Genomic DNA, 72,089 nt, shown 5'->3' on the forward strand with positions numbered 1-72,089 from the left:
TAAGCGTAAACTACCACTAGCCATCCAGAGAGTGTTAAGCAAGAAGGCTACGGCCAACAGAGCCCCTAAATTATCAGACACCTGTGAGTATCTCCCGTCTAGGGAAATTTCTAAGGGAAAATCTAACCAAGCCCTACCTAACACACAATCCCAACAAGTCCCGGGTAGATTCCACTTGGTTGATCAATCATCTTCCGCTGCTAGTTCTTCTAAAGGTTCGGAAGAGGGTAGCCATGATTCTGAGCCCTCTTCCTCACATGCCCCGGCTGCACCAATCAATGTTGATGATGATGATGACGTACCGAATGACGGTAGAAGGAGACACACTTAAGTGGGTGGTCTTGAGAGGACAAAGAAAAGGGAGATGTTGGAAGACAGATTTGTCAGCTTGATTGCCTTCAACATATTTAGAGAGTGGTGGTCCCAGAGATCGCTCACTCTCGAGTGACATTTCTTGATGAATGATTTGGACAAGCACAACCCAAATGTCCTCAGACAGTTCCGGGAGAGAAAATGATGGAAATGGTTCACCCAAAGCGCCCTCGATGCAAATGAGCACTTGGTTAAAGAATTTTTATGCCAATGTGGCTCACATTAAAAGGGGTACCAAGGTGACAAAAGTATGAAATCTAAAAATCCGATTCGACTCATGTGCTTTGAACTCTTATGTGGGATTTGAAGAAGTGGAGGCAGCCCAATACTTGGAAAAGCTGGCTATGGGTGATGCAGCTCGCCCGTGGCTAGGTGAGATTCTGGCTATTCAAGGATCATCAACTCCGTGGCTCACAACAGGGGTTCCCATAGTCCGGGCCACCCTAAACTTTGAAGCTAAAGGGTGGCATACTTTCTTGTGCAGACGCATTGACCCGTGCTTGAATGAGAACAACCTCCCACTTCCCCGAGCAGTCCTAGTGGCTTTAATTATGGCTGGGTACCCGATCAATGTGGGTGCTATAACGTCAACCAACATCACTTTGGCTGTCCAGAAGGATGAGAGATCCTACCCCTACCCGAACATCCTTAAAGAGTACTTCAATTATCAAAAGGTGGAGCCGAGGCAGTATGATACTAAAGTAAAGGCCAAGAAGCATTTCTCACGGTATCACCTAAAGGGTTCTGACAACCCGAAGTTCAAGGGTAAGGCAACTACCTTCGCTGACCAGTCTGAGGAGCCAACGGTAGGAGTTACTGATTCTGCTGCTGAGATTTCCGCAGATGCTATGCCTTCCACAGCAGCCGGACCTTCCACCAGGACAATAGACATGCCACCATCTTCTTCTTCCAGACCATCAGCTCCATTATCAGTGCCAGCTTCATCTACTTATCCACTGACTGTGCTGCGGGTCTCCCAGACATTGGAGAGACTCAACAACTGGATGCAGGCAGCTACTTCAAAGCTGTCTGACATATCCAGTGTTGTTGCAGCACTGTCTTCTGCCCAGGCTGCACCACAGGTACCTCCGTCAGTGGAGGAAACATTGAAGAAGATTTTGGACAACCAGAAGACCATTATGGAGACTCTGGTGTCACATGGGGATGCCATTGAGGATATGGGCAAGTAGGTAAAGAAAATGCGGAAGTCTCAAGCTTCGAAGAAGTCGGTGGATAAGTTGACAACAATAGTTACCAAGCTTGCATCGACCGGAGATCTACCACTAGACCTACTTATGGAGGGAGCACCTTCAGCACCAACAATACCAGAGGCATCACATACAACAACCGGCCAGTCTGAGGAGCCAGTTGCAACTGCCCACACCGCTGAGGAGATGATCCAAATGCTCAGCAACCCTGTTGTCCCTCAGCCAGGTGATGATGAGATACAGCTAGAGGAGACCGAGGGTGTTGAGGATGCCATGCAGACTGAGACCACATAGGGAGTTCTCTTAACTCTCTACCCCTTCTTGTTCTTATTTTTGATAAGCATTAGGGACAATGCTCACTTTTATTCGGGGTGGTGGTCTATTTTGATTAATTTGACATTGACATTTGATTTGTAATAACTCTTATACTATTTTTTTTCCTTTATCTTTATTTTCTCTTTGGTATGTATATATTCTCCTCTCTTTGTTTGATGTATATATTCATTTTACTTCAGTTTGTATATATTCATTTTACTTCAGTTTATATATTCATTTATCTTGTTTTCCGTAGTTTATTTCGTAGCTTCTTTACTTTGTCTTTCTTAGTAGTAGAACTTCTTATTTACTTTAGTAGTTTCTTTTTGATTTGTTAGCTTCTTCTTATGTATGAGTGATCAATAAGCCTTTGGTTTTCTTAATGCCACGGTTCTTTCCAAAGGTGAATTTTGTGTGAACCGGGTGGCTCTTCCCAACGATGGATGGCGTGACAACCTTCTTAAGGGATTGAGTCTGTTTTCTTTTATGTTTAGGCAAATATAGTAGTAATGAATAAAAGAGTCTCTAACATGCTTCACTTGGTACCAACACATTTACCCACGACCTTATGGTTAAAAACAAATTGTTGGCAGAAATTAGCTCTAGTTGTGACCTTTTGGCTCTTGTGTTGACTAAAGTAGTCATCAAGTGGTTCAGTCGAGCCATTTGTGATTCTCAATCTCAACTAGGGTTATTGTGGACCCTCGACTCCATTCTCTTTAGCAATCCAGCAGCATAAGAGGTGAGGTATTGAATTGCAAGTCCAAGTACGAGTGCTAATAGTTTAGAACTTGCCCCGAATGTTTTTCTAGGCGAAATTCTAAGTGTAGCTTGGCTTGAAAAATGATTGTAGGCTCTCCTTGGTCCAATTTGAAATTTGAAATCTTCCATAGCCTACTAATGTAATATCCCTAGTCAACCCATTTGAGCCTAAACCCTCTTTCTTTCAATAACCACGTTACAAGCCTTTATCCATTTGGTAATGACCCTCTCTTGGCACCCGCACTTTTCTTAGCATTATTGAGAAACAATTGTCAAAAACATAAGTTTGGGGGAGAGACGGGGAGTTTGGAAGTGATAAAAGGTACAAAGAAAAGAAAGAAATGAAAAAAAGGGAAGGCAAATAAAAGAAAGAAAGAACAAAAAGAAAAATACCAAAAAAAAGTGAATAAGGTAGAAAGTTGAAGGGATTCAAAGAAAACAATAATGATACGCACGGAGTAAATAGAAAAGGAGAAAAATGAATGTCATGATCAATAAAAAGTGACGTTACGTCTCTTTAGTTCCCCCGAGGAAAAATAAATTGACTCTAAGGGTCGAAAAAGTATGAGCCGAAAAGAGAAAATGGAGTGCTTGAGGAAAAATGAAACCATTCTATTCCAACAAATCCTACCTTGGTCCTAAAGCCTTCATTACATCCCGCAAAAGCCCTACATGATCTCAGGTTGAGTGAGCTTACATTAGTGGTGATTTATATGAGGGACAAGCTTATGGTACTTAGAGTCGTACTTGTGACATTTTTTTGAGAGAGATAAGTGCACTTTTAGTAATCCTTGATTCGCGTGTTACATTCTAAAGTGAGAATTTCTAATGGAGAGTAGAGAAGGAGGAGTTTGGGTTCCAAAATGACCTATGTGAAAGTGCGAGTGTCCTCGATGAATAGAGTCAACTCTTGACGCTCTAGTGTCGCATTAGAACTATGGTACTCAAAAAGTCAAATTATTGTGTTGTTGATAATTCATATGTGTTATGGGTAATTGTTAGTCCCAATTGATGTGTAATTGATTCACCTAAGGCCAGCTGAAATATCCCTTTTTTCTAGTGGATGTGGGAATTGCCTTAATTGCTTAAGGACAAGCAAGAGCTTAAGTTTGAGGGAGTTGATAAGTAGGGATTTTGATCGTTTATTTGCTCTCTTTTACTTGCGTTTTAGCTCAAAAATGCTAAAAAGTATTCTCAAAAATTAATGAAATGTGCTTTTGTACAAGAACATTAGGAAACGAGCCAAAGAAGTCAAAACCAACTCATAAAAGAGTCAAAAGTGGACAAGGACCAAAATAAGGCAAAAGGCCGACAATGCGGACCGCACAATACTGTGTGCGGCCGTAAAACAAAGAAAGAACCATGTCAGTTTACTGTAGCTATGTCCTGAAAGTCAATCTTCTTTAAGAAGAAGTATTTCATAATTTTAGAATACATATGCATATCTTTCAGTGCCTCCACCAATGGAATATTTACACTCAACTGTTTTAGGATTTCAAAGAACTTCATGTACTGATCGTCCTTCTTTTGCCTCGTGAATCTTTGAGGGAATGGTGCATGAGGCTTTTTCTGTACAACTAGCCGTTCTGCTTCTTTTTCCCCCTCCTTTGGTCTCACTTTTTCCGGCACTACTGATAAGTAGGGATTTTGACCATTTATATACTCTCTTTTACTTGCGTTTTAGCTCAAAATGCTAAAAGGTATTCCCGAAAACTAACGAAATATTCTTTTGTAAAGGAACATTGGGAAACGAGGCAAATAAGTCAAAACCAACTCATAAAGGAGTCAAAAGTGGACAAGGACCAAAACAAGACAAAAGGCCCACAGTGCGGACAGCACAATACTGTGTGTGTCCATAAAACAAAGAAAGAGCCATGTCAGTTTTCCTTCAGAGTATGCGGACCACACAAATATTGTGCGGCCGCAGAAGAGGAGATTCAGAGAGCTGGTTTTGGGCAAGTTGAGGGAGTGCAGACCGCACCATAATTGTGCGGCCGCAAAATAACAAGTACGGCCGCACTCAATATTATGCGGCCCGCAGAAGTCAAAGATCAGAGAGATGGGATTTCAAGTTCAAGAAGAAATGCGGACCGTACCATTTTTGTGCGACCGCATAATCAAGAGTGCGGCAGCACTCATTTTTTATGCAGTCCGCAAAAGTCTCACACAACTAGAGCTTAAGATCAAAGAGTGCGGACCACACTATAATTATGCGGCTGCAGAAGCAAGAGTGCGGTCGCACTCATAAATGTGCAGTCCGCAGTAGTTGTAGGAGTGCGGCCACAATCCAGAATTGTGCGGCCGCAGAACTGGAACCTGTCAAGCCAAGTCTCATTGTGCGAACCGCACATATAATTATGTGGCCGCACAATCTCCACAGGGGCATTTTTGTCAGATATTTTCAGCTTAGTATAAATAGAATATTTTGTCATTTTTAGGTTAAGTTTTGTTTTTTGGGAGAGCACTTGAGCCATTTTTCTTTACTGTTTTGAGTAATATTGTACTAGATTAGCTTCTAAACATTAAATTTTCTTTCCCTAATCGATTATTATACATTCTATCTTAATTTCTTCTTATATTTCTTCATTTTTCATGAGTAGCTAAATTTATAGCTAGGGTTGTGGCCCAACTCTAGTGTGGGTACTTAATGGGTGTTTGATTTAGGACTTATTTGTGATTGGGTTAGTGATATTTAGCCTAGTTCTTGCTTGAATTCAAGAATTAATGGTTGCAAATATTGATTCATGCCTAATTGATTTAGTCTCTACTTGAGAAAAAGAGACTAAGTCTAGAAAAACTTGGCTAACAAGAAATTGGGTGAACTCAAGAAATTGATAGCCCCAATTAAAGGGTTGAATCTAGAGATAGTAAGACCCGACTTGAGCAATTATCACTTGTTTTGTGCAATACCCATTTGGACTTGAGAAAGTCAAATTGGGCAAAACCACTCAAACTATCGAGAGGTATAGAGTGGGTAATTACGTGTGATTGCACCCCGGCCAATCAAGCTTGTCCTAAAGTTTTCAATCCACCACCTAGGTGGAAGTTACAACCCTAGATCTTTTATCATTTGAAAAACAACCAAAACCAAAAATATTATCTCCTAGTTTTATAATTGCCAATCAATAGTTTAAAGTAGAAATAGAAACAACAAACAAGAATGTGGAAGTGTAATCTAAGGCATATTATACAATTACACTAAATATATACCTAATCCCAATTCTAACTCCCTGAGGATTCGACCCCGACTTGCGTTGGGTTTTATTATTACTTCGACCGCCTCACTACCTATATTTGTGGTATGAGTTTGGGCAACATCAATTTTTGGCGTCGTTGCCACTACATCAGTGAGGTTATTTTGATCATCTGACTCAAAATGTTCAACCCCGGGTTGAAGTGCATCCCTGATTACCTGCCCTTGTTGTTCTCTATCTAGATCTCTTACATTCCTCAGACTTACCGCTAGCACAAGACGAGTCCCAGTGTCCTTAGGATTAGCAGTTGTGCCTCCACGTAAAATGACCTGTGGTCTGGGATTCACAGCTGAGGAGAGTTGTCCCAATTATGTTTAAATGTTCTTAATGGCCGCAAAATTGGACATAATTGCCCCTTCCATTTTACCTTTATCTCCTACCAATTGCTTCAACATGCTTCTGATATCATACATGAAATTATCCTCTTGTTTTACCATAAGTTGCGGTTGTTATTGATATCTCTGTTGCTGCTTTAGATATGCTACTTGTTGCTGCAGGTTGCAACCAGGTGGTCTCTGGTATGGTTGATTAACACATGGTATGCATAATCTCCCATTTGTTATATCCACTATGCGGACCTGCTTTGTGCCCATCTCATAGATCTTCTTAGTTAAGAGACCCATCTGTGTCATAAGAGTAGCAATATTTTTAGCATTAGTGTTATTCGGATCAAGTGCTACTGAATGAATTATAGGAGTGATTGGTGCATCTCAAGTTTGCAAGCCTGAATTTTGAGCCATTTTATCCAGAAGTTGTCTTGCTTCAGTAAATGATTTGCTCAGAAATGCTCCACCAGCTGAAGCATCAACATTATCCTTTAAACTATCAGCGAGCCCCATGTAAAACCTCTTCCCCAACATCTGCACTGGAATACCATAATGTGGACACTTTACTAGCATCCTCTTGAATCTTTCCCATATCTTTTGTAAGTTTTCCATTGGTTTTTTCTTGAATTGTATGATCTCATCAACCTTTTTTGCCGTCTTATTTGGTGGGAAAAATTTGTTCATAAACTGTTTGACTAGTTCGTCCCAAGTAATAACGGAATTGATGGGGAGTGAATTCATCCAAATTTGTGCTTCCCCGGTTACTGAGAATGGGAACAAAATCAATCTAATTGCTTATCGTGTCACATTTGGATGCCTCTAAGTAACACATATTGATAAAAAGTTTCCCAGGTGCTATTGTGGATCTTCAAATTTCTTTCCTGAGAACAGTCCTTTATTTTGCAATAAGTGTAGCATATTTTTGGTAATGTGAAAGCTCTCAGCTTGTATATGTGGGACTGCAATTGTTGTTGCCATGTTATCAGTTGTGGGCAGAGCCCATTCATATAAAGAGGCTTCTGGCACGAGAGGAACAACACATGGATTAAGGTTGTTGTTGATCTCATTGTTATTGTTTAGATTGCCCCCCCTCCCCCCCCCCCTCCCCCAATTGTGATTCCAAGTTCAAGTTGATCTTGTTGTCTCAGTGATTGTTTATTTTTCTTGTTTTCACGATTTAATGCCATGAATACTTGCTCGGGTTCCGAAAAAGCTTCAAAAAGTTCACCAATCTTCGAGGGCTTCCTAGGAATACACCTGCACACATCGAGATTACCTGTTAGGAATGAAATCAAAATAAAAAAATTCAGCTTTAAACACTTAGCAATTTTATTTTATCAACTAAGACTTAAAATGTTAGCTCACTAGCAACGACGCCAAAATTGATAACGTCCAAAACACACCTTTATAAGAGATATGCTATGATTATATGCAATATAATTTACCCAACTATGAGTCGGGGTCGAATCCCACATAGAGCTATGAAGCGTTCTAGTTGACTCAATCACTAAATAATCTAAGTTGAGAAAAAAAAGAAGACAAATATACTTGGCTTTTGTCGATATTAACTAATGAATTAGATTCAAGTTACTGACAAAAAACTAAACTAGAAGTCGAGAATAACTTTAGAAATTTGCAGATAATAAAAAGGCGTAAGGTAAAGAATCCCCCAATTGTCGGGCTAGCTCTGAGTGAAATCTTGAATCTTTGTTTGGCATTATTCTATCAACCTTGGACCTAAAGTTGTTCGCTAGAGTTTCCCAACTAATAACGACACCATTCTTGACTATTTTTCCCAAAATAATCATAATAATAAACTCGTCAAATTCTAGGTCACAGTCGAATCGTGATGTCCCCATAACGATTCTAAATCGGTTAAGTAATTCTTTAATTCAGCTCGAAGTACTATTGTTTGACTGACCCAACCTTGTCAATATTTTCCAAGAATAACAAGAAATAGGACTTAAACAATTGCGAGCTCAAATAATTGAATTCATTAAAACTGCAGCCAAACAAATAGAATAAGTATCAGCGATTCAGTAATCTTTACTCAAAATTATCTAACAACGGGTTCATCAATATCCTAGATTGGGAATTTAGCTACTCATATTTATACAAAAAACATAATGACTATTCTCAAAACAATTTCCATAACAAACGAAAATAAGAAGTTGAGAGAAACTCTTCAAATCTTCGATCAGAATGGTTTTTGGACTCTTCCAAGCCCTTCTTTGCTTCGAAAGTAATGTTCTCTTCTTTCCATGTCGAGATTGCGGGTGGGGAGGCGAAAAGAAGCTTTTATATCGGGTAAAATTTGCTCCAAAGACCAAAATATCCTTATAATTTTTGCCCAAAAATTTCTGCTCGCGCCACGCGTGCACCGTGCGCTCTGCATTTGATCTCGTCCAGATGAGCGCACACGGAGCAGCGCACATTAGAGGAAAAATGTGTTGTTTTTTGAACTTTGTCTTTTTCTTCAATTTGAGCAGATTTTCGTCCCAAAACATTAAAAATTCCTTCAATTCTTCTTTCAACTCCCTATCAACCAAAGAGCATCAATTAGGCATATTTTTGGTAAGTTTTAACCACTACATTATTCATAAACACTTGAGAATTAGGTTAAACTACTATCAAAATATAGAGAAATATGCCAAATATCAATTATCGTCAGTTATTTGTATTTAGCTTTTAAGTGATGTAACATTGTAAATATTTTTTAAAACAAATATTATTAGTGAACGGTAGGGGTGTACAAAGGAAACCGATAAACTGCACCAACCCGATAATCCGAGTCAAAACGAGAAAAAAAATCCGATTATGGTTCGGTTTGATTTGGTTTGGTGTTGGAAAAAAAATTCCGACCATAATTGGTTTGGTTTGGTTTAACTAAAGAAAGTCAAAGCGAAACCAAATCAACCCGACAATACATATAAAGAAATTTTAGATATATTTAATATATAAATATATTTATTGTGATGTAATTTATAAATATTTCTTAAATATTTTCATAATTTTATCTCTTAAGGTATTATTTCAAGGTTGGACTTAGAACTTTTGAATGTTCCAATAAGTTTTATGGCCATTAATATTAGTAACTCAAATAATGCTAACAAAGCCCAAACCAAAATTAAAACAATACTAATGTTAACAAAAGACATTCAATTTAATACTAGGAATGACAATGTATTGAATATTTTTTTTTTGTTTTGCAATGATTTAGATAAAAATGCATAACCTAGCTATTTTTATTTTTCTTTAGCGTTTAGTCATGTAATTTATACTCCCTTTTTAGTTTACTTATTTTAGCATGACTTAGTACTTTTAGATTATGTTTATATTATGGCTTTTTAATTAGCAATATATATATTACGTGATTTATTGTCTTTATTGTTGAATATTTGAGGATATTGTCATGACACATCTCATATTTTGTATTATTTTCTTGAAAAATACCTTATATAGTTGTATCTTACTAGGATTAAAGAAATATCTGTAGCACAAGTTATATGTTTTGTGCTACGAAGATTTTGCCGGAGAAAAAATCGAAAAAACCCGAATAACCCAAAAACCCGAGAAAAACCGAGATTGAAAAATTCAAGTTTATTGGTTTGGTTTGGTCTTTAGTTTTAATAATCTGACACAATTGATTTGGTTTGGTAATTGCAAAATCTGAATTCACCCGACCTATGTACACGAGTTAAACTCCTTGTTTAATGAAACCCATGAAAGAATTACTACATGGAATTCATGTTTGGTTTTAATATACCTTGACCTTGCTCTATCCTATCCTATGCTCACCTAAGTCTAATCGTAACCCTAATCACGGGCCTAATTACCCTATAGCAAATCGAAAGGATATGTTTTATGAATACCGTAAAGAAATATTAAATAGTTTGAAGAGGCATCAATTATTGTGTGGAATCTTTACTTAATATATTTCAACCATAATTGGATTAAAAAGAAGTAATAAACTTCTTCCTTCGCCTTCTGGGAGTTGATTTATTATATTCAAGTTTGATGACTCTTATTGGCCATTATTTTCCGTAGATCATGAAGTATTGTCTTGCCGACCATTTGAAAGCTAAGTAGCTATACCTTTTAGACCATGATTTTTTTTTTTTAATTTATTGAATGTTTGGTATCTGCTTTTAGGTTCCGAGCCATTCGAATTCGCATGGTATAATATTAATTAAAGAGAAAAATACTCATTACTAGGATTTTTCTCATTCCAAAGTTTAAACCCGAGATTTTATTCATCCCACCAAAATTCTTGATAATCATTATAGATATACTTGAAAATAAAGGGGTATATAAATTAAATACATATACCTAAAGAGTTTTTTTCCCCTATATTGTACTTAGATAGGACTTAGGAACCTCCATTCGTTTAGATCCCTATTTTTTTTCACCCAAGAATCCCTGATCCACCAACCATACATAACTACTTGAGTTTTACACGTTCAAAGAAAAGTTTAAATAGAATTGAAGAAAGCTCAATCATTGTTCCAACGAAAACCAAAGATAATTTTTATTTTTTTTTAAAAAGAAGAAGAACTAATTACAATTATTGAATGAAACCGCCTTAGTGTCAGAACTAGAATTTTCACTGAGGTGTTAAATATAAAAAAGTAAACGCACAACAATGTCAAGAATATTCAACATGTAATATATACACATAAATAAAATAAAAGTAACTAACTATATAGTGTAATTTTCTAGCACGAACTTTCTACGTCTTCTTCTATCCAGAGTCCTTTTGCGAGTTTTCTAATCCACAACAATCTGCTGTGTGATAAGAACAGGATAAGTTTTCAATTGACTGAATGAGAGACAAGTAAGACAAAGTTTATAATTTATAAGTTATAGTGTATAACTAATTCTATTGATTAATAATAAATAGGACCAACAGGAATTTAATTCCAAAAGATGGAGAAGTTATTAATTGACGCACTAGCTACTTCATTGCGTTTGCATGTGCATGTGCATGTTGACGCAAGCATTTCCTCGTGAAAACATAATGCTTAACTTAACTTATTTCTCAAATTCTAATTGTTTATTAAAAGTTGGCCATTAAAAGATAAAAATAATATCGTTTTCTGTATCAAAGACCTAGCAATGAAGTTTCCCAAAAAAACGTCAACACGCTATCATTTCTCTGAATTGGGCAATATCCATGCAAGATACATGACTACTGAATGAGTCTAAAGTTAACAAATTTGCACGATATGATGCTGACAATTAATTTGCACATTTATATGCGTTCATGGGCACCTTGCTCTAGAAGTTAATGTTACGTCCTAAATTATTTTTCAGTTGGAGACGGATTCAAGATTTAAATTTTATAAGTTCGAGTTCGATTTCAGGATTCTAACATAATTCATTGACTTTTACTGAGTTTGAAATCTATTATTTGTACTTATTTGATAATGTTTCTAATACATATATAGGGTCAGAGTCAAAACTATTGATTCCAATAAACCCGTAGTGTTAACACTACTACATCCGCCCCTATTGCCAATCATACATATATGTATACTCCCTCCATTTCTTTTTCTGTGAAGCCACGTTTTTTATTGCGTTCGAAGTTTAAGAATTTATTTTTTTTGAAACTTGTGATTGCAGTAAAACATGTATATCATTATATGGCTATAAAATCATATCATTAAGATTGGAATTATTGAGAAGTTTAATTACTTTCCAACATATAAAAGTATTACTCATTCTTTTTAGAACATGTTAGAATAACGAGAATGTCATTTGAAATGGAATTAAGGAGGTACATGATATAAGGAGCGGAGGTCCACTTTACTCTAGGCATAAGTGCACAATAATAAAATAATTGGAGATACTGGATATTATATTAGGACATCTAAAGCCGTTTTTAAATTTAGTTTAGTTTATCTCAACTATCTTAAGATTTTGAGTTGGATGTTTATATGTACTTTATTTATATGATTAAAAAAAAAGGGGCAACGCGGTGCATTAAGCTCCCGTTATGTGCGGGATTTGAGGAAGGTCGGACCACAAGATATTGTATACAACTTTACCCTGCATTTCTGTAAGTCTCCCATTCAACTTCATGTGTCGAGATATAATTAATCAATGGAGAATTAACCCAAATAGCCGTCTATCTATTCTCTTAAACTAAAAATAGCCGGCGGGTGTATAAGATATGCATGACTCATGTATACTATGTATATAAAAATATATGATCAATGTATAATGTATACCAGCTAAAAAAAAAAAATTGGCTATTTACGTGACAATGCATTAATGATTTTAAGTAGAATGGTCATCTTCCACAAAGGGAATAAGAAGGAAATAAAACACTTTACAGTAATAGATAACTAATTTAAATATTCTTGACTAGGATTCATATACACAGAACATTAATGAAAATTAAAGAGTGCAATTATTTTCTTAATTAGATTAAATCTGCCCCTTCAGCTATTTTTCAACTCCTCTGAAAGTCTGATCAATGTGAGGAATATTGTTAGCTTGCAGCTGCACCAATGTGGAATAATTTGAAGAGCTAGAAAAGTAATTTGGATCATCAGCTCCAATAAATTTCTCTTGAAAATCAAAGCCATTTACTAAATCATAGTAATAAGATGATGAAATTCCAGAGTTAAAATCCATAATATAACCATCTTCTTGATCTTGAGCTAATTGAATTGTACCATTCTCTTGAATTTCCATCAGGCTTTGAAGTGAGAATAATTGATCTGATTCTGCAACTAACATTTCTGGAATTACCAAGTTTGGATTAATTAAATTTGGGTCCATTAGACTTGTGAACGTGTTAGAATCCATGTTAGAGTAATTTCTTGAAAAGGAATTTATAGAAAAATTGTGATTTAAATCACTAGAATTGTAGCTGCAGCTGCTAAGATTATTGTTTTCAGCTGCCATAAGCTTTTTCTTCAATTTTGTATTCCAATGATTCTTCACATCATTATCTGTTCTTCCTTGTAGATTTGCAGCTATCACAGACCACCTAATTTTCACAAAAATAAAATAAAAATAATAATAATAATAATAATAATAATAATAATAATAATAATAATAATAATAATAATAATAATAATAATAATTTGTTTCGGATTCATTATAAAGCAATTCAAGATTCTTGCTTTTCATGTGTTAAGTCATATGCACAAAGCAGTTAATGCAAGCATTAATGGCTGCTCCATGCCTCGAATCCGTGAACTATAGATCGAAGACAATTTTACTGTTGTTCCTACTAAACATTAGTTGCTTTTCTTGTACTATATACTTGTTTAGGATTAAAGAAATTAAACACCCATTGACCAACCTGCTTCCAATTTGACCATAGAGTGTTAAAATAATGTTGTCTTCTTCTTCAGTAAAACCTCCATGCTTGATGTCTGGTCTAAGGTAATTTAGCCATCTCAGCCTGCAACTCTTCCCGCATCTTCTTAGGCCTAAACTTTGCAAATCAAAAATATTATATATATTAAAAAAGAAGAGTTTAACCACAAAAAAAATTATATATATATATATAAAAAAAAAAAATTACGTTATCAAGTTATTTAAAAGATAAGTACAAAATCTTTCCATGATAACTAGAACTAATTATTGAAAGGCAAAAAATCTACCACAACGTGTAAAATTATACTACAAACAATAACAACAAACTCACTGAAATTACACATGTAGGGTATGAGTGGGGTAGTGTGTAAACAGACTTTACCCCTACTCTGGAGGTAGAGAGATTATTTCCGAAAGACATTCGGCTCGAGAGAATGAGTAAAATTATAGTGATAATGTAAAAAGAAACCTGCTTTTTGAGGGAGAGCAATCCAATTGCCACCAGTGCCATTTTTCTCAAGATAGTTTTTGAGAGTGTTGTCTTCTTCAGGAGACCATGGCCCTCTCTTAACTTTACTTTTGTCACAACAAGGAGCTCTTCCCATGGCCAAATTAAACACTAGCTTAAAAAAAGGTTGTTTTTTCCAAAACACAATAATGTCTTAACCAGACACTTAGCTTAGCTATATAGTTTTATTTGTTACTTCCAAATTTTACAGAAAGGAGGGCTTTCTTTTAAAGGAGATGGAAAAGTGTGTAGTAAATTTGACTATGTCAATCTTTAAACTTTTAAAAGTTTTTTTGTCTTTGAAAAATTTAATTATCATTTATTGGATAAAAGAACTCAGTCAATGCAGGTTCATGAGATTTGAGGGGTATACTATAATGTCAACATATATATCTTCTCCTATATTTGCTATCAACTATATGGAGCCCACAAAAACTTTACTTAGGTCATGTTGAATAGTCTGCCTCTTTTACATTTCCTAAATTTTAACATTTTCAAAATCTACTTGCGAAAATGATATTTTACATGTAAAAGGATCTGAGTGTTGTTCGCTGATGATATAGTTCTGATAGATGAGACGAGAGGCGGCGTGAATGAAGAGACTGGAGGTATGGAGGCAGGCCTTAGAGTCTAAAGGTTTCAAGTTGAGTAGGACCAAGACGGAATATTTGGAGTGTAAGTTCGGCGAGGTATCGGGGGAAGCGGACATGGAGGTGACGCTCGACACGCAAGTTATCCCTAAGAGAGAGAGTTTCAAGTACCTAGGGTCAATTATCCAGGAAGACGCGGAGATTGACGGGGATATCACGCACCGTGTCGGGGTGGGGTGGATGAAATGGAGGTTAGCGTCTGGAGTCCTGTGCGACAAGAAGCTGCCACTGAAACTTAAAGATAAGTTCTATAGAGCGGTGGTTAGACCAACCATGTTGTATGGAGCTGAATGTTGGCTAATCAAGAATTCTCATATCCAGAAGATGAAAGTAGCAGAAATGAGGATGTTGAGATGGATGTGTGGGCACACTAGGCTGGATAAGATTAGGAATGAAGATATTCGAGAGAGGGTGGGCATGGCTCCCATGGACGTCAAGATGCGGGAAGCAAGACTTAAATGGTTCGGGCACGTGCGGAGGAGGAGCCTAGATGCCCCGGTTAGGAGGTGTAAACGGTTGACTTTGACAGGTACGAGAAGAGGTGGAGGGCGGCCTAAGAAGTATTGGGGTGAGGTGATCAGGCAGGACATGGCACAACTACAGATTTCCGAGGACATAGCCCTTGATAGAAAAGTGTGGATGTCGAGCATTAAGATTGTAGATTAGGGGTAGTTGAGCGTTTTTCCATTGTCTGGGTCTTCTAGCGGTTGTTGTTCATCACACGTTTTTTATTTCCAATATTTGTTATTTTTCAATTTTATTATTATTAACATACTTATTGTCCTTCCATTTATTTGTTATCTATTACGGTGCTGATGCTATTTGTCTGATTTCTGTTGTTGTTATAGATCTCTTTGATCTTTTATCTCTGAGCCGAGGGTCTCCCGAAAATAGCCCCCTACCCACGGGATAGGGGTAAGGTCTGCATACACTCTATCCTCCCCAGACCCCACTAGTAAGATTATTACTGGGTTGATGATGATGACATTTAAAAGGATCAAAATTTTATGCATAGTTTCTAAAGTAAAGTGTTACTTGCCCACTAGTGTTTATATCACACTAGTGAATACAAGACATGTGTTTTGTAAGCATATTTATTACTCGGCTATGCATTTTTATTTTAATTATTTAACTAATAAGACTAAATTGCATCTTGGTGTAAACACCATGTGTAGGTAAATATTTATCATAATTTATACTATTTGTTTCCTTATTGTTTTTATATTTTTAACTGGATGGACACTAACGTTTAACAATATGAGGAACTTTTTAAATCATGAAATGATTTCAATCGTTGCAATTGATAGAGTTTAAAGTTTCATTTTTCAAATGAAAATGTTAGTGTGGAAACCAATAATAATAATAATAATAATACTAATAATAATAATAAAGGAAAATGTACACATTATAGTTGCCTCCCAAAGTAATAATCAGTAATGTATAATTTTTAGATATTAATTATATATTATTTTTTACATAATTAGCTAACGGCTATAATTATTTTTTGCCGAATCAAATGTGTTAAAATCCAAAGAATAAAAACAGATTAGCTAATAGTACAATTTATTGGCCCAAACACTGGATTTAATGGCCCAAGAATAAGCCTAGTAAATTGACTACTTTGGACTACCGTATATCCAGATCCATTTTTATTCATCCTTTAACAGTGTCACAAGCCCGAGAGGCGACATGGCTGATTCCTTAAGAGAAGTTTTGGAAAATAATCTCGGGCCAAAATTTTAAATCACCATAAATTCTGATTATCACTAAATCTTTCCGCCAAAATGCTAGAAATTCAGGCAACATGAATCAAAATTATGGCAGCGTGTATTAAAATTTGGGATTTTTTCGTTCCTATACAATATTTGAAATTTATTTATCAAAATCGTTATAATTTTGTATATTACCCGCCCTAAACAAGGATTACTTACAAATTATATACATTTCACCTTAAAAGTTTTCCAATCCATTATTAGTGCCTTCAATCAAGGGATTTAGTTACACATTTTTCCTTTTTTCTCTCCTCCCCCCCCCCCCCCCTCTTCTCTCCAGATCGAACTTATATTTAATTATGAAAATGGTCTAGTTGGATGAGAAGATTCGTCATTTGGTCCCAGTTCCCAACGGTCCCCTGTTATTTCCATGAAAGTACTATCCATTAGGTAACGGTTCAGTTGAAGTTGGAAGATAATATTTTTCCAGAAATTTCTTTTACCCCTTTCTATATGGGAATAAGATGAAGCATCAATTTAGTCAATAATTTTATCAGAAATAATAGGGGGGCACGGTCACACCTGAACATAGTGTAAACGAGGCATAGTAAGCATAGTAAGAAGGTAATGTCTCCAAAAGCCGGCGACGAAAAACCTACATCGAATGTTGCGGCTAAACAAAATTTAGTATCTCCTCGGACTTCAGAGAAGATAAAATCAACTGAGAAAAGAATAATATATAGTACATCAACATACAAATTTAAAATAAATTTCTTACAAATTTAATGCAAATTTGAATATTTACAACAACATACATAGTAAAAATAAATTTCATACAATTAATTATATATTATACAACTTATCTATAACTTTCATACATTATTTTTACTCGGTTAAATACAACTATAATATCATACAACTTACATACAATTTTTATACAATATGTCTTTGTATATCTTTTGTATCTAATTTGTATATATTTTGTCCGTAGTGTGTGCTTCTTCCTCTCTAAAATTCCAATCAAAACTTACTCTCTTAATACAATTTTGATACATATCAACAACTTTATGTAAAAAGATAGTATTGATAACTTAAATATAAATTTTATACAATGATTCATACATTATACAACTATTTTTCAACTTTCATACAATATTCAAATAAAAAAAAATATATAACTACAACAGAATACAATTTACATACAACTTTATTATAATTTCGTAAGTATATTGTATGTCATGTGTAATACAACTTTACTACAATTTCGTAAGTATATTGTATATCATGTGTTTTTCTTTTTCGAGTTTCAATCTGAAATTAAGCCAAAAGCAAGTCTAATCTTCACTAAAACACCCTCAAAATTGAGATATAAACTCCAAACAATATTCTTAATTGTTTGAAACAACACCCATTCCAAACAAATAATGATTTTTAAAAACCCAAATTCGATTTCAAAGCTTTTTAATGACTGTCAATGGTGGAGAGTCAAATACATTCCAAATTTATTGATTGACAATTTCAATTTGAACACCAATTGTGCAACATGAAAGAAAATTGCTAAGTTAAAACGATTGAAATCCATTGACAAATTCCATTAAAACTCTATACAACAAGAAAGCATAAAAAAATAAAGAACATCAAATGAAGAAAAATTGGGAAAAAAAGCTCTAACGACCCGATCGATCGTTTTGAGAGTATTAGCTCTGAACCCCTAATTATTGCTTCCTCTACTTCATTTTGGTTTTGTGACTTGCCGGAAATTTTTATTTTTGGTTTCGGAGTGAAATGGGACACATAGTCCCCGAAATGGAAGTTTAAGTCGTAGGAATCGACCATAGTTTGAATTGTGTGAAGACAACTTCGGAATGGAGTTTCGTCAGTTCCAATAGCTTCGTAGGATGATTTTGGTCTTAGGAGCATGTTCGGATGTTGAATTGGAGGCCCTTAGGTCATTTTAACGTCATTGGCGAAAGTTGGAAATTTGATGATTTTTATAAAGTTTGACCGGGAGTGGAATTTTTGATATCGGGGTCGGATTCTGATTCTGGAAGTTAGAATAGGTCCGTAATATCAATAATGAATTGTGTGCAAAATTTAATGTAAATCGGACTTGATTTGGTAGGTTTCGACGTCGGATATAGATGTTTGAAACTTTGAAGTTCAATAGGCTTGAATCGATGTGTAATTCATGTTATAGCGTTGTTTGATGTGATTTAAAGGCTCGACTAAGTATGTGTGATGTTTTAGGATAGGTTGGTATATTTGGTTGAGGTCCCGGGGGTCTCGGGTAAGTTTCAGATGGTTAACGGATCATTTTTGGACTTAGAAGATTTTCTGGTGTTGGGCTGGTTCTGGTGTAATCGCACCTACGTAAGGCTGACCGCAGGTGCGAGCTCGCAGAAGCGAGCTAAGGAGCGCATAAACGAGATTTGAGGATATGGCCAGGGATCGCAGGTGCAAGGTAAATGCCGCATCTGCGAGCCCGCATATGCGTTTGAAGTTCCGCAGAAGCGAAGAGTAAGCTGGGAGGGGGAGTCCGCAGAAGCGGACAATGTTCGCAGGCGCGCACTCGCAGTAGCGGCCTTTTGATCGTAGAAGTGGACCCATGTGTTTTAAGTCAAGTCCGCACCTGTGATGTAAATTCTGCAAGTGCGACTGTGGGTCCGCATGTGCGAGATCACTAGGCAGAAAAGGGGAAATTACGAGGGTTTGATCTTATTTTTACTTTGGGACTTTGAGAGCTTGGATTTAGGCGATAATTTGAAGGATTTTCAGAGGAAACCATTGGGTAATGATTCTTAACTCTTTTTTGGTTAAATTCCACTAATCTATTGTTAATTTCTTCATTTAATTAAGGATTTGAGTTGAGAAATTTGGGGGGAAAGTTGGAAAGTTCTTCAACCGAATTTTGGGATTTTGATATCGGATTTGAGTAATATTGGTATGGGTGAACCCATGGTTGAATGGGTATTCGTATTTCGTAAATTTTACCCGATTTTGAGACGTAGGCCCGGGTCGACTTTTTGGAGTGATTTTTCGATTCTTTACTAAAGTCGTAGATTTATTACTTAAATTAGTTTCTTGTAGTTCTATTCATGATATGTAATTGCTTTTGGCTAGATTTGAGCCATTCAGAGTTTGAAAATCGAGGGAAAGGCATCCTTATCTATTGATTGAGCGAGATTTGAGGTAAGTGACTTGTCTAACCTTGTGTGGGGGAAATCCTCTTAGGTTTTGGTACTGTTGTAACAATTTATGATATGTGAGCGTCATGTACGCGAGGTGACGAGTGCGTACACGAGCTGATTATGGAAAATTTGGTTCTTGCTGATTTTTCATCTTTTAAAATACATTAATTGGGTTTCCTAGCATATGTACTGGTCATGTTTAGTCTAGCATAGCATGTTTACGTGCCTTAACTCTTACTTGCAATTTGTGCAACATGCTTAGTTGAATTACATGCTTTTCTTGATTTGAATTAAATCCTTAACTGCAAGATTCTTGCTAAATATTAGGGCTTTCCTTCAATTACTTGCTGCATATTTACTTTGGGACTACGAGGCGGTTCCTCGGGAGATCCCATTGCACTTCATATTTACTTTGGGACTACGAGGCGGTTCCTCGGGAGAAGGTGGGCGTGACTCTTATGGAAGACAAGATGCGGGAAGCTAGGCTTAGATGGTTCGGACACGTGCGGAGAAGAAGCATGGATGCCCCGGTAAGGATGTGTGTACTGCATGCCTTGACGGGTATGAGAAAAGGTAGAGGGCGGCCAAAGAAATATTGGGTAGAGGTGATCAGGCAAAACCTGATGCGACTTCAGATTTCCGAGGACATGACTCTTGATAGAAAATTATGGAGGTCGAGCATTAAGATTGTAGGTTAGGAGTAGGAGGCTAGCGTATGTTTTGTCTTAGGCTGCTAGTTGCTTCAGTTGTGTCTATATTACCTCTTTAGGGCTGCAGGTTAGGTCGTAAGAGGCTAGTGTGATAGTGTATTGTCTTAGGATGCTAGTGGCTCTTGTTGTATCTATATTACTCCATTGTGTTTGTTACTTAGCCATTGTTACTGCTTAGTGTTATTGTTTTTCTTTCTATTTTCTGAAAATTATGTTGCTGCTTTATCTTTCTTGTTTCCTTTGCTATTACTGCTCCACTATCTCTTTTCATCTTCTTGAGTCGAGGGTCCATAGGAAACAACATTTCTACTCCTCCGGAGTATGGGTAAGATCTGCGTACACATTAATCTCCTCATACCTCACTTATGAAATTCCACTAGGTTATTGTTGTTGTTGTTGTTGTAATATATACTGCTATAGATGTTAACATCACTTGTATAATTTATTTCAAATAAGTTCCCAAAACCAATAATTAAAGGGAATAAATGGTCAAAGCCATGTTTGTCGTCATCATCATATTGTTCAACTACCCAGTCAAATTCTTTTATCGTGAGGTAATCCTGGTAAGTAGAAACTTGGTTAAATAATTCAAAGTAAACCATTATGTTTTTGTTATCATATCATTAGTACATGACAACAATTTAATTAATATTTTTTTATAACGTAGTTATTTACTTTGAGAGAAACTCGATGTGCTGTAAAATAACGCAACATTATTACCTTAATTCATGGATTTTGTTAGCTTTTTGTCTCCCTTGAAGAATTTAAAGGATATAACATATTTTGCATATTACTAAAACACCCTTATTAAAGAAAATTACATGCAATTATTTTTTAAATAACTTTGATCATATAAAAGCTCGTTACATCAATATATAGAAGCATGTCTTACATAGGAATTTTTGCGAGTGGTGTCAAAATTTATAGAGTGAAAATAAATAATTTTAATGATCATATTTCTAGACAAGAAATAGCTTTAGTCCATTGGTTTTATTGAGTGTTAAATTAGAAAATAATCACAACTTTTAACTATAGAAGCTCTCTCAAATATTTGTCAAAATACGTGCTAGTTGAGGTTCGAACCTTTGACCTCTTAGAATAAAATCAAGTACATAACTAATGTGTTATTGGTACATCATACCCGTTTACAGTTTATAATTTAAGAAAATAATCTTTTTAGATATCTTGTGTGTAAAAAACAGATCTCTTACGTGTAAAAATAAATCTCTCATATGTAAAAAAAAGAGATAAAATTATAAAACTAAAAACAAATTTGATTGATCCCGAAACTAACAAAGATAATATGTGACAAGTGATGTCATTTATATTATTTATGCATTTTCTCATACTATTAATAAATATATTTAATAAAAATTACGGACGAAATGATATTACGTGACGTCACTTCATTGACACCATTTAGAAGTTAAACTATTTCTCGGAAGACCAAATACATAGAAAACCCCTGAAAATTGGCATTAATTTTTTTGACGTTTTAAGCCTATGTAATTTGGTCATGTTCAGATATCAATGTCTAATGTTCTTTTTTCTTCTCTTCTTCTTTTGTTTTTGATAAAGTAAATGAGTTAGTAAAAGTCATTAAACAGCCAGAGGCAATAGCTTAACCGTACGGGTGGCACGCCTATGTTGGCTTTGGCTACCAATTGGACCAATTTCAAACTACAGTATCTCTGACACCAACATCTCAGCCCCTTTTGGTTTTTTTCTTCTCCTCGCCGTTAATGTCCCACATCAAAAGGCAGTTAACATCAAATCTCCAAAGTAGCACCAGAAAATTCTCCAAAATCTCTAGCACATAATTCATCCAAATCTTTCTCCATATTCTCTAAGCACACCTCTGCACAATTCATCCAAAAAACTCTCAAGCCGCCCCTAGCCTTTTGCCCGATCAATCAAAGCGGATCCCGAACTTAAATTTAATATGTTTAAATTTAAATTTTTATGAATATCACAATAAAAGCTTGATTCGAGACGTCAGCAAAATACTGCCGTCTGTTCCAAAAAACAAAAGCCCATTGACCCTTCGGAACGGAGTGAGAAACAGCCATACGTGCAGGCAACAACAGCACCGACTCTACGAAGTCAGAATCGAATCTTTCTGTTTGCTTTCCCAATTCATTCAGGCTAATTTGCGGATGAGGAATTAACATACTGACTCTCTTTCATCCTTCCCGTTCATAGAACGAGGAAAACTCTTTTTAGCAAGTGTTAGTGTTCCAATAACCAATAAAAGGGTTAGTTCATTAGTTCATAATTTATTACTAACTCGAATATTTTTTATTTTTTGACTATAAAAGAATAAATAAAAAGAGGGTAAATTTATATTTCGTTTGCAAATTTATATTCCAAAGAGGGAAGAGCACCTGGTCACTTTTCGGAATTCAATGGGAAAGACTCAGATTGATTATCTTCTCTACAGGAAATGTGATAAAGGTCTGTGCACTGACTGCAAGGTCATCCCAAGTGAGCACCTCGCGACTCTACATAGGCTCCTAGTTATGGACCTGGAGATCAAGAAGAGTAGGAGGAAGAGGGCGGGGTGCAGACAACCTAAGATCAAATAGGGTAACTTGACCAAGGACAAAGCTCAGGATTTAGGGGAGAAGTTGTTGGCTATGAGGGCCTGGATGAGTAGGGGGGACGCGTCTAGTATGTGGTTTACGACTGCGGATTGCATTAGGGTAGCTGCTAGAGAGGTCTTAGGGGTCACGAAGGGCTCTCCTGGGGGTCATAAAGGGAGCTGGTGGTGGAATGGAGAGGTTCAAGGTAAAGTGAAAGCTAGGAAAGCTGCTTATTTGAAGCTAGTAGAGAGTACAAATGAGGAGGAAAAAAGGACTTATCGGGAGTGTTACAGAAAGACAAAGAAAGAGGCGAAGTTAGCAGTTACGACGGCTAAGAACGCGACGTTTGCTCATTTGTACAAGGAGCTCGAGGGCAAAGGCGGGGACAAGAGGTTGTACCGGTTAGCCAAGGTGAGGGAGAGGAAAGCCCACGACTTAGACCAAGTCAAGTGCATCAAGGACGAGGATGAAAAAGTGTTGATGGACGAGGCACTCATTAGGAGAAGATGGCAAACATACTTCCATAAACTGTTGAATGAGGAGGGGGATAGACGCATTGTGCTGGGTGAGTTGGAGCACTCCGAGAATCGGCGGAATTTTGGGTACTATAGGCGGATTATGGTGGAGGAGGTGGAAGGGACGATGCGTAAGATGTGTAGGGGCAGAGCGACGGGGCCAGGCGAAATCCCGGTGGAATTCTGAAAGAGCGCGGGGCGGGCAGGTTTGGAGTGGCTCACTGGGCTGTTTAATGTTATTTTTAAGACAAAGAAGATTTCCGAAGAATGGTGGTGGAGTATGATGGTTCCGCTTTACAAGAACAAGGGTGATATCCAAAATTACAATAATTATAGGGGTATCAAGTTGTTGAATCACACTATGAAGGTTTGAGAGAGGGTGGTGGAGGCCAGGGTGAGGAGGTGCGTGTCTATTTTCGAGAATCAATTTGGATTCATGCCAGGGCGTAGCGATTCATCTGGTAAGGAGATTAGTGGAGCAGTATAGGGAGAGGAAGAAGGATTTGCATATGGTGTTTATTGACCTTGAGAAAGCATACGATAAAGTTCCGAGGAAGGTCCTGTGGAGGTGTTTGGAGGTTAGCGGTGTTCCGATAGCGTACATTAGGGTGATTAAGGATATGTATGATGATGCTAAGACTCGAGTGAGAACTGTGGGTGGTGACTCGGAGCATTTCCCTGTGGTGATGGGGTTGCACCATGGATCGACTCTTAACCCATTTTTATTTGCTTTGGCGGTGGATGTACTGTCGCGTCACATCCAAGGGGAGGTGCCTTGGTGCATGCTATTTGCTGATGATATAGTGTTGATTGACGAGACGCGTAGCGGAGTTAACGCGAGGTTGGAGGTTTGGAGACAGACCTTGGAGTTTAAAGGTTTCAAACTGAGTAGAACCAAGACAGAATACTTGGAGTGCAAGTTCAGTGACGGGACCCATGATGCAGACGTAGAGGTTAAGCTTGATGCTCAAGTTATCCCCAAGAGAGCGAGTTTTAAGTATCTCAGGTCTATTATCCAGGGTAACGGAGAGATTGACGAAGATGTCGCGCATCACATCGGAGCGGGATGGATGAAGTGGAGGCTCGCTTCCGGTGTTTTGTGTGATAGGAATGTGCCGCTAAGACTTAAGGGTATGTTTTATCGAGTGGTGGTTCGACCGGCTATGCTGTTTGGGGCTGAGTGTTGGCCAGTCAAGAACTCCCACGTGCAGAAGATGAGAGTAGAAGAGATGAGGATGCTGAGATGGATGTGTGGGTGTACCAGGAGATATATGATTAAGAATGAAGCTATCCGAGACAGAGTGGGAGTAGCCTCCGTGGAGGACAAGATGCGGGAGTCGAGGCTGAGATGGTTCAGACATGTTAAAAGAAGAAGCATTGATGCTCCTGTTAGGAGGTGTGAGAGGTTGGCCTTGGAGAGTTTGAGAAGAGGTCGGGGTAGACCTAAGAAGTACTGGGGAGAGGTGATTAGGCAGGACATGGCGCTGCTTCAGCTCACGGAGGACATGACCCTTTATAGGAGGGTGTGGAGGTCGAGAATTAAGGTAGAAGGTTAATGAGTAGTTTATAGTTGTTCACCGATAGTCTTAGTAGCATGCATGTCCCTTCGTATTCTTAGATTTTTATTACGTTATGTGATTTTGTTGGCCTCAGATATTGTATTCCATAATACTATTATTTGATACTACTTATCCTTTATGTCTTCCTTCCTTGCTTTCCTCCTCCTCCTCATCCTCTTCTTGCCCTTCCTGAGCCGAGGGTCTATTGGAAACAGCCTCTCAACCTATATTAGGTAGAGGTAAGGTCTGCGTAAAGACTACCCTCCCCAGACCCCACATATTGAGATCAAACTGGGTTTTTTGTTGTAAAATTATCTACCGAAAATTATGAGTTTAGTAACCTAAAAATTACATCTCTCCCTGCCACCAACAGTCCCTCGAAGTGACTTAACCATATTAGACACTCATCATCATCTGGCAATCCCAATTGAGCTCAAAGATTGTTTACTTAGATAATTCTAATCAATGTAAGGGCATTTCAAGCATAAATCAAATCAGAAGCTATTTTCGCACTCCTATGGGGACGGTATTGTTTCACCAAAAATACTTGCTCCACAATGCAAGGCAGATAACTACAAATTCCACTTGTAACAACAAAAACAAATTCCACTTGCATGTCATTTTTAATTGCATAAATATCAATGAACTATATGAAAAATATATGAACTAAGAAGCTTGAGGACAATATATAAAAATAGAAATACCAAATACTCCAAATGTACATACATATTTACTTACTTACATTAGGAGGATTAAAAACATTAAATATCAAAACAACACAAAATTATCCATCCTCGATTTGCTATGTCTTTCTTCAGCAACTCGAAGACAAAATTTACCTTCTTTTTTTGTCTAAACATTTATCCAAAATAAATCCTCCTAAAGCCTAATTTTCCATAAATTCCTTGCCCCAAAAAAGACCCTAACCTCCACTTTTCCCCTTACAACCAAACATCATTTTCCATATCTGCTACCACTAAATTCTTACTACTATATATATACACAAACATACAATAAAACCCAAAAAATAAAGTTAGGATTTCCAAATATTCTTCCTCCTCCCACCTTCCTTAATATAAACAAGCAAAAATAGAGGAAGCAAAAAAAAGGCCCACCATTTTACTGGATCAGATCCGAAACCCACCCGACATCCGGGTTCGGAGCATCCGCATTCAGATTCGGGTGAACCATATCAAGTGGATTCTCCTTGCTCAACCTCTCAAACATCTTTACCCTTAAATCCCTACCTGACTCTACCCTCTCAAACGCAGGTTCCTCCTCCCACAGATCAAAGCACCGATTCCCGGGTCGGGTCAAATTCCCAGTTGGTGTTACAGGCAAGCTACAGAAACCGGGTCGGGTCACGGGTCGTCCAGGAGATCCTAATTGCACATTCCAAGCCGTAGGCATGGAATTCAACCTGTTCAACTGCAACTGACGAAGCGAAGCCATTACGTCATTAACCGAGTTCGAACCCAGCGACCGACTCAGCATCGGAGACATAGGAGGTGACTCAGTCGGCGGGGAACTGGACTCCGGCGAGGAAACAAATTGCAGAGCTCTACCGCCGAGCCGAGGAGATTGATGCTCAAACGATGAGTCAGCGTTAGGGCTCAAAACTCTCAATTGATCAGCTGAGTGAGCAAAGAAACAAACCCTTCGTTTACAGTTCACACCATCTTTACACGGCTGCGTACGATAGCGAGCTGGGTGAAGCCAACACTCAAATACGCCGTGAGCAAACTCACACCCATCGCCTCTCAAACAATTCCCCTTACGAAAATCCGGACATGCAGTACCGGAATAGTGGTACTTACGTGGGTCCCTCCGACGAGCCTTCTCGCCATGATGAAGGTACGGACATTCAGTCCAATCATGTGATCTCCCACGTGCGCACTTCCTCACCTTGAACTCAAACATCCTGAAATTATCACATGCGTACATGTCCACCGGAAGTTCAATTTCTCCATTTTCTAACTCAAACTGAGAATAATCTTCAGCAAAATTAGGGGTAACATTGGAATTTTCGCTAGGGCTTAACATGAAGTACATGTTAGACGTTTGATCATCTGTGTATGGCCATGGTGGAATATCAACCGTTGGATTAAGGTGGTGGTTTTTTCCTCCGATCATTGTAGGGAATGTGGCTTTGGAAGTGTAGGCGGTGATGTTCAGTTTGTATATAAAGTTGTGGAAAAGTGGAGTTTTAACCATGGTTAAGTGTACTAACTAACCGTGGTTAGTTTTAGCTTTAGACATTGCGATGTTCTAGTGAGGTTAAAATTAATGAGAGAGGCTAAAGTTACAGGGGAAGTAAATTTGCTACAAGGAAGTTGTATTGTGTGACGGGACACGTGGATTTAATGAGGATGTTTTAGGTTGTGTGCTTTGATTTGATTGGGCAATGATGGGAAGTTTGTAACCGAATTGGGGAGTTTAGAATGTGGAAATTTACAGTGACGAACTGACGACTCTAGAGTTCCGGAGGCGGTGAGGTGGGGTTTGTAGGCTTGAGGGATTTAAATGAAGATAATAATTAACGGGCCGGGAATTATGTGACCAGATTAGACATTTTTGGACTTTTCAAATGATTTCTTCTGGAGGCTTTGCGCAAAACCACTGGTCCACTTTGATGGTAAAAATATGAAAATTATAAAAAGCAAGAAGTGTTATAAAATAAAAATAGTAAAGTAAAGATAAATATCGAAAAAAATAATATACTATTCAAATTTTAAATATATATATATATAATGAACTGAAAATTCTTCTATTTATAGAAGAAAGGAAGCAGCTGCGAGGCCTTTCAGAAAGTAGCTGTAAGGCTTTTTTTTAGCTGCTTGTAAGCTATCTGCATGAGCTGCTTGCAATCTGCCTATTTAATAAGAAACTGCTGCAAACCATTTCATTGAGCTGCTTGCAACCTGTCTGCATCAGTTTCTTGTAGATAAATTTCAACAGAGTACTAAATGGATAGTCTTCTTCAGGAAGATTATTTATAGCGGAGTAATAAATGGACATTCACAATATAATTATTTTCATAACACTCCCCCTTGGATATTCATTAAAGGGTATTGTGCCTCTTACTAGGAAAAAACCCTGTGGGAAAAAATCCTAGTGAAGGAAAAAGAGCACATATTTAGTAATACGCATTGCTAGCTGCCTCATTAAAAAGCTTATAAGAAAAACCCCGTGGGAAAAAACCTTAGTAAGGAAAAAAGAGTACATCGTGTATTTTACTCCCCCTGATGAAAATCTTGTTTCAAATATTTGAGTCTCCGCATTCCAATCTTGTATACCATCTTCTCAAAAGTTGAAGTTGGTAAAGATTTAGTGAATAAATCTGCCGGATTGTCACTTGAACGGATTTGTTGCACATCAATGTCACCATTTTTGTGAAGACCGTGTGTGTAGAATAATTTTGGTGAAATGTGCTTCGTTCTATCTCCTTTTATAAATCCTCCCTTCAATTGGGTTATGCATGCAACATTGTCTTCGTATAAAATTGTGGGTCTTTTCTCACATTTCAAATCACATTTTTCTCGAATAAAATGAATTATTGATCTCAACCATACGCATTCCCCACTTGCTTCATGAATAGCTATTATTTCAACATGATTTAAAGAAGTAGCAATAATAAATTGCTTTGTGGAGCGCCATGATATGATAGTACCTCCACATGTAAACACGTACCCAATTTGAGATTTAGCTTTATGGGGATCAGATAAATAACCTGCTTCTGTATAACCAACAAGATCTACACTACGTTTGTTAGAATAAAATAAACCTATGTCAAGAGTTCCCTTTAAATATCGCAATATATGCTTAATCTCGTTCCAATGTCTCCGTGTAGGAGAAGAACTATATCTTGCAAGTAAATTAATAGAAAATGCTATGTCAGGCCTTGTAGCAATAGCAATATACATTAGTGCACTAATTGCACTGAGATAGGGTACTTCGGGACCAAGGAGTTCCTCATACTCTTCTAGAGATCGGAACAAATCTTTATTCACTTCAAGTGATCGAACAACCATTGGTGTACTCAATGAGTGCGCTTTGTCCATGTAAAAGCGTTTTAATACCCTTTCTGTATAGGCAGATTGATGGATAAAGATCCCGTCTGCTAAATGCTCAATTTGCAGACCAAGACAAAGTTTTGTCTTTCCAAGATCTTTCATCTCAAATTCTTTCTTAAGATATTCAATTACCTTTTGGAGCTCTTCTAGAGTTCCAACAAGATTTATGTCATCAACATAAACAGCAAGTATAACAAATTCTGAAGCCATTTTCTTTATAAAAATACATGGACAAATAACATCATTTATGTAACCCTCTTTCAGCAAATATTCACTGAGGCGATTATACCACATGCGCCCAGATTGTTTTAAACTGTACAAAGATCTTTGTAATCTGATTGAGTACATTTTCCGAGATTTTGAATATGCTTCAGGCATTTTAAATCCTTCAGGGATTTTTATGTAAATTTCATTATCAAATGACCCATACAGATAAGTTGTAACCACATCCATTAGATGTATTTCAAGCCTTTCACGTAAGGCTAAACTGATGAGATATCGAAATGATATGGCATCCATAACGGGTGAATATATTTCTTCATAATCGACTCCAGGTCGTTGTGAGAATCCTTGTGCAACAAGGCGAGCCTTGTATCTTTCAACTTCATTTTTATCATTCATTTTTCGCACAAAAATCCATTTATGACCAACTGGGTTTATACCAGCAGGTGTTTGGACTAGTGGTCCAAAGACCTCTATTTTAGCAAGTGACTTCAATTCCGATTGAATTGACTCTTGCCATTTTGGCCAATCAGATCTTTGTCAACATTCTTCGACAGATCGACAGGATTTTCACTATCTTGCATAATGTTAAGTACAACATTATATACAAAAAAATTATCCACCACTGTTTCATATTGATTTAAATTAATCCCATCACTAGTAAAACTTATTAAAAGTTCCTCACTCACTTGAGTCTCGGGTTCATTGATTTCTTCAGGAATCTCAGAACTAATCAGATCTTGGGTCTCTTCAGGAGATCCCTTCATAATATCATTTTGATTATTTGTCGATTTTATTTTTCTAGGATTTCGATCCTTAGAACCCAAAGGCCTACCACGCTCCAGGCGTGCTTTAGGTTCAGTAGCTCTTATGCTAGTAAATTGTCCTGCGGGACATCAATTCGGATAGGAATATTCTCTGCAGGGATATGTGACTTAGTTATCCTTTTCAAATCAGTAAATACGTCTGGCATTTGATTTGCTATATTTTGTAAATGAATGATCTTCTTGACCTCCTGATTATATATAGGGATACGTCGATCAAAGTGAGATAATGATGAAACTTTTCACACAATTTCTCTTTTGATTTCCTTTTTCTCTCCCCCTAATTGTGGGAAATTTGTTTCATCAAATTGACAATCTGCAAATCGAGCAGTAAATAAATCTCACGTCAAAGGTTCAAGATAGCGAATAATAGAAGATGATTCAAACCCAATATATATTCCTAACCTTCTTTGGGGGTCCATCTTATTGCGCCGGGGTGGTGCTACTGGCACATATACAGCACATCCAAAAATTCGTAGATGGGCAATATTTCGTTAATGACAAAAAACTAATTGTGACGGAGAATATTTACTATAATGTGTCGGTCTGAGACGGATAAGTGATGTTGCGTGCAAGATAGCATGGCCCCAAATAGTAATGGGCAATTTTATTTTCATAAATAGTGGTCTTGCTTTCAATTGCAGCCGTTTAATAAATGACTCTGCAAGGCCATTTTGAGTATGAACATAAGCTACACGATGTTTAACTTTTATCCCAACTGATAGACAGTAATTATCAAAAGCTTGAGATGAGAATTCTCCAGCATTATCAAGGCGAATAGCCTTTATATGATAATTTGAGAATTGTTCCCTTAATCGAATTATTTGGGCTAATAACTTTGCAAATGTCATGTTGCGAGATGATAGTAGGCACACATGAGACCATCTTAAAGATGCATCTCTTAGGACCATAAAATATCTAAACAGCCTACTTTGTGGGTAAATAGGTTCACATATATCCCCATGTATACGTTCTAAAAAGGCAGGGGATTCAATGCCAACCTTCATTGGTGATGGTCTAGTGATCATTTTTCCTTGATAACAAGCATCACAAGAAAATTCATTATTTGTAAGAATCTTCAGGTTCTTTAATGGATGCCCACTCGAATTTTCAGTAATTCGTCTCATCATTATTGATCCAGGATGGCCCAAACGGCCATGCCAAAGCACAAAAGTATTTGAATCAGTAAACTTCCGGTTCACGTTAGAGTGTGATTCAGCTGTACTAATATTTGAATAGTATAAGCCAGAAGATAAAGTAGGTAACTTTTCTATAATGCATTTCTGGCCAGAAATATTCTTTGTAATATAAAGATATTCCACATTCATTTCATCTATTGTCTCAACATGATATCAATTTCGGCGGATATCTATAAAACTCAACAAGTTTCTTCGGGACTTGGAGGAGAACAATGCATTATCGATAATAAGTTTTGTTCCCTTAGGCAGAAATACAGTAGCTCTTCCGGAGCCTTCAATCAAACTTATATTACCAGATATTGTAGAAATATTTGCTTTTTCCTTATGCAAATAAGAAAAGCATTTCCGATCTTTGAATATGGCATGAGTTGTTCCAATATCAATTACACAAATATCTTCATGATTGGTCTTTGATCCAAACATAATTTGAGGATTATCCATATTCTTCAAAATGACATTAACAAAATAAATATGATAGTAAACATCATTTTCAAAGCATAACTTTTATTTATGTACAATAATTACATAACCATACTATCTACTATAAACAATAAAAAATAAAATATTTACATTTCTACAGATTCACTACCGATCACATGACTTGTTTCTCCTTCTGGGAGTGCAAAATAATCAGCTACATCCAAATGCATGAAGTCTAAATTATCTTCAGAAATAAAATTTGCTTCAACATTTTTCTCAGTCTTCTTGAGGGAAGCTTGATACAGCTCTACCAGGTGCTTTGGCGTACGACATGTACGTGACCAGTGCCCTTTTCCTCCACATCTATAGCATGCATTTTCTGGCTTTGCTGCTTGCATCGCTTCATGCTTTTGTTCCTTCCTTTTCACTGCTGGTGGTGAGGAGGGTCTTTGGTGCATTTTTATTACCACGATTAGAGTTTCCTCCCCGACCACGGCCATGACCACGACTGGGGTCACGTCCTCTTCCACACTTAGCTTGGTGGAAGTTCATCTCATTCACTTCAGGGAATGGACAAGAACCAGTAGGTCGACTTTCATAATTTTTCATTAATAGCCCATTATGTTGCTCGGCTACAAGAAGATGTGAGATAAGTTCAGAATATTTTTTGAATCCCATCTCTCGATATTACTGTTGTAGGAGCATATTCGAGGCATGAAAAGTGGTGAAAGTTTTCTCTAACATATCATGATCAGTAATATTATCACCACATAGTTTCAATTGGGAAATAATTTTGAACATAGCAGAATTATACTCACTGATAGATTTAAAATCTTGTAGCTTTAGATGAGTCCAATAATAACGTGCCTGTGGAAGAACGACCATCTTCAGGTGGTTATATCTATCTTTCAAATTGTGCCACAGTATGACTGGATCTTTAACAGTAAGATATTCTATTTTCAGGCCTTCATCAAGGTGATGGCGCAGGAATATCATTGCTTTGGCACGATCTTGGTTTGATGCCTGATTTTTATCTTTGATGGTGCCTGCCAAACCCATCGCATCAAGATGAATTTCGGCAACAAGCACCCAAGACATGTAGCTTTTGCCCGATATATCCAGGGCTACAAACTTAAATTTAGAAAGATTTGACATTATTTAGAAAAAGAAAGTTCGTACCTCTTATACTTTCAAAGTATTTTTTCGAGATGACAGAGTCTCGTGCTGATAACGTGTTATAAAATAAAGACTATAAAGTAAAGACAAGTATCGAGAGAAACTGATATATTATTCAAACTTCAAACTTATGTACATAATGAACTGAAAACTCCTCTATTTATAGAAGAAAGGAAGCAACTGCGAGGCTTTTCAGGAAGCAGCTGCAAGGCTTTTCTTTAGCTGCTTGTAAGCTGTCTGCATGAGCTGCTTGCAACCTGTCTGTTTAATAAGAAGCTGCTGCAAATCATTTCATTGAGCTGCTTGCAACCTGCCTGCATCAGCTGCTTGTAGATAAACTTCAACATAGTACTAAATGGATAATCTTCTTCAGGAAGATTATCTATAGCGGAGTAATAAATGGACATCCACAATATAATTATTTTCATAACAAAAAGATATAATTGTGCTTTTTTCCCCATATATTAATCATGTCTAGTGTAAATTACAGATTCCTTTTATTTATTTATTTATTCATGTATGAAGGTATTTACCTGAAATTAAGAAAACAGCTTTTGAATATAAGCTAAATGTATATAAACACAATTCTCTTTTAATGCATGGCAGTTAGATTTTTCATGTATTTTTTTCCTTGTAAAAAATGAACTTATATATTGAATAGGTTAAAAAAATCCATGTCATAATGGTAAGTAAAAATTCTAGATTACATATTTCCTAAAAAAGAGAAACATGTACTCTTCTCTTTCTGTTGATGTCGTGATATTTATTTTTTAATCTGTTTTAAAAAGAATATAAATTTTCTAATGTTAAAAATAATTTAATTGAAATATTTATTTTACCAATAACGAGAAGTTTTACGGCCAAAATATGCTATGAAATATTTTATGATAACAAGTCAAAGATCTTCTTCTCTCTCTTAAACCACATGCTCATTTAAACGTCACCACATAATTTAAACGGAGTGAATAAGAAGGAGTTATGAAATAAAAGCAATTTAGTAAAACATGAACAAGAAATAGAGATAGAGAGAAGGAAGAGATTTTATTTCTTCTTCAATTGTGTGTTCTTTCCATCTATTACAATGCCTTTATATAGGCATGAAAAATGAAGAAATGTGTCATTGAATATGTCATTAAGCATTTGAGAGGAAGATCATGGAGGAAGATAGACATCCACCATAATTTGATTTTTCTTATAACACTCCCCCTTGGATGTCCATAGATAATGTGCCTCGTTAAAATCTTATTGAAAAAAAATACTAGTGAAGGAAAAAGAGTACACATGTTTAGAAATACGCCTTTTGGTTACCTCATTAAAAACCTTGCAAGGAAAACCCAGTGGGACAAAATCTTGTAAGGAAAAAAGAGTATATCGTGTATTAACTTCCCCTGATGAGAGAATCAATTCACATCATTGAGCCTTCGCATCCCAATCTTGTACACTAATTTCTTGAAGGTTGATGTCGGTAGAGTTTTGGTAAACAAATCAGCCGTATTATCACTTGAACGGATCTATTGCATATTGATATCACTATTCTTTTGAAGATCATGTGTGAAAAATAACTTTGGTGAAATGTATTGTGTCCTATCTCCTTTTATGAATTCTCCCTTCAATTGGGCTATGCATGCTGCATTGTCTTCATACAAAATTGTGGGTAGTTTGTCACACTTCAAACCACATTTGTCTCAAATAAGGTGTATTATAGACCTCAACCATACACATTCTCGACTTGCTTCATGAATAGCAATTATCTCATCATGATTAAATGAAGTAGCCACGATTGATTGCTTAATCGACCGCCAAGATATTGCAGTGCTTCCACATGTAAACACATAGCCTATTTGAGTTTGAGCCTTGTGTGGGTCAGATAAATACCCAGCATCAGCATAACCAACAAGATCGGGACTGCAATCATTACCATAAAATAAGCCTATATCGGTAATCCCTTTTAGATACTGCAATATGTGTTTAATTTCATTCTAATGTCTCCTTGTAGGAGCAGAGCTATAATACTCCAAGGGACTGCGATGACTAAGCAGCTCTACCTTGAATCCTTACGATCCCGCTTTACTCTGCCCAAGTTCGCTATCTCCAATACATGGCTCTGCATAAAAATGTGCAGAAGTGTAGTATGAGTACACTACGGCCGGTACCCAGTAAGTATCAAGACTAACCTTAATGGAGTAGAGACGAGGTACAATCAAGACTCACTAGTCAAATAATCTGTGCAATATAGCATACGCAAAATAATAGAAAACAAATAACAATAAGGGCAACACCAATCAACTAGTGATTTAAACAGCAAGGTAACAGGAATATCATAAATATTACTCAATGAATAATAAACATAGATACAACCAATTAATTAAGTCCCTTCAAAATATACATCTTTTATCTATAAGTCTTTCAATGAAAATCTCTAGAATATAATCCCTTTCAATAAATATATCTCAAATATACTTTCTTCAAATAAATATATCTTTCAAATAGAATTCTTTCAAATAAATCTCTTTCGAATATAATTCTTTCAAGTAAATAACTTTCAAATATAATTCTTTCAAGTAAATATCTTTCAAATATAATTCTTTCAAGTAAATATCTTTCAAATATAATTCTTTCAAGTAAATAACTTTCAAATATAATTCTTTCAAGTAAATATCTTTCAAATATAATTCTTTCAAGTAAATATCTTTCAAATATAATTCTTTCAAGTAAATAACTTTCAAATATAATTCTTTCAAGTAAATATCTTTCAAATATAATTCTTTCAAGTAAATATCTTTCAAATATAATTCTTTCAAGTAAATAACTTTCAAATATAATTCTTTTGATTAAAAGTCACCATGTGACGCCTCATTTAACTTTCATGGCGTGAGAAATATATTCAACACATCACATCAAATGGCACGGCAATACCTTCGTGTACTTGTCTCATTCTCACCCAAATATATATATATATATATATATATATATATATATATATATATATATATATATATATATATATATATATATATATATATATCAAATCAATTGGCACGGCAACACCCTTCGTGCATTTATATCTTTCTCACTGTACACACATACAACAGTACCAACTAAGTGGGAGAAGTGCCAATAACAATAAAAAAAGAATAAAGTAGAGGCACACAGGAAGCAACAACGACTACAAGCCACATAGAAAATATAGGTGCACAATAACATCTCAAGATAAAGGCATGAATGTATACAAAACAAACAATATCACAATATAATGTATGTTTCTCGTCCTCTCCTGCACGGAAACACCCTTCGTGCCCTGAGTATATGATAATATAAAAATAATTGCAAGGCATTACCCTTCGTGCTTTTACTCTCATCCTCACCTGATAATATAAATGAAACGGCATGGCATCACACTTCGTGCTTTACACTCTCAATGGCACGACATCACCCTTCGTGCTTTACACTCTCCCTCACATGATAATATAATTCAAATGGCACGGCATCACCCTTCTTGCTTTACACTCTTCCTCACCAAGTACATGTATATCATTAACAAGCAAGGTAGGAAGCATAAATAACGTCAAGGAGAGTGTTTAATCCACAACACAATACAATAATTCATATCATAATTTGTCACTGACCACAATCAAGTTTCAATATGTAGCAGAATCAATACATTTCTCAATAAATAGCCCAAGGCTCCACATTCTTGATAATTATATTAACTCCTCAATTTAAACTTATTTAATAAATATTTGCAGATAAGGATTCTATCATGAATTTAGTTCCAAGAAACATATCAAATCAACAAACACACAGAATTCACATAAAATCCAAATAATAATAACACCAAATTATTATATAAAACACAAACTTGACAATTAAGGAATGCATCATGATAACTCAAGTATTTACTAGTGCCAACAATTATCCAATTTAATACATTAGGATGCCTAAAACTTCAAACCAATAAAATTTGCACATATAAGCCCGAGTACGTACTCGTCACCTCGCGTACACGGCTTCCAACCACACAATTTTCACATAAGACTCAATGCCTAAGGGGTAATTCTCCCACTAAAGGTTAGGTAAGATACTTACCTCTTTGAAGTTATGCCGATATTCGAAAATCGCCTTCTTGCTTGAATTAATCTCCGAACCGCTCAAATCTATCCAAATTAATTGTACAACTTCATTAGAATTCATCGAAAACAATTCCGGATAATAATACGTCGATTTAAAATTTTATTCCAAAAAGTCAACAAAAGTCAATGCGGGGCACGCCTCTCAGAACCCGACATAATTTTCATGAAATCCGAACACCCATTCCGATACGAGTTCAACCATATCAATTCTATCAAATTCCGATACCATTCAAATCGTGATTTTTTATTTTAAAAATTTCTTCAAAAACCACCCTTTTCCTCAACTCAAAACACAATTTAAATGATAAACATAAGGATAGAATCATGAAAATAAATAGATTCTTGGTGAAGAACACTTACCTAATCGATTTTCTTGAAAAACCCACAAGGAATCGCTCAAAATCGAGCTCTACAAGTCAAAATGTGATAAGAATGGCCTAACCCTCGATTTGGAAAACTTATAATCTGCCCAGGTCTGAAAGTATCGCGAACGCGGAGAAAGTCTGGCGTTCGCGAAAAAGGAAGGCAAGGCTGTCCAGAAAAACCCTTCGCGAACGGAAGAACAAGGGACGGAACCTACGCGAACGCGAGACATCGAACGCGAACGCGAACGCGAAGAAGAAATATGAGGCTGCCATGAAGAGCTTCGCGAACACGAGTGGCTAATCGCGAACGCGATGGAGGAAAACGGCAAACCTTCACGAATGCGAGAGGTTGAACGCGAACACGAAGAAGAAATATGGGGTGGTCAGCAATAACACTTCGCGAACGCGAGATACTCTCTGCGTTCGCGAAGAAGAACACCAGGAGACAGAACATCAGTTCAAAATATGAGGGAAATGACCCGTAGCCCATCCGAAACTCACCCGAGGCCCCCGGGACCTCAACCAAACATACCAACGCATCCCATAACATCATACGGACTTAGTCGAACCTTCAAAGAACCTACAACAACACCAAAAACATGAATTACACACAAATTCAAGCCTAATGAACTTAGAAATTTTCAAATTTCACAAACGGCGCCGAAACCTCCCAAACCACGTCCGAATGACCTCAAATTTTGCACACAAGTCAGAAATGGCACAACGAAGCTATTTCAATTTCCATAATCGAATTCCAAACCCGATATCAAAAAGTCAACCCTCCGGTCAAACTTTCAAAAATTCATCTTTCGTCATTTCAAGCCTAATTCCACTACAGACTTCCAAATAATTTTCTAGGCACTCTCCTAAGTCCATAATCACCATACGGAGCTATTGACATCATCAAAATTGTATTCCAGAGCCGTTTGGTCAAAAGTCAACTCTCCGGTCTACTCTTTACATTTAAGCTTCTAAATAAGGATAATTCTTTTAATTTAATTCTTAATCTTCAGTAATTCAAACTCGACCACACCCGCGAGTCATAATACATATTGCGAAACTGCTCAAGACTTTAAGTCACTAAACGAGAAGTTAATTCTTAAAATGACAAGTCAGGTCGTTACATTTTCCACCTCTTAAACAAGCGTTCGTCCTCAAACGTGCTAAGAATTATTCTGAGGTTACCAAATTGATGATTTTACTTTTACACATATACTCCCGGTTGATCCCACATTACCGCATTTGAGATAAGCCCGACAACACCATCTCAATTGAGATTATTTCTTTTATCCATATTTGTAAACTTTAAGACCAATTTCTTGCACTCCAAACATTTTCAAAAAGCCTGATTTTCACAACAACGCACGGTATTAGTCTCAACTGGCTATAGCAACTCGTGCCTATGCACACATCAATTTTCTTAATAGTATTGAAGTACTTCAAAATTTTTCCGGGGTGTTACATTCTCCCCCACTTAGGATCATTCGCCCTTGAATGAGAAGTAGAGTCCGCTCTCAAACACATAACATAACTTATCTCTTCTTTCGCACGTCTTAATCCCCCAAATTTTACTAACTTCCAAATTTTATAAAACTTTCGGCAGAGTCTCCCCTGTAAATGGGGCCTATCCACCTGCCAGAGTAACACCAAAACAACTACTAACAACACATCCACAACCCAATAAAGTACCACAATGTATATATCAATAACACTAATCTCAGCATTACCAGCACCGCATTATCATAATGATATCAGGATATGAAGCACATAATATGTATGCCCATCACCACGTCTCTGGTCTTAATATTTGCTCATAATCGATTACAACATCGCCAATTAACCTCATATTAACCAAAACCTCATTTCGAATTTTTTACAACGCTGACAGCAAAATGTGAGGCATGAAGACCTCATAACTATTTACCCGACTTAACGAGTCACATTTAACGTCACCTGGGTACTCACCTTATAGGCTAAAACTCAATAATTACAGCACAATTATGGCACAGAAACACATAAAAAAAATTATCACATAAGCCTATCAGGCATAACTCCCTATTAATACTATAGAACAAATTAAACTTCACAAAGGGAGAATTTAAATCATAAATATTTCACCACAAGGACCTCGTCCTTATATAATCTCCACCGCGGCTTATAGCCCGGTTTAAATATTTCACATCATATAAAAATGCGAGGATCTCGTCCTCAACTCCGAATCACAAGTATTTTACACATTGTGCCAATTGACATTTTTAATTTCCTTTCTTCCTTCTTTTCAATAAATTTCGTAAACACATAATGAACCCTCGTACCGGTAGGGCACAAAATTTATAAAAAAAATAAATTAGAATCAATTATTCTGAAACACATAAAACCCACTGTAGTGAATAATAAAAATTACTTTTGGACTTATAGCCCTCAATGGTGCACAAAAATAAAAATGACAGACACGGGCTCACATCTTCAAATCTCCCAACATGGATAAACATATAAGTGGATCACACAATTACGAAGCTCACCCATAAGCGGAGCATAATAGGAGGACTCACCTCAATATTCAGAACCGAATAAAGCTAAGGGAAAATATCCTTTTATAACAGAATCAGGATCGTACCTGTAACGACACGATCTGGTGTATCGACCTCAGCCAAAATCATAGCGATTATATCAATGGGTCGGGCATCCACATCTTAGGCGCCCTCTACCCGCCTGTCCTCCACCTCTAACTGACCATGCACGTGGAGTATTAACTAGAATAACCACTGTAAGAATCCCGTGTTGATGGTGCATTAAAAGAACTTACTGTAGCACCCCGAATATTTTGAAATTATTGCTGTGACCCCGCTGATACTGAAATGTAGAATTATTAAGGACGCAGGAATACCACAAGCCCCAACATCATCCCATACAAATCTCATCCCTTAATCATGTACAAGTTTCGGAGAACCTTTCATTACCACGTAAATACATCTCAGGCCAAAACTGATATAACACACGACCCCGCAATTTGATCGTTGATAGAGGACTCCCCTCACTTGGCACGAAGCCATAGGACACATGCCGATGATCCACAATACTAACCTTCACCGGTCATAAGACACCTCAAGCCATTTATTTGGCGCATGTCACCCGCGTGATAGTTAAAATCGCTTTCTCCAGTGCCTTGGCTGCCAGTATGTACCCTTCGCTAAATAGAAATACCATACGAATTACATAGTCTCTAATACCACCAACTATCTTCATATCTACATCCACCTTGTGATCCTACCATGATTGTGACGATTAGGCAATTAATTAAACATTCTTAATATCATACTTATCAATCAGATGTCAGAACCTGCTGCACCCCTATGTGCACAACTAAATGATCTCTAAATACTTCCGCATCCTCGATCTGGACGACACGTTATAACAATGGTTGAGGCACCCTTATAACCCCTCTGTAGTATCACAAACCGTTGGTGCATAGTCGATACCGAGTGCGCAATTTCATACACGAGTGGATGCAAAAGAACATAAGATATATGGTTCAAACTGAATAAATGCCACACGATAAGGAGTGAAAGAAGTGAATTCTTCCTACTAGCTCTGTAGCCCCTCGAAGATAAGTACAGACGTCTCCATACCAATCCGCAAAACTCTACTAAACTCGTTCGTGACTCGTAGAACCTATGAACCCAGGGCTCTGATACCAACTTGTCACGACCCAAAATCCCACCACAGGCGTCGTGATGGCACTTAGTCTCTAAGACTAAGTAAGCCGATTTTAATTATAATTCAAGCCATTTTAAAAAAAATAAAAACTAACAACGGAAAAAAAATGAATATAACAACCTCCCAAGACTGGTAGTACTGAGTCACGAACTCTAACTAAATACATGAAGTTATCTCGAGGATCGAATATACAGTACTGATCGAATAAGAAATCAACAGTACAATAAAATGGAAAGACTCCAAGGGACTGCGACGACTAAGCCGCTCTACCTTGAATCCTTACGATCCCACTTTACTCTGCCCAAGTTCGCTATCTCCAATACCTGGCTCTGCACAAAAATATGCAGAAGTGTAGTATGAGTACACCACGGTCGGTACCCAGTAAGTATCAAGACTAACCTCAATGGAGTAGAGACGAGGTACAGTCAAGACTCACTAGTCAAATAGTCTGTGCAATATAGCATACGAAAATAATAGAAAACAAATAACAATAAGGGCAACACCAATCAACTAGTGATTTAAACAGCAAGGCAACAGGACCATCATAAATATTACTCAACGAATAATAAACATAGGTACAACCAATTAATTAAGTCTTTCAAAATATACATCTTTTATCTATAAGTCTTTCAATGAAAATCTCTAGAATATAATCCTTTTCAATAAATATATCTCAAATATACTTTCTTCAAATACATATATCTTTCAAATAGAATTCTTTCAAATAAACCTCTTCTGAATAAAATTCTTTCCAATAAATATCTTTCGAATAAAATTCCTTCAAGTAAATATCTTTTAAATATAATTCTTTCAAGTAAATATCTTTCAAATATAATTCTTTCAAGCAAATATCTTTCAAATATAACTCTTTCAAGTAAATAACTTTCAAATATAATTCTTTCAAGTAAATATCTTTCAAATATAAATTCTTTCAAGCAAATATCTTTCAAATATAATTCTTTCAAGTAAATAACTTTCAAATATAATTCTTTCAAGTAAATATCTTTCAAATTTAATTATTTCAAGTAAATATCTTTCAAATATAATTCTTTCAAGTAAATAACTTTCAAATATAATTCTTTCATGTAAATATCTTTCAAATATAATTCTTTCAAGTAAATATCTTTCAAATATAATTCTTTCAAATAAATAACTTTCAAATATAATTCTTTCGAATAAAAGTCACCATGTGACGCTTCATTTAACTTTCACGGCATGAGAAATATATTCAACACATCACATCAAATGGCACGGCAATACCTTCGTGCACTTGTCTCATTCTCACCCAATATATATATGTAGATCAAATCAATTGGCACGGCAACACCCTTCTTGCATTTCAAATTGGCACGGCAACACCCTTCGTGCATTTATATCTTTCTCACTGTACACACATACAACAGTACCAACTAAGTGGGAGAAGTGCCAATAACAATTAAAAAAGAATAAAGTAGAGGCACACAGGAAGCAATAACGACTACAAGTCACATAGAAAACATAGGTGCACAATAACATCTCAAGATAAAGGCATGAATGTATACACAACAAAAAATATCACAATATAATATATGTCTCTCGTCCTCTCCTGCACGAAAATACGCTTCGTGCCCTGAGTATATGATAATATAAAATAATTACACGGCATCACCCTTCGTGCTTTTACTCTCATCCTCACCTGATAATATAAATGAAACGGCATGGCATCACCTTTCGTGCTTTTACTCTCATCCTCACCTGATAATATAAATGAAACGGCACGACATCACACTTCGTGCTTTACACTCTCAATGGCACGACATCACCCTTCATGCTTTACACTCTCCCTCACATGATAATATAATTCAAATGGCACGGCATCACCCTTCGTGCATTACACTCTTCCTCACCAAGCACATGTATATCATTAACAAGCAAGGTAGGAAGCATAAATAACGTCAAGGAGAGTGTTTAATCCACAACACAATACAATAATTCATATCATAATTTGTCACTGACCACAATCAAGTTCCAATATGTAGCAGAATCAATACATTTCTCAATAAATAGCCCAAGGCTCCACATTCTTGATAATTATATTAACTCCTCAATTTAAACTTATTTAATTAATATTTGCAGATAAAGATTCCATCATGAATATAGTTCCAAGAAACATATCAAATCAACAAACACACGGAATTCACATAAAATCCAAATAACAATAACACCAAATTATTATATAAAACAAAAACTTGACAATTAAGGAATGCATCATGATAACTCACGTATTTACTAGTGCCAACAATTATCCAATTTAATACATAAAGATGCCTAAAACTTTAAACCAATAAAATTTACACATATAAGCCCGAGTACGTACTCGTCACCTCGCGTACACGGCTTCCAACCACACAATTTTCACATAAGACTCAATGCCTAAGGGGTAATTCCCCTATTCGAGGTTAGGTAAGATACTTACTTCTTTGAAGTTATGCCGATATTCCAAAATCGCCTTCTTGCTTGAATTGACCTCCGAACCGCTCAAATCTATCCAAATTAATTGTACAACTTCATTAGAATTCATCGGAAATAATTTCGGATAATAATACATCGACTTAAAATTTTATTCCAAAAAGTCAACAAAAGTCAACGCGGGGCTCGCCTCTCGGAACCCGACATAATTTTTATGAAATCCGAACACCCATTCCGATACGAGTTCTACCATATCAATTATATCAAATTCCGATACTATTTCATCCCTCAAATCATGATTTTTTATTTTAAAAATTTTCTTCAAAAACCACCCTTTTCCTCAACTCAAAACACAATTTAAATGATAAACATAAGGATAGAATCATGGAAATAAATAGATTCTTGGTGAAGAAAACTTACCCAATCGATTTGCTTGAAAAACCCACAAGGAATCGCTCAAAACCGAGCTCTACAAGTCAAAATGTGATAAGAATGGCCTAACCCTCGATTTGGAAAACTTATAATCTGCCCAGGTCTGAAAGCATCGCGAACGCGGAGAAAGTCTCGCGTTCGCGAAAAAGGAAGGTAAGGCTGTCGAAAAAAACTCTTCGCAAACGCGAGGGAAGGAGTGCGAATGCGAAGAACAAGGGACGGAACCTACGCGAACGCAAGACATCGAACACGAACGCAAAGAAGAAATATGAGGCTGCCATGAAGAGCTTCGCGAACGCGAGTGGCTAATCGCGAATGCGATGGAGGAAAAAGGCAAACCTTCACGAACACGATAGGTTGAATGCGAACGCGAAGAAGAAATATGGGGTGGTCAGTAGTAATACTTTGCGAACGCGGGATACTCTTCGCGTTCGCGAAGAAGAACACCAGAAGACAGAACAGTAGTTCAGAATAGGAGGGAAATAACCCGTAGCCCATCCGAAACTCACCCGAGACCCCCGGGACCTCAACCAAACATACCAACGCATTCCATAACATCATACGAACTTAGTCAAACCTTCAAAGCACCTTCAACAACACCAAAAACATGAATTACACACAGATTCAAGCCTAATGAACTTAGAAATTTTTGAATTCCACAAACGGCGCCGAAACCTCCCAAACCACGTTCGAATGACCTCAAATTTTGCACACAAGTCAGAAATGGCACAACGAAGCTATTCCAATTTCCATAATTGATTTCCGAACCCGATATCAAAAAGTCAACCCTCCGGTCAAACTTCCCAAAAATTCATCTTTCGCCATTTCAAGCCTAATTCCATTACAGACCTCCAAATAATTTTACGGGCACGCTTCTAAGTCCATAATCACAATATAGAGCTATTGACATCAACAAAATTCTATTCCGGAGGTGTTTGCTAAAAAGTCAACTCTCCGGTCTACTCTTTACATTTAAGTTTCTAAATAAGGATTGTTCTTTTAATTTAATTCTGAATCTTTAGTAATTCAAACTCGACCACACCCGCGGGTCATAATACATATTGCGAAGCTACTCGAGACCTTAAGTCACTGAACGAGGCATTAATTCTTAAAACGACAAGTCGGGTCGTTACACCTTCCTTTAATAAATACTCACTAAGGCGGTTATACCACATTCTTTCTTATTGCTTTAGACCATACAAAGTTCTTTGCAGTTTGATTGAAAACATTTCCCGAAACTTTGAATTATGTGCGTCGGGCATTTTAAATCCTTCGTGAATTTCATGTATATCTTATTAACAAGTAAGCTGTAAAGGTACGCTGTAACCACATCCATTAAATACATGTCAAGCTTTTCATGGACAACAAAAATAATGAGATAACAGAACATTATAGCATCCATAACAGGAGAATACGTCTCTTCATAATCGACACCAGGCCTTTGTGAAAATCCTTGTGCAACAAGGCGTGCCTTATATCTTTGTACCTCATTTTTCTCATTCCTTTTACGTACAAAGACCCATTTATAGCCAACAGGCTTAATACCATTAGTTGTTTGGACTACAGACCCAAAAATTTCACGTTTCGCAAGTGAATCCAACTCAGATTGGATTGCTTCTTGCCATTTTGGCCAATCACGTCTTTGTCGACTTTCTCCAACAAATTGAGGTTCTAGATCCTCATTGTCTTTCATAATGCTAGATGCAACATTGTATGCAAAGACATAATCCACCACTATATTCAATCGATTCAAATCTGTCTCAATATCGATTGGGTTTATTGATAGTTCCTTATTTTCTTGAGTCTCAGTCACATTGATTTCCTCATGAATCTCAGGATTGGTTAAATCATTAGTTTCTTTATGAGACTCATTCGTAGTGTCATTTTGATCATTTATTTTCCCTTTTCTTGAATTCCGATCCTTAGAACCCAACGGTCTACCACGCTTTAGGCGTGCTTTTGACTCATTAGCTATGACACTAGAAGATTGTCCAACAGGGACATCAATATGTATTGGAACATTCTTTGCAGGGATATGTGATTGCGTTATCCTTTTCAGATCCGTAAATGTGTCTAGCATTTGAATTGCTATTTTTCGTAAATGAATAATATTTTGCACTTCTTTTTCACAAATAGAAGCACGCGGATCAAGTTGAGACAATGATGGATTTTTCCACGAAATTTCCCGCTTGATTTCACCAATTTATCCCCCTAATTTTGGGGGAAATGCCTCATCGAATCAACAATCTACAAATCAAACAGTGAACAAATATCTCGTTAATATTTCGAGGTAGAGAATAATGGAGGGCGATTCAAACCCAACATATATTCCTAGCGTTCTTTGGGGACCCATCTTGGTGCGATATGGTTGTGTTATAGGCACATATATTGCGCACCCAAAAATTCTTAAATGGGATATATTAGGTTCATGACCCAAAACTAATTACAACGGGAAATATTTATGTTAATTTATCGGTCTAAGACAAACTAGCATTGTTGTATGCAAAATGGCATGACCCCAAACAGAAGTGGGTAATCTCGTTTTCATGAGTAACGGTCTTACTATCAATTGCAGACGTTTAATCAAAGACTGTGCAAGGCCATTTTGAGTATGAACATGAGCTACAGGATGTTCCACTTTTATCTCAATGTATAAGCAATAATCATTAAACGCTTGGGATGAAATATCAGCAGCATTATCAAGTGGAATAGCTTTAATTGGATTATCAGAAAATTATGCCAGTAATTGAATTATTTGTGCCATTAATTTTGCAAACACTAGGTTGCGAGGTGACAATAGGCACACATGAGACCATCTAAAAGATGCATCTATTAAGACCATAAAATATCTAAACGACCCACTAGGTGGGTGAATAGGTCCACAAATATCCCCTTGTATATGTTTCAAGAATGCAGGGGGCTCAATCTCAACCTTTGTTGGTGATGGTCTAATAATTAACTTGCCTTGATAACAAGAAGTGCAAGAAAATTTATTATTTAAAAGAATATTTAAATTCTTTAATGGATGACCATTTGAGTTTTCTATAAATCGTCTCATCATAATTGATCCAGGATGTCCCAATCGATCATGCCAAAGTACAAAAGTATTGAAATCAGTAACCTTTTGGTTCACGATAGAATGTGCCTCAATTGCACTAATTCTTGTCCAATACAGGGATGAGAACTTCTCAATAACCCTCTTTTGGCCAGAGACATTCTTGGTAATGATGAGATATTCAAGATTATTCTCATCTATTGTCTCAATATGATATCCATTTCGACGGATATCTTTAAAACTCAACAAGTTCCTCTTAGACTTGGAGGAGAACATTGCATTCTCTATGATAAGTATTATTCCATTAGGTAGAGTTATAGTATCTCTTCCAGAGCCTTCAATTAGATTACTACTACCATAAATTGTAGTAACATCTGCCTTATACATACTTAAATAAGAGAAATATTTCTTCTCTTTGAATATTGTATGTGTCGTACATGAATCAATTAAGCAAATATTTTTATAATTGAACTTTGATCCAAGTTTGCTTTGAGAAATATTCATATTTTCTTCCCATGGTTTGACATACAAAAAGAAGTATATGAATAAATAATAGTATTTTCAGAAAAAAATATATTTAAACTTATTATTCAATAATGACTTTTTAATGTAATTTCGAGCAAACTCAGACAAATACTAAGTCAAACTCTCCAACCCGTATAAATACTCAAAGGTATAAAAGTTATAAGTTGGTTGAAATAATTAAGGAATATATATTTAGAATTAAATATATATGTAGAGAAAAATAGCTAATTACGTCAATCAATGATGCAAGCTATAAATATGACGCAAGTCATTTCTATTCATTTGTTTTAAAAATTTACGTTTAAGAAAACAACAAAACAGTGTCAAATAATTTTACCAACAAGTATGTTTTAGAAAAATCATTTGCTTGAACACAAATATTATAGGTTGACAAACCTTGAACACAAAAATTATAAGTGAGTACAAATCTATTATAAAATACTAGAACTATATTTATTTAAAACGAACTAATACTATTCAATAAAATATATAGTACTAATTGATATTAATGACTACTACTCATGTAAAGAAGTATGATTATATGATGTTTATTCACTAGCTATTACGAATATGCAAAAAAATCCATTCTCATAGACAAAATTAGTTTCAGGTCCTTTATTCTTTAGAGAAGCTTGATAAAGCTCAACCAAATATTTTGGTATGCGACAAATATTTGCCCAATGCCCTTTTCCACCGCAACGATAGCATTCAGTTTCTGAACCCTTTTCCTTTGCCTTCTCATCTTTCCCTTTCCACTTTTGGAAGTTATTTTTCTTTGGGAATGATTAAAACTAGGAAAATTTCTTCCTTGTCCACGACCACGAACAGGGCCACGACCTTTTCCACGCTTAGCATCATGGGAATACATCTCATCCACGTTAGGCAATGGTGTTGTCACGACCCAATTTTTTCTCCGTTGGGTATCGTGATGGCACCTAGTCTTAGGGACTAGGTAAGCCTAACAATAATTAAAACAACAACATTATTTAAATAGAATTTCTTAAAATTCCCAAAATCGGTAGTACAAGTCATAAGCTCTACAGAGTATTTTCTAGAAAACTTCTAAATACAACTGTCCAGAAATGAGAATAAATAGTACAAAACAAAAAGGTTGAAGGTGACTCCGAAGCCTACGAACGCAGCAACAGGTTTACCTTGAGTCTCCACAGCAACAGTCCACACAGATAGCTAACGAACAAGTACCTGGATCTGCATAAAAATATGCAGAAGAGTAGAATGAGCACACCACACCGGTGCCCAGTAAGTATCAAGACTAACCTCGGTGGAGTAGTGACGAGGAACAGTCAAGACACCCACTAGTCTAATAAACTGAACAAATATAAGTACATGAATAATAGAAGTATGATGTCTACATAAAGACTATGCAATATGGCTCATAATACAGTAATGGCATTAAAGCAAGAAATAACAAGTATCAGCGAAATATCATGAAAATGACACAGACAAAGTGAATGGAACATAACCTAAATCCGGAATCACGAATATAGCAAGGACAGTAATAACTCAGTAATTACAACCGCTTTTACATCAGGTTTTAGTCAACAACTCCACGAGGTACCGAACCTCGGACAATTCACAACTCACGGGTCTCAATACCTGAACCCTAACACTTGGCATCCTGTTCCCTCATAACACCTCATAACTACACTGACGACTCACGTGCCAATAGAGCCATTCTCACATAGAAGGCAAGTAAACAAGGGTGAGCATCTATGCTCAACAATATCAAGAACACCTCTTATCCGATAAGAGTGATTAACTACGTGTATGCTTGTGCAAGTGTCCTAACATAGTCCATACCAGCAAATAAGCATAAGGAGGAAGAAGAAGAATGGACAATACGTAGAATATTTTCTCACAGCTTTCACAGAGATAAAGCTCACACAGGTAAGTATACCACTACACAAATATCAACAACAAGAATGCCCCCAGGCCATAAATCATCACAAATCAATCCCTGACATAGCCCACCTTGTCTCGCCACATATGCAATAGTAACATAAACTCCCGCCTTGTCTCGCCACATGTGCATAATAATGTTCCCACCTTGTCTCGCCACATGCGCAACCCATAAATATATATACATATCCCGTCTTGTCATGCCGCATGTGCAAATATCAATGGTAACAATAGCACAGCAGAAACCTCGTGCAACCCCATAGTAACAACCGCACGGCAGAAACCTCGTGCATCACAATAATAACAACCGCACGACAGAAACCTCGTGCATCACCACAACAAGTACCGCAACAACAATGACAATAATACAAAGTACGATAAGTAAATCAACTCAAGAACTTTTAAATCACAGGAAAATGTGGGACCAAATCACAAGGAATAACCACAGTAAAGAATGCTAGGCGTAAAGAGAACAACTCAACAAAGGGAAACTAATATGTATCAACGATCCCACAATATACATTTCAACAACAGAGAAACTAACACGAGTCAAATAATTCCAAATAAAACAAGTCGACGAAGATATAGGATATCTAAAACTTCTTTTAAGGTTGAGGAATTACTAAGGATTTTCAATAATTTAATTAAGGATAAGCAGCAGAAAGATAATCATAACCTCAATTAAGACTGAACAAATTATAAGATGATATAATAATAATTTCAAATAAAGACAAGAAGTTATGAAAAGATAGCATGGCAATAAAGGAGGTAAAATCTTCAGTTAAGTCAAATAAGAGTCAAATGGGCAATAATAGTGAATCCTGAAAGTAATTAATTCTAATTAAAGCATGTAGAGGTGAAACTAGTAAATAAGAACTTAATCATATCAAGAACAACTTCATACTCAGTGAATATAAGGACCTAAGAATCCTAAGAGGCCAACTTTTCACAAATAAGTCCGAGCACGCACTCGTCACCTCGCGTGCATGGACTACAATCAACATAGAAGACTCAATCCTAAGGGAAAAATCCCCCACACAAGGTTAGGCAGGATACTTACCTCAAACCAAGCTCAACCAGTCTTTAAGAATGCCCTTTTTTCAATTATCCGACTCTGAATGACCCAAATCTAGCCAAACACAATTGCATAACATGAATATAACCATAATAGACTCATCTAATTAATAAAATTAATACTTTAATAAAAATCTCGAAATCCGCCCTAAAGGTCGACCCAGGCCCACATCTCAGAATCGGGTAAAAGTCATAAAATACGAACACTCATTCACTCACGAGTCTAACCATAAAAAAATCATCAAATTCCGATACCATTTCGTCCCTCAAATTGTGATTTTTCATTTTGAATTTTTCTTTCAAAAACCACCATTTTCCTCAACTCAAAACAAAAATTAAATGATAAAAATAAAGAAAGAATTATGGAAATAAATAAATTATAGGTGAAGAATACTTACCCAATCGATTTGCATGAAAAACCCACAAGGAAACGCTCAAAACCGAGCTCTAGAACTCCAAAAATGGTGAAAATGGCAAACCCTCGGAATAGAGGACTTTATATTCTACTCAGGGGTTTTGTGCTTCGCAAACGCAGAGAAAGGGACGCGTTCGCGAAGAAGAGAAACAAGGCTGCCCAGTTGTTCTTCGCGAACGCAATAACACATTCGCGAACGCAAAGAGGAAAAATATGATGGCCCAATGACTGCTCTTCGCGAACGCGTGAAGTAGTATGCGAACGTGAAGAGTGTAATAGAATAGCTACGCGAACGCGTAAGTGACACGCGAACGCGAAGAGGAAAATGATCACTAGTGCCCAGGGCCTGGTTTGCACTTCGCGAATGCGAGACAAGGAATTCGAATGCGAAGAATGGGGTGGCAAAACTTCGCGAACTCGAGAGGGTGACTGAGAACGCGAAGAGGAAATATTTCACCCTCCAAAATAACACTACGCGAACGCAAAGGCAAGGACGCGAACGCGATGAAAGAAACCAGATTACAGATAACAACAGTTTAAAAATTGGGGGAAAAGACCCGTAGCCCATCCGAAACTCACTCGAGGCCCCCGGGACCCCGTCTAAATATACCAACAAGTCCCATAACCTAACACGGACTCGCTCGAGGTCTCAAATAACATCAAACAATGTCGAAACTACGAATCGCACCATGAATCGAACTTATAAATTTCAAATCTTTCAACTTCTAAAACCCATGCCGAAACCTATCAAATCAACTCGGAATGACGTCAAATTTTGCAGAAAAGTCCCAAATAACATAACGGAGTTGTTCTAACTCTCGGAATCGCATTCCGACCCCGATATCAAAAATTTCACTTCCAGTCCAAATCTCCAAAAATTTGACTTTCGCCATTTCAAGCCTAAATCAGCTACAGACCTCGGATTTACAGTCCGGACACGCTCCTAAGTCCAAAATTACCCAACAGAGCTAGTGGAACCAACAGAACTCCATTCCGGAGTCGTCTTCACATAGTTCCGACTACGGTCAAAATCCTAAGACTTAAGCTTTCGTTTTAGGGACTAAGTGTCCCAAGTTACTCTGAATCATCCGGTAACTGAATTCAACCACGCATGCAAGTCAATACACATAATATGAAGCTGCTCATGGCCTTATAATGTCGAACGAGAATTAAGTTCTCAAAACGACTGGCCGGGTCGTTACAGGTGTAGACCCAGTGGGTCGATTTTTGTGATTTCTCATAAGCAACTCATTGTTTCGTTCAGCCACAAGGAGATATGAAATCAACTCAGAGTACTTCTCGAAACCTTTCTCTTGCTACTGCTTTTGCAAGACCATATTGGAGGCATGAAACGATGTGAACGTTTTTTCAAGCATATCATAGTCACTGATACTATCTCCATAGAGTTTCAATTTAGAAGTATTTCTGAACATCACAGAATTATATTTAGAAACATACTTAAAGTCTTAGAGCCTCAGATGAGCCCAATCATATCGTGCTTGTGGAAGAATGGCCAACTTTAAGTTGTCATATCTTTCCTTTAAGTCATTCCACAAAACAAGTGGTTCTTTGACTGTGAGATATTCTATTTTCAACCCTTTATCAAGGTGATGGCGCAAGAAAATCAAGGCCTTATCACATTTATGGGTAGATGCTTTATTTCTATCTTTAATGGCATCTCCAAGACCCATTGCATCTAAATGGATTTCAGCATCCAACACCCATGACATATAGTTCTTGCCCATAATTTCAAGGACAATAAACTTTCTTTTCATAATATCAATCATAATTAAAAGTGGATAAAAATTATACCTTAGGCTTCTCAAAGAGCTTTTTGAGATGGTAGAGTCTCGGACTGATAATGTGTTATGAAATAAAAGCAATTTAGTAAAACATGAACAAGAAATGGAGATAGAGAGAAGGAAGAGATTTTATTTCTTCTTCAATTGTGTGTTCTTTCAGTCTATTACAATGTCTTTATATAGGCATAAAAAATGAAGAAATATGTCATTGAATATGTCATTAAGCAATTGAGAGGAAGATCATGGAGGAAGATAGACATCAACCATAGTTTGATTTTTCTTATAACAGGAGTATTTATTTGAGTTGGTCGTCACAATTTAAGTTTTGCATTGTTGGAAAACATTCTAGAAAAAAACAAAAATTGTCCCTTATGTTAGGAAGAGGTTTAATATGGTTTTTAAAATTATTTTCGAGCTGATTTAGTCTTTTAAATTTGTTACAAAAAAGCACTTTTGATCTTTTTAAAATTTTTTAAAAATATAATTGTGGGATTTAAGGATAACATGAAAATTTAAGTTTTGCCAAGAGGTTATGTATACAGGTAAAACTGAGCCCACTGCATGACTCGACTTCCCGGTGAGCTAAACGGAGCAGGATCGTGATCGTAATGGATCAGATTTAGAGCAAGGAACCCCTCATATCGGGGCTCGATCAAAACACCTACCCTCGGGGATATCGGGGCCATATCCTCCGGGTCCGTTTTGAGGATTGAAACTTTGGAGAGCATTACCAAGCAGCTGCACACGACTAATAAAGGGATGTGATGTTCGTGCCTAACCGAATATCATAGCGTGAATATCGGCCCATATCGGCAGAAAATGAGTAATTAGCGAAACGGAAGATTTTTTCTTTTTTAGAATTATACTTGGGGTAAAACTCGTCTACTATATAAAGGGGAAGGCTTATTATTCAGAGCACACATTATAACACGCATATCAAGGCAATTTATTTTAATTCTCTTTATTGTTCAAAGTTTCAATTCTTGTTTTTAATTTCTCCATAAGTATAAGCTTGGAATCGAGGGCAGGTTCTTCATCGAGCACCGAGCCAGGAATCACCGTTATCATTGGTTTGGTCATCTATTACATTTTTTAATTATTTAATCTAACGCAATCACTTGTATTGAATCAATCTACTTATCCTTAAAATCACATATAAATTCAATTGTTATCCATTTTTAAGGGTAAATATTTTGGCGTCTACCGTGGGGCTAGGAATAATAGTGGTAATTTAATACAAATTTTCATAACACACTCTATTTTACACTTGTTCTTTGAGATTTTTACTTCAGGTGCCGAACTCTCAATCTGCTCCTTTGAACGTTGGTGTTGAGTCTGGCCACCAGGGCGAGAATGACAATGTAGTACCAGACAATGAGGTGTCCCTTATTACCTCAACGGAGTTCCAGTCGCGGACCCGGTCGATGATAACTCACATGTAGCTATCGACGCAAAGTTGCCTACCGACCCTGAAAATAGCGTTCGCGAGGAGCCCAATCGATGGCATGGAGTACACACGACGGCTAAGGTGATGGGATCAATTTGCGAGTGATCTTCAAAATGTTACATGCTCAACAAGCAGTGATAGCCCAGTTGCAGAGCCAAAGTTGCGCCCCCAGCAGAATTGAGCATGAACCATCCTGGGAAAACACACGCAGAAATGAACCGGCCACAGAAAGGCCGGGTGAAGTTGAACCAGGAACCAACCCCGAGATAATAAAGATGTTTAAGGAACTGACAAAACGGGTGGAATCATGAGAAAAGAAAATTGAAGCCAACGACAAAAAAGTAGAGAACTATAACTCCAAGGTTGATCAAATCCTAGGAGCACCCCCGATATTGAAAGGCTTGGATTCTAAGAAGTTCGTCCAAAAACCTTTCCATCCGAGCGCAGCTCTGAAACTGATCCCAAAGAAGTTTCGTATGCCTAAAATTCCAAAGTATAACGGGACCACTGATCCAAAATATAACCTCCTACACATGCGCCATCAAGGGAAATCAGTTGGAAGATGACGAAATCGAGTCGATTTTACTGAAAAAGTTCGGGGAAACCCTATCTAAAGGAGCAATGATATGGTATCACAACCTGCCCCCTAATTCCATTGATTCATTTGCTATGCTTGCAGATGCCTTCGTAAAAGCTCATGTCGGGGTCATCAAAGTCGAGACCAGAAAATCAGACCTCTTTAAAGTCAAGCAAAGAGATAACGAAATGCTTAGGGAGTTCGTGTCGAGGTTCCAAATGGAAAGGATGGATCTGCCCTCGGTTGCGGACGATTGGGTTGTTCAAGCATTCACTCAAGGACTCAATCCCCAAAGCTCTTTTGCTTCACAACAGCTGAAACAGAATTTGATAGAATACCCGGCGGTAGCTTGGGTTGACGTCCATAACAGATATCAATCGAAAATTGGAGTGGAGGATGATCAGCTCTAGGACCCCTCTGGGTTAGTGTATCCCATCAGAACTAGTGAGAGGTATAAAAGAGAACTCGATCATGAACCAAGACCGAGCAGAGATCGGTACCAACTGTATAGTGGAGATCTAAGGGGCAGCGGATCCGGACGTAATCCAACGAGGAATGAAAAAAGAAGCGATCAAGGTCATACGAGGACTCATGAGAAAAAAACGATTTCGAGGAATGTAAAACCGAGCTCATTGCATGACTCGACTTCCCGGTGAGCTAAACGGAGCAGGAACGTGACCGTAATGGATCAGAGTCAGAGCGAGGAGCCTCTTGTATCGGGGCTCAGTCAAAACACCCGTCCTCGGAAATATCGGGGCCATATCCTCCTGGTACGATTTGAGGGTTGAGACTTCAGAGAGCATTACTAAACAGTTGCACACGACTAACAAAGGGTCGTGATGTCCGTGCCTAACCGGATATCACGACGTGAATCTCGGCCCATATCGGTAGAAAATTAGTGATTAGTGAAACATAAAATTTTCACCTTTTTTAGAATTGTACTTAGGGTAAAACTCTCCTACTATATAAAGGGGAAAGCTTATTATTCAGAGCACCCATTGTAACACACATATCAAGGCAATTTATTTCAATTCTCCTTATTGTTCAAAGTTTCAATTCTTGTTCTTAAGTTCTTCATAAGTATAAGCCTGGAATCGAGGGCAAGTTCTTCATCGAGCCATCAACCGAGCCCGAAATCACCATTATCATTGGTTTGGTCATCTATTACGTTTTTATTTGTTTAATCTAACGCTATTAATCACTTGTATTGGGTCAATCCACTTATCCTTAAAACCACATATAAATTCAATTATTATCCGTTTTAAAGGGTAGAGAGGTTACTAGGTTAGTGGCTTAGTGCATACTCTTGGTTTGTCCGGTTCTATAAATTTATGAAATCAAAGAAAGAATTTTTTTTCCATTTTAACAAAAGCTAATGAAGTAAAATTTAAGATCAAAGGATATTAGGCATGTAGGTATTCGGCGGCTAAGGGTTATGCTTGCATAAATTCTCTTAATGTACCTAGTTTAAAAAGTTATTGGAATATAAATAACAATAAACAAAGTACTTCAATTTAACCCTTTGTCCACACTTTTAATAACCTAAAGCCATATATTATTGAGCTAGAAGAAAGAAATATTCCCTATGGTTTCGAATTATTTGCCTACGGTAATAATAAAGCATGACGCTTGATACGAATTTAAGGGGAATAAATGGATAGATAAGGAAGGACACGTAAACATGAACCCATTTGATGGCATTTAAGCCGCCCATGTCCCCCCCTATCTTACTTTGCAGTTTGCAGAGCATCCAAAGCTGAATCTTTACCCAGTTGCACTTTTTATTAATTATAACAATTGTATTCGGATTAATTTCTGCATATTTTGATTATTTTATTGTAGGTGACGAATAGTTTTGCTCACAAAATTCAACAAATAAGAAAATATTACTTAATTAATTAATGCTAGTAATTTAGCTGAAACATGAGTATTTGTGTTAAGACATTTACATCCACTTAATTTATTGACCATTGAGTAACACATTTTCACTTTCTTTTGTTTTATATAGTGCAAATGGTTGCTCAAAATAGATCCGACATTTGGTTGCATTCAACAATTTTCTAGTTTTGTTGTTACTTAAGTTGAACTATTGTTTGTTAACATAGCCAATAGTCTAAACTCACAAGAGGGAAGCTTTTTCACCATTAAAATCTAGATTTTACATTAAAAAGTAAGAAATACTACACAAACATGAAAACAAGTTGTATTACACACACACACACATATTTAAAAAATTTAGTCATATAAGTGTTTGACCAAAAAGTATAATTTTTGGTTAAAACTATTTTATTTATGTAATGATGGGTTAAACCTAGTTAATGATAATGTCTCTAAATGTGAATTCTGAACATGTGGATAATGTGGAACAGATCTAATGGGAGACTCACAATAACATACATTAAATATTTCAAAAGGTATGAGCAATAATGGAAGAGTAACTAGCAATAAATAACAATAAATGATATTTAAGTAAATAGGAGGAGTGGTTCACCTAATAATGAATGAACTAAATGATTGTTTTTCCTGACAATAATGAGTGACAGATAAATCCTAAAATGTTCGAACTATTCTCGGATCTAATAAAAAAGTGTGAAATAATATGGACAAGAATCTTGATGAAAAGGTAATTTTTGTATATTTTACAAGAGAGAGAATCTTTATTATAAGTCTATTCTTCTCCAGTGAATATTACATGCCCCCTTTCCTTAAAACATCCTAATAGTACATGTGCATAGAATATTCTTTAGAATATTCCCTCTATTATACTATTCTAAAAACTAGCTGTTACACCCTTTCCATAGTGCTCGACCTCGATCATTGTTGACATCCCGACCACGAGTTTTGCCGTTTCCTGATCAACCTCGATTGACTCTTCCCTCGATACTACCTCTCCCTAAATGCTCGACGGTAGATTTTGACCTATAAAGTTAGTCCCTCCGCTTATTGAGGTCGTCCTCATACGACGTCGATGATCGAATTTTGTTGGTTATGGTCGAGAAGAGTGGGCGAGTGGTTCGGGCAGTTAAGTTTGGGACGAGCTGGCAACATGGCCTTTCGTTAGCCACAACTTTCGAGGTTACACCGTTTCTGCACTAGAATGATGTCATGAAATCATACGTCATTATGGCGCATTTTTTCGATGCTTTACATCTTTTCTCGTGCGACTGTCAGTTGGGGTTGCCGTTTCGATTCCAGTGCTGGGTAATGATGGTATAATCTCTTGGTTTTGATGCCCGAATTCTTATAAATAAATATGTGATGACATTCATTTGTTTTTACGAGTTTTTCTCATCAAAACCTTGCGCCTTCTTCTCCTTCTTCCATTGTTGTGTGTCTTCTTTCCTGGTCTTAGTGATTCATGTTGCTTCTAATCCTTCTTTGCCTGAATATCCTTTCTCTCATCAAAGTTATGGCTAATGTAACCTATGGTTCCGGTGTGAGAACTGACCCTGTTTCTTTGGCGGTGCTTATGCCTTCTCACGTTGATGGCATCTCTGTCTCCATAGAAGATGACAACTTTCCTACGGTGAAGAAATAATTTTTCGTGGCGAGAAAGTTAGGTCTGACTTCTCTAAGGCGCCTAAAGACGAGCCCGAGGTCTGTGAGTCAGCGATGAAAGAGGCCGATCTAGCAGAGCTTAGGGCAAAATTCAACATTCCTGCCCGCATTGATTTGGTCCCAGCAGGGCGTGATGTGGTACAAATCTACCGCCCCGGGTATTGCGTGTTCTATGCATATCCCTTCCAGGTCGGCTACGCTCTTTCTCTTCTCCCATTGATGGAGGAATTCTGTCGCTACTATGGCGTGTGCCCAGCTCACTTCGCCCCATATATCTACAAGCTCATCAGGATGCTTACTAAATTTGTGGAGTTGGCTGGGCTCGAGATCACACTCTAGCATCTCATGCATCTTTTCGCCCCTGGTTTCTAAAGGGGGACAATGTTGAACCTTTGCCATCGAGGAGGCAAATAACTAGTGGTGAAGATGGATGACAAGGCAAATCGTCACTTCTGACATAATTGTTTCTTTGCCAGAACCGAAGATGTGGTGGCCAACGAGGACAACTTCTCTGAGACTTGGAATTACACTTGTAAGCACTTATTCTTCTTTTGTTAAAACATTTGATCTGTCTATTTTAGTTGTAGGCTCTGAACTTTTGTCCCCTTTTCGTGCAGCCAAGACTATGCCCTGTAACGATCCGGCCGGTCATTTTGAGTGTATTAGCCCCGATCCCCTATTTTCTGCTTTTCCTGCGTTTGTTTCTGCTTATGTGACTTGCCGTGAAGTTTTGTTTTTGGTTTCGGAGTATTTTGGGATACTTAGTCCCTAAAACGGAAGCTTAAGTCTTAGTTGTTTGAGAGTCAGAATTGTATAAAGACGACTCTGGAATGGAGTTCCATCGGTTCTGTTAGCTCCGTTGGGTGATTTTGGACTTAGGAGCATGTCCGAACTGTGATTTAGAGGTCTGTAGTAGAATTAGGCTTGAATTGGCAAAAGTTGGAATTTTGGTGATTTTGGCCAGAAGTGGAAATTTTGATATCTGGGTCGGATTTAATTTTCGGGAATTGGAGTAGGTTTGTGGTGTCATTTAGAACTTGTGTGCAAAATTTGAGGTCAATCAGACATGGTTTGGTAGGTTTCGATGTCGTTTACGGAATTCGGAAGTTTAGAAGTTCTTTAGGCTTGAAGATGTTGTTTTGAGTGATTCGAAGGTTCGACTAAGTTTGTATTGGGTTATATAACTTGTTGGCATGTTTAGTTGAGGTCCCGGAGGCCTCAGGTGAAATTCGGGAGGTTTCGGACTTGGTTTTGGATTTGAAAGGGCAGCTGAAGTATTGTAGTTGCTGGTGTAATCGCACCTGTGGAGTGGGAACCGCAGGTGCGAGCTCGCAGAAGCGGCCAAGGATGAGTTGAGCAGAAGCCGCAGGTGCAGAGATTTTCCCGCACCTGCAATGGTCGCAAAAGCGGGCAGCTGGGCGCAGGTGCGAGATTGAGCCGCAAGTGCGATGGGTTTTTCGCACCTGCGATAGGCGCAAATGCGGTCTTGTAGCCGCAGGAGCAGAATCTGGGATTTTAAGTGGAATCCGCACCTGCGATAGATTTTCCGCAGATGCGACAGTGGATCCGCATATGCGAAAAGTCTAGGCAAAGGGTTTAAAGGCAAGGGTTCGCGTTTTTAGTCTTAATTCACCATTTGAGACTCGGACATAGGCGATTTTGGAGAAGATTTAGAGGGTATTATTGAGGTAAGCTTCTTGTACTCATTTTTTTAATCATAAATCTTGATTCCCCACTGATTTCCCCACCTAATTAACGAGATTTTGAAGTGAAATTTGGGGGTTTAGGGCTTGAGAATTAGAGAGTGGATTTTGGGGATTTGGAGGACCAAATGATATCGGATTTTGATGAATTTAGTATGGTTAGACTCGTGAGTAAATGGGCTTTTAGATTTTGTGACTTTTATCAGATTTTGAGACGTGGGCCCGGGGCCCGGGTTGAGCCGATTTAGGATTTGGGTTATAATTTAGTAGTTTTCTTGTGGAATTGATCCAATTATCCTATATTGATTATCTCGTACTGTTTGTGGCTAGATTCTGGGCATTTTGAGATTGATTCGAGGGGCAAAGGCATTGCAGAGTAGGATTTTGTGCGGTTTGAGGTAAGTAACAGTTTTAAATCTGGTCCTGAGGGTATGAAACTCTCGGAGTTTTGGTATGATGTGGTTATTTTGGAGGTGACGCACATGATAGGTGACAGGCATGTGGGCGTGCACCATGGGGGATTGTGACTTGGTCCGTCTTGTAAGACTGTAAAGTCGAATAGCTTATTGTTAATACATGTTCTCTCTGTCTTCTAGAAATTTGACTGCCATTCATGTTAGAAACCATGCTTAAGCCATATGATATCACTGTTGGGACCTTCAACGATCGGGTTCCTATTGAATTAGCCGCTATTTGCTGTCTTGTACTCAGTCACAGTTTGACTTGCACGTCATATCTCCATTTCTTCTTTTTTTCTTGTTGATACTTGATATTATCTCTTTTGGCTGATTTATATGATTTTTGAAAGCCCGAGAGGGCTGGTGAGGTTAGTGACTGAGATAGGGCTTGAGTGCCGAGCTGTGAGCTATGTGAGGGTATATGGATCGGGTTGCCTGCCGCAATGAGCCTTATGGATATTTATGGACTGTGGATCGGGTTGTATGCCGCAACGAGCCTTATGGCTACTTATATGGTTGGGTCGGGCTGCATGCCGTAGCGATATAGCGGTTGGGCGGAAAGGAGCCCCTCTGGAGTCTGCATACCCCCAGTGAGCGCAGGTATCTATTGAGTGTGAGTACCGAGGGCTGAGAGCCGAGTGATTGAGCTGTTGTGACGAGTTGAGTGATTGTTGCCCTGATAGGCTGTACTTGTTTTTCATTAGTTGATGCACTTAGTTGCTATCTGTCATTGTTGTGAAATTTCTGAAAGATTCTATATCCGGATTACCTACACTTTAACTGTATAAAACTGAATTGACTTAAACTGTCGTATTTGAAAGCATGTCTATTCTTTGCTGGAATTATTATAAATAAACTGTATTTGCATAGCTCGTCACTACCTTCTTAGTTGGTTGTACTCACGCTACACCCTACACTTCGTGTGCAGATCCAGGTGTTCCCGGTCGTAGCAGGTGTTGATATTTGAGCAGTTGATTCCGAAGATTATCAAGGTAGTTACATGGCGTTCGCAGGCCTTGGCTCTCCTTCATTATCTTATTCGCATTTCAGTTCTTATTCCTTAGATGTTGTATTAGACTGCTCCTGGTATAGATGCTCATGTACTCTGTGACACCACGATGTCGGGCTATTTTTCCGCACTTATGCTATGGGTTTTACCCCCTTTTTTATGAAAAACTCTTGTTACTTTAAATGTCTTGATTCGTTTATGTTAAATGTTGAAAGTGTTTGGAAGCGTCGGCCTTCCTAGTATCATGATAGGCGCCATCACGACAGGTTAGGTTTTGGGTCGTGACACGCCCCCTCTTTTGGTTGGGGATATTTCTAGCAGGGTTGGTCGGGTTTTGCCTTACATCGTGGTAATTCGTGAGTGGCTGGGCTTTTTTAAGAAGTTCGGGCATGCTCCTTCCTTGGCCGGTGAGTTTATCTATATATATTTTTGCTGTTTTGGCGTCATGGTCGCCTACTTATTATAGTTTGCTCTTGGTGGTGGTGATAACCTTACTTTGATTTTTGTTTTCTAGCCCGAGGATCTTCGAGGAGCCTGAGGGCTCCTCTTCCTGCATTTCGTAACAAGAAGGTTGCCTCCTCTTCGGCGTCTATTCCCACTGTGACCGCGGCTAGGCCTGCTTGATCATCTGCTTCTGTTACTTCTTTAACCGCGGCCAGGTCTGCTCGGTCGTCGTCCCCATCTACTGCTGCCTCATCATAGGTTTCTTCTCCGCGTGCGGATATTTCGACAGCGAAGCTTCCGGCTTCCCTCTTGCACCGTCTTGTGGACGACGAGGAGGAGGAGTCGTCGAGCGGCGGGAATTTAGTGTAAACTTTCAAGGTTAACCGAATTTAATAATTAAACATAAAATTTAATTTGATACCTAAATTATGTTCTATTTAATTTTAAATTATCGAAATACTACTTCAAATTCGAAAAAGATATACAAATTTAATAGATCTTGACATATGAATAAGGAAGAACAAAGAGATGGATACATTTCAATAATACTTGATAAGAAAGTGACCATACAATCCATTTAAGGTTAATAAAAATGGAGCACTTCATATTCTATAAAATATTACATTCCATAAAGAATCCCAAATATTTTTAGATATTTTTAAAAGAAAACTCTATATAAAGTTTTAAAAGTATATATAAAAAATATATATTTATATGTCGGTTTGGTTCCGTTTTTTTACTCATTACCAAATTTAATCGGACTTTTTAATCGATTTGGTTTGACTTTTCGATTTGATGTGGATTTTCGATTCGATTTATATCCTTGATGGTCTATATGCAAAGTAGAAAAGACACGAGCTTAAAAAGGAGAGAGAATGAGGGCATTCTAGAAGAGGATATTTGCTTTTGCTAGCACGTACTGTCATTTGTTACATGCTTGTAAAAAAAGATGGAAATAGATTCTTGCGCCTCCTAAAATTCAACAACAGTTACTACGGTCTAGATAAGTTGGTGTGTATGCAGCCCTTATCCCTATCCTGGAGTGCATATAGTTTATTTTTAATAGACTATCGGTTAAAGATAAAATAAAAAGAAACAGTGGCAACAAGTGATAACAACAATAAAATATTAAGAAAATCGAAGCGCAAGAAAGTAATCAAATAATAGGTAGTATCATCAATACAAGAACAAAGAAATATTATGCTAATAGTAATGCTATCGGACTAGGGAAGAAAAAGGGAGCTTCCCAGAAATTCATTGCAAGAAAAACTTATTTGCACAAAAATTAAGTAAATAATTTTTTCTAAGAAATTAAGACTTGTTTGGGCAGGCACACAATTGAATTTGAAATAACTTTTATAAATTTCACATTTCCTTCTCAAAAATTGTACTTATTATAAATGTTATTTATTTATTAAATAACTTAATGGCATAAAAATAATTTTATAGTGTCACTATATCGAAACTAAACTCAATTTTATTCAAACCTTCAACAACAGAGTCAGTTGAATATACAGATAAAAGTTACTATAATTTTAATAAATATTAAATATGGGCGACCTAATTTAAAAAAAATACAAGTTCAAAGCAAAGAATTTTAAGTTTTATACTTAACAAGTTAAAATTTTAGATCAGCCTCAGATTTTTAATAAAAACCACAGAATATTTTAGGAAACAACAATTTAAAGAAGAGGTGAAAAACAAAAAAGAAAAAAAGGAGAAGAGTAGTGCGGGGATTTTCAAAGTCAAAAGAAATGGTTAAATCACGTGATCCCCACCACGAGGTATGTTTAAGGCGTTGACACTATAGCAGGGGAAAATACCAAATCTAAGTTCGCCGTACGATTTGTACTGTGTGCCACCACGTGTATATTCTCACTTGTTTTTGTTTTCCATCCGAACAAGATTTAATATTACAGAATATTTATCATTGAAAATTAGTTTCGTTAGTGAAATATTAAATTCAAATAGATGAGTGTAATATTATAAATCACAAAACAAAACTAAGCGTTATAAAAGTAAACTTATTGTATACGGTCGAAATCGAGCTCGACTTCAACTTAGTAGATTAGGTTTGGAACATGGTGACAATGGCCTGAGGTCGGAAAACCTGCCTTCGAGGAAAATTGAGTCTAGTGTCGGTCTTAGCCTCGAACGAGCTCGAGGATAACTAACAGAAGACCGAAATATTCTCGACCAGACAGATATTACGGCGAGAATCTCGACACATATCAGCAAGGAACCGGTAATCAGCAAATCAAGAAATTTTTACCTTATATAGAAATGTACCTAGAATATGACTCATCTACTATATAAAGGGGGTCTGATAATCTATTAGGAACACATTGTAACATGTATCCCTAAGCAATATACTGTTATTTCTAGTTCTTATTATCTCATCATTCTGTTCCGGCATCGATTAAAGCATTTTTTACTCAAAGGTGATCAACCTTCAAGGCTAAGGTTGTTTAACTTGTGTGATTTGCATTTACCTTTTCATCGTTTATTTCAATATTAATCTGATTTCTCATTTTGTATCAAGTTAGATCACGTATCCTTAAAATCACGTATAAATTCAATTGTTATCTGATTTTGAGGGTAAACACTTATAGAAATGTCCCAGAAATGGTAGTTGTTAATGTAAATGAAGTTTTTAGAAAACTTCCCTCTTTGCAATTTCTTGTTCTCAATCATTATTCTTCTTGGGTTGAGGTGACGATCCCACGGATCTATAAGAAATCGTTTTTCTACTTCTACAATGCAGGGTAAAATTTGCGTACATATTATCTTTCCTAGACTCCAGTTATGGAACTATACTAATTTAATTGAATAATTATGATTTATGATGTTGAATTATCAAAGATTATTTGATTTCACTAATCCTTTTTTCATAGTTGTTGTATATTGAGATGGAAACAACGAGTTATAATAGTAACAATTCCACTTATAAAACTTTTGTTGATTGTGATAATTTACTCTGTATCGTTTCAATTTTAGCGTTTTGAATTTTATCGTTTTTTTCAAAACGCTTAGTAATCAAGTGAATCTCGTTAGTACTTAGACATACTATTACAACTTGTGTTACACTCAAGTTGCCTCATTCAGCCGTTACCCATATCAAATTAGGTCATGTGAGTTATGATGACGATAAAAAGGCGTATTCCAATGCACAAAGCATCTCGTTTTATGCAGAATTACAGAAAGGGCTACACTTTAAGAAAGTGTGATTTAAGTAGCTTATCCTGATGCAAGTATTGATGGCTGATTTCACGACTCAAATATGTGGCCTATAAGACGCAAAGACTACTTTATTGTTACTCCAAAATTCCCTTTAAATATGTTATGACGAAGATGACAACAATAATAAGTCATAGAAGAGCATAAAGAATTGTTATTTTGGAAATCAACAGTAAAGTGGAAGCAATCGCACAGTCATTTAACTTTTGTGATGGCTTACTTTGGTTTGATATAGACGTGAAATTGGATGAGATGTGACAAAAGGTAGCAAAAAGCAAGTAAGATGAGGCTAGAAATATTCACACGTTGATTGTCATATTCAACAACATATCATGACTTCTGTCTAAAGTAGAATAGCCACCGTTGATTGTCGTATTCAATAACATAACAGTCCTAATCAACCATCACATTAGACGTATTATAATAGTAATTTGCCCATAGTTTTATAATTGATGAACATTTTCTTATTTAATGTATTTCCTCCGGAATTGAGCAAGAACTATAACACCAAACAAAGATTGTGGTGGAGAGATAAGTATTCATTTATCTTTAGTTAAAGATTTCAGCTTCAATCCTTAGGTATGTAATTGCCTTCGTTAGGGAGTATTTTACCCCAATGTGAGACTTTCTAGCACAAATCCAAAATTAGTCGGACCCAATACGAGTGTCGAATATCGGGTGAAAAACTAAAAAAAGAGCTATAAAAAGAACGTTACCGCGTATATTGACGAAGCTTCATTTTCTATAAGTAAACTTTGAGGCTTTACATAAGGATTCACAAAATATCGAATTGCCACCTACATAAGCATTATTGGTAAAACTCATTAATAAGCATTATTGCTAAAACTCCGGCATTTTCTTTTAATCCAATTTTTTTCTCTCCTTGAATTCAGAAAATACAAAAAAAAATAAAAAAATATCAGAATATCAAGCATTCTCTTATAACTTTCTTGGTCATAAGGGAAGAGAACAAACATTTCAGCTTTAATATTAAGTTGTTTTTCTTTTCGTCTGGCCATTAAGTTGTTGGGTTAATCTTTTATTTGTTTAACCAATCCCAATAATTAAATTTGGTAACTTACAAATCACAATGGTTACTTTTATTCATCCCAAATTTTATCTTTTTTCTCTTGTTTACATATTCATCCCAAATAATTCATATTTCTTTCTTATATAACCATTTAAAATAAAATTATTTCATACCATAAATTTATAAATAATATAATTTGTACGCAAATATTATAGATTATACATATTAATGGATAAGTCAAATAAAAGTGAAATCGTTGAGATACAAGATAATTCAATACATATTACATGTAGTTTAAAATTTAGTTTAAATACTACTTAAATATATTTCCACTTCTAGTATGCTCCCATAAAATTAACTTACAATTTTACATAAAATAATATATGCATGAAAATTAATTTATCAAAATTAAGATGTAAAATTAATATTATAAAGATATTACATAAATATTTTTTTTTTTTGGTAATTAAATTTCTTTTGTATTAATCACCAAAGAGAGACTGTACAAAACCATAGTCATGCTAATCAGCTGACTATCTCAAAACTGAAAATCAAACAAGCCATACCTATTTACAAACAAAACTATTTAATGTACTTGGTTCCTAGCCAAAATTGTTGTATGTAGCTCCTAGCTCGAGTAGCTACTCTAGCATTGAATATGTGTGCTATCTCCCGCAAAGGACATCATTCCCTCGATACATTTGCTCAAATATACGTGTGTTTCTTTCTATCCATATTGCATGCGAAATCTCAGCATAGATCATTTTGAAGATGCTAGCCTTCTTGGACTTCCCTTTTCCCTGCTTGATGATCCACTAAAGATGTTGATCCCAACAAGTGGTAGACATACGTGATTTTTGAACCTGTTGGCCCAAGAAAGAGAATAGTTTTAAAGATTGACAAAGGAACTCAGATATGAACCAGGTCCATCACTGGCAAACATAGACACCAGCAGAGTCAAAGCACGTGAGGTGCATATGCAGGAGATAAGCGTATTATGGTAGAATGAGATATCTCCTGATTGAAAAGATTACAAAAACGATAAGGAGAAGGACTCCTTATTCAGTAAGAACAGTATCTAAGATAAGGAAGGTTTTAGGAGTTGAGTTTAACTAGAATTCTTCCACCAAGGAAGAGTAGCATTAGGATTCTAGTTAATTTTTTATCTACTAACTCCTATATATTGCAAAATGTTCTTATTGTACAGATGCACACAAAAGCAGAAGTTAAGCAACAATTGAGAGCAAAATAGTGAGGAAATTTTGCAAGCAGTTCAAGTGATATTTGAGTGTGCGAATCTGACGCTACTTGAACTAGCTAGAAGAATTAGTTCTAACTGTTGTCTTTTAGTGTAGTTATTTGTAGTTGGTGATTTTAACTTGTACCTTTTTAGCTTTATCTAGAAGCGTCTGTAATAGGTTCTTTGTATTTTCAAGTTAGAGTTAACTTGAATTTTATCGCAAATAGCTAGAGGCTAGTTTTCTACAAAGGGTTAGAGGTAATCCTAGGTTTACAAAAGAGTTTTTGTAAATGTTGTTTTGGCTCACTGATTTAGTAAAGAGTTTTGGAAAAATTCTACTAGGAAGTAGGTCATGATTTTTTCACCTTTTGAGCCAGGTATTTTCCACGTAAAAATCTTTGTGTTCTTTATTTTTTGTACTTATTATTCCGCAATAATAGTAGTTGGAACACATAGAAGAACCAGGTCCTTCTATAATTTGTGCACGCAAAAAATTGGACACCACACAAATCACCCCCCTCTTGTGTGATATCGACGTATAAAACATCAATTGGTATCAGAGCGAGTTATCCTTGAAGAGGCTAACACCTTAGGAAAAGATCTAGATGAGTGCATCACCTGGAAACTAGGAAAGGCAATCCACTGCTAGGCCACCACTCTTCAACGGCCAGTATTACTCTTGGTGGAAAAACAGGATGAGAGATCATATCATAGGAGAAGACTATGAGCTATGGGACATTATCACAGATGCTCCACTGGCTACCATGAAGATAAATGTCGAAGGAGAAGAGGTGCCAAAAACAAGAGCTGACTGCACTGCTGATGACTTGAGAAAGTGGGAGAATAATGCTAAATCCAAAAAATGGCTTGTTTGTGGACTCGTTCCAGATGAGTACAGTAGAATACAAAGTTGTACCACTGCCAAGGAAATCTGGGACACTTTGCAAGTAGCCCATGAAGGAACACCTCAAGTGAAGAGGTCCAGGGGAACACTACTATATTCTCAATATGAGAATTTCACCATGAAGGAAGGGAAAACCATCCAAGAGATGTATACAAGGTTCACCACACTAACAAATGAACTTAAGTCTCTTGGAAGGGTTATTCTTGAAGAAGACAAAGCTGAGAAGATTTTGACAAGGGTTCTGCCAGTCTCATGGGAGAGCAAAATCACAGCTATTCAGGAATCAAAGAACATTGCCACTCTTAGGTTGGATGAGCTAATTGGAAATTTCACTGCTTATGAACTTAGAAGGCAAACCATGAAGATGGATGTTCCCAAGAAGGAAAGGAGCCTGGCACTCAGAATCACTGAAGGTGCTGATCTGGAGGAAGATGAAATAGCTATGATCACCAAGAACTTCAAAAAATACCTTATGAGAGGAAAATGTTCTTCAAGAGGTGGAAATTACAACAAAGCAAGGGTTCCTAAAAAACGACCAATGAGGGCTACTACAAGTGTGGAAGACTGATCATCACATCAAGAACTACCCTTAATGGGAAATTGAATGGAATAAGGAAAGATCTGAACGAAGGAACATGAAGAAGGAACAAGTTCATCCCAAGAAGAACAAAGGATCAACAAAGGCTATGGTTGCTGCTTGGGGAGAAAGTTCAGATGAGGAATCAGATGATGAAGATGGAGATGAACAAGCACTTATGGCAATTGGAGAATCAGATAGGGAATCTCATGATGAATCTGAGGTAAGTATAATTTATCTCAAAGACAAGATTAAGTTTTTGTCTAAAGAAAAACTCTCTTAATTATTGCTAAATTTCATTGATGAATCCGAGGTAATAAATAAAGAAAAAGAGCAGCTGTCTAAGGATTGTGTGATTTTAAAAGCAAAGGGTAAGAACCTGGAACTCAGAGTTAGTGAAACTGTGAGTGAAAATACTGCTCTGAAGAACCAGGTTCATACATTTGAAGCAAATGTTCTTGAGTTAATATCTGAAAATCTAAAACTGAAACTAGGAACCAGTAAGAAGACAGTTGATTGCACACAACTCACTTTAGAAGAAAATATAGGCAAACTGAAAGATGAGTTGTATAGGAAGGATGAGCAAGTAAAAGTGCTAAAGGAGGATCTAGGCAAGGTCAAGCATGAACTAGACAGAACTAGTAAATGGAATAGGTCTTTCGATGCTTTGTCATGGCTACATGAACATCACAATAGCAATAGAAGAGCACTTGGCTTTGGGAATCAGCTACCTAAGTGGGATCCTAAAAGCAAGTACCTCACTTTTCCTGAGAACAAGATCTGTACTCACTGTGGTAAGACGGGTCACTATAAAAGTAAATGTAACGCAAAAGAAAGGGCCAGTCAAAAGAACAAAAATTTTGTTCAAGGGAAGAATTGGTTACCAAGTTGGGCTAAAAAGAATTTAATTCATCCTTTTGCTTATAGAAAGGGACCCAAACTAGTTTGGGTTCCTAAGACTAACCCATGATTTCCTTTTGTAGGTTCAAGTGAAGGGGAGCAGCCAAATATGGTACATGGACAGTGGCTGCTCAAAGCACATGACTGGATGCAAGAACCAGTTCCTTTCACTTGAGGACCTCAAAGGAGGTAATGTCTTCTTTGAAAATGGGAAGAAAGGTGAGATCATTAGAGTTGGTAAGGTAGGTAAGACTGACTCTCACTCGATTGAGAATGTCTATTTGATAGACGGATTAAAATACAGTCTAATTAGTGTATCACAACTGTGTGATAGAGGTAACCTGGTAGCATTCATCTCACAACTGTGTGATAGAGGTAACTTGGTAGCATTCACCTCTACAAAATACTTTGTGATTAATTTTACCACTGACAAGATTGTTTTGCAGGGAAAAAGAGTGAACAATATATATATTGTAGATCTGTCCACACTGTCAGAAAATGAACTCACTTGCTTAAGTGTGTTGGACAATGATCCCCTCCTTTGGCACAAGAGACTTGGACATGCCAGTCTGAGTCAACTCAACAAATTAGTCTCCAAGGATTTGGTGATAGGACTGCCTAATATCAAGTTCAAGAAAGACAAAAGTTTGTGAGGCTTGTGCAAGGGAGAAGCAGGTAAGATCCTCTTTTAAATGCAAGAAAGTGGTAAGTACCACCAGAACGATGGAACTGGTTCATATGGATCTCTGTGGTCCAATGAGAACATTAAGCATAGGTGGTAAAAGAAACGTGATGGTGCTTGTTGATGATTACTCTAGGTTTACTTGGACATTGTTCTTAACATCTAAAGATGAAGCATTTGACATGTTCACTTCTTTTGTTAGAAAAACTCAGAAACAACTAGGTAATCAACTTGCATCAATTAGGTCCGATCATGACACTGAATTTAAAAATGCTAAATTTGCTGAATTTTGTGATGAGCATGACATAGATCATAATTTTTCTACTCCTAGGACTCCACAGCAAGATGGAGTAGTTGAAAGAAAGAATAGGACACTTGAAGATATGGCTAGGACTATGCTTCTTTCTAGTAAACTGCCCCATAGCTTCTGGGCAGAAGCTGTAAATACTACATGCTATATCATAAATAGGTGCATGACAAGACCTCTTGTAGAGAAGACTGCCTATGAGTTACTTAAAGGGAGAAAACCAAATATATCCCATCTTAGGGCATTTGGATGCAAGTGCTTTGTGCACAATAATGGTAAAGACTCCCTAGGCAAATTTGATCCCAGAAGTGATGAGGGAGTATTCTTGGGATATTCTTCACATAGTAAAGCTTATAAAGTTTATAACAAAAGAACTATGTGTGTTGAAGAAAGTGTACATGTGGTTTTTGATGAAACTAATATTCTTTCTTAGAGACAAGAACATGATGATGAAGCAATTGGGCTGGTTAAACACTTAAATGAAACTACAGCCCATACTGAAGCATCTCTGGAGGAAGGAACATGTGATGGAGCAGGTTCATCTATCCCAGGCAACATGACAGGGGGAATAGAACAAAACAATTCTCAAATTTCAGTGGAACCTGAACCTTTTCCACAGTAACAAAACACTGAAGGAACATCAAGGGGAAATCAGTTGGTTGTGAAACCTTACAAGTATCAAAATTCTCATCCCATTGAGAACATAATTATTGATCCAATCTCTGGAATCAAAATGTTGCGACCAAACACACTCACGCAAGTATACGCGGTCGTCAAGTAATAAAGAGACTAAAAGTTGGATGTCGAACCCACGAGGACTTATGATTAACTATTAACTAAATTAGACTATCCTAATTATCTAAACAAGAATTAAATCTAAAAATATTTTATTCTAAACTAATTAAATAAAAAATATAAATAATGAACTTTGAACAGAGAAAGAGCAGATTTTTATGATATCAATGTAATGAAAACGATCTAGGGTTATGGGCTATCTAACAATCCTATTGTATTCTTCAATTGAATTGACCGACTAATTTATCTAGCTTATTGGTTGACAGGGTTAATATTGCTCATAAGAATCTGTCGAGTTCTTACTCGCCTATTCAAGCTAACCTAACGCCTATATGTCTATGGAGTTAGAATCAACAAGAACGCATTTATAATTCCTGTAAATCAACCAAGCAAGGCAATTAGGTATATGTCTATCCTAACCACGAATCCGT

The 72,089-nt window shown here is 36.8% G+C and overlaps 3 protein-coding genes across 3 annotated transcripts; 1 reads left to right on the forward strand and 2 right to left on the reverse strand.

Annotated features, from left to right (window-relative positions):
- Positions 1-12,585: 12,585 nt before the first annotated feature.
- Positions 12,586-14,292, reverse strand: LOC107796610 (uncharacterized). Its single transcript, XM_016619401.2, has 3 exons — positions 14,039-14,292; positions 13,553-13,682; positions 12,586-13,234 (listed from the first exon to the last, which is right to left on the reverse strand). The coding sequence occupies exons 1-3, from the start codon at positions 14,172-14,174 to the stop codon at positions 12,685-12,687; spliced, it is 816 nt and encodes a 271-aa protein (XP_016474887.1). The 5' UTR covers positions 14,175-14,292; the 3' UTR covers positions 12,586-12,684.
- An 8,717-nt stretch (positions 14,293-23,009) lies between these two features.
- Positions 23,010-23,621, forward strand: LOC107768873 (uncharacterized). The gene has a single exon (XM_075241941.1). The coding sequence runs from the start codon at positions 23,010-23,012 to the stop codon at positions 23,619-23,621; it is 612 nt and encodes a 203-aa protein (XP_075098042.1).
- Positions 23,622-25,671: 2,050 nt separating this feature from the next.
- Positions 25,672-27,440, reverse strand: LOC107796611 (zinc finger CCCH domain-containing protein 20-like). The gene has a single exon (XM_016619402.2). The coding sequence runs from the start codon at positions 27,205-27,207 to the stop codon at positions 26,113-26,115; it is 1,095 nt and encodes a 364-aa protein (XP_016474888.1). The 5' UTR covers positions 27,208-27,440; the 3' UTR covers positions 25,672-26,112.
- Between the last annotated feature and the right edge of the window lie 44,649 nt (positions 27,441-72,089).

Source organism: Nicotiana tabacum, chromosome 21 (assembly GCF_000715075.1).
Source record: "Nicotiana tabacum cultivar K326 chromosome 21, ASM71507v2, whole genome shotgun sequence".
NCBI lineage: Eukaryota > Viridiplantae > Streptophyta > Magnoliopsida > Solanales > Solanaceae > Nicotiana > Nicotiana tabacum.

What these genes read in the sequence shown, in the direction of transcription:
- LOC107796610 (XM_016619401.2), bottom strand. Translation starts at nt 14,174, where the DNA reads ATGGGAAGAGCTCCTTGTTGTGACAAAAGTAAAGTTAAGAGAGGGCCA. An exon ending in TGCTCTCCCTCAAAAAGCAG is followed by an intron (nt 13,683 to 14,038) that starts GTTTCTTTTTAC and finishes TGCAAAGTTTAG; the next exon opens with GCCTAAGAAGATGCGGGAAG. An exon ending in TATGGTCAAATTGGAAGCAG is followed by an intron (nt 13,235 to 13,552) that starts GTTGGTCAATGG and finishes TGTGAAAATTAG; the next exon opens with GTGGTCTGTGATAGCTGCAA.
- LOC107796611 (XM_016619402.2), bottom strand. Translation starts at nt 27,207, where the DNA reads ATGGTTAAAACTCCACTTTTCCACAACTTTATATACAAACTGAACATC.
- LOC107768873 (XM_075241941.1), top strand. Translation starts at nt 23,010, where the DNA reads ATGTGGTTTACGACTGCGGATTGCATTAGGGTAGCTGCTAGAGAGGTC.